Below are 71,756 nucleotides of genomic sequence, written 5' to 3' on the forward strand. Positions count from 1 at the left end.
GAATGAAAAACTCCATTTAAGAAGAGGGGGGGGGAAGATACCAGGCCAAAATTAAACACTCCCCCCTTCCCATCCTCCTCCAGAATGATCACATCAGCTAAGCAGACACATCCTGGAGGGTACTGAGAACCCAGGTGTAGCTACTGACACAAATTCTCATTTAGTTGAGTAGTTTTACACTTTTGAGTGGCAATGTCATCATACAGTCTCCCTAACCTTTTAAAGAATTATCTCTAGTTAACTCTCAGGGGAGCTACTCTCTGGTATGTCCTATTTCTGATGCAGAAGGGGAGTGAAAGGGTGGGGTGCGGGGGGGGGGGGGTCCAGCCTCCGCAGGGTCCTTAAAACCTGACAGGAGGGATAGAGTCGGCGAAATGAGTTGAGTCAACAAGTGGGTAAAGGCAGGAGCAGGTTGATGGACTGCCAGCTGCTTGGATTTATTTTTATAGTTTCAGAATCATGTATGTTTCAAGCAAGCTGAGATCATTTCCTTGGTTACAAGAGCGTACAATTTTCATCATCAATCATATAGTTCATATGGTTACAAGTTTTAATCATGTGATTACAAGTTGAAGTAATAATCATATAGTTAATTGATTTCTTATCCCTACTCGGACCACGATGACCTTAACCTGTCTGTTACCATATTTATTACTACATTGTATGATTGCTAATTCATTTAAAGTTATTAATTAAGCAATTCTTTTAATGGAAAGTTTTTTATATTTTTTTGTGTAGGTAATGTTTTTCCATACACTTCCTTAACAGTCTGTAGTGAGGGTCTTTATGCTTGTCCACCCATCCGTTAACTCTTACAATAACCGATTTTTCTTTCTGGCCTTGTTAGTAGAAGCCACAGTTCCTGTGACTTTTTTTATTCTTTCCCATGAAACTAAGGCTGCTGGAGTTCACATATCGGTCACCTGTACTATTTTCTCACCATCTTTTTCATATATTCCTGTGTATGGTAAGGGGGGCAAAACTATTCATTTCCCTGGCATTCTATCTGACCCATCTTGTATCTGTTTTCCCTGTATATATTCTGGCATCTCCTTGGAATTCCCAGTGCTGGGTTTTCCAGAGATTTCATAATGTTGAAGCCTTTTGTATGCCTCAGGGAGAGGCAGTCCTGTTAGATTTGGACAGAGTTTACAATCTGTTTTATTCAAGGAATTTTTCTGAAATCCTTCCTTTATAGTCATTCCACTATTAGGGTGAGTACATATTGCAATCAATAATAAACCTATAAATATGGGTATGCATGAAATCCCTATATATATATATATATATATTGAAGAAGGAAATGCTGTCCCATCAGGCAGTGTGACTGCCTTGAGTCTTCTTGCTGCGACTGTGTCAAACAGCTTAGAGACCCTGGCTCCCAACAATGGGGCAGGAGAAGAGGAGGCAAAGGGGGACAAGAGGAGGAGGGGAAGAAGCAGGTCGAGGGAGGAAGTGAGCAGAGGAATAGGGCAATGGGGAGGGGGAGTTAAGACTCAGTAGTAGGACTATGGCAATGGCCCCATCTTTCCCTTCAACATCTTCTTTTCCTTCTTGGTCTTCAACTTCTTTTTCTGCTTCCTGGTTATCAACTCCAGCTCCAGAGTGTCACCATTTTTAATGTCAAAGTATCTGAGTCTCTTTTTATCCCAAAGGAATTGACCTTTGAATCTCAGGACCTGATCCATCACGCGGGACCCTTCCTGCTTTCTAATCTTCTGTTTTACACTCAGGATATTATCATTTCTTTGCAGGAGATAGCTTCGGCAGAAGTTATCCGGAAATCTCACATGAATTCTGCATTTGGTAGAAGTGGCTACCAACACTTGGATTTTTATTGGGTGGAAGACCTTATATTCTGCCAGGGTGCTGTCTCCCATTAATACCTTGGTCTTTCTCTTGGCTTCCTGGAAGGAGAGTTGCTGATCAGTTATGGGGATATTTTTAACCCTTTCAATCTCCTTTTTTATATTTTGAATGGGATCATAGGGATTCACAGAGTATTCCAACTCCCATAAAGAAGAACATTTTAGAGTCACACATATATTTCTTGCTCCCTGATGAAAAGATGCATACATACATATACATACATACATACATACATACATACATACAGAGAGAGAGAGAGAGAGAGAGAGAGAGAGAGGAGAGTTAGTGAATAATTTGGTTGTTCGTGGATCTCTATGCTCTAGGTCACAAGAACCCCTTCCCCCCATCCTGGAAGTGCACTTGAGTATTCTTTGTCACCCATTTCTGTGCCCTTGGCTATAGAGACTCTGTAGTTAGAGAAAAATGACCCAGCCAATAGGAAGAGTCAGTCCTGGGAATGGAGATCAACTCATCTAGCCCATACCGCATCCATAGGGAGGCTTTGCTGGACCTAGGGGATCCTACAATTATGTTAGAGGCTATGAGGGGCTAGGAAATAGAAAAAGGTTTCTGCACCCCCCAAATGGAGAGTCATTACCTTTATCTTCCAGCTTGAGATCTGAGAGCAGGGTTGGTTAAGGCAGTTGGAAGCCTCCTTGGCTACCGGTTTCCATCTGGATCCTTTTCCTACATTGTTGGTAGGGTCTGCTGGGTCCAAAATGAAAGGCCTGTATACCGAAAGAGATCGTCACTTTTGTTTAGGATAACTCCTCACCTCTGTTGGAACCATTTGGGTCAGTTTAGAGAATTTTTCCCCTTCTTGCTCAGGATCATTGAATTTAAAATTGGAAAATAATTGTCATAGTCATAGGTCATAGATTTCAAGTGGAAAGACTTTAGAAGTCATCTAAGGTGACATAGGGGTTAGAATGCTAGGTCTGGAATCAGGAAGTTCAAATCCAGCCTCAGACACTTACTAGCTGTGTGACCCTGTACAAGTCACTTCATCTCTATTTGCTTCAATTTCCCCAATTGTAAAATTTGAATAATGATAGCACCTACCTTCCAGAGTTGCTGTGAGGATTAAATGAGATAGTAATTGTAAAGTGTGCAGCACTGTGCCTGGTACATGGTAATTGACATATAAATATTAGTATTATTACATTATTAATAATTAAATATTAACTATTATTATCACCTTCATTATCATCCTCATCACCATCACCATCATCATCACCATCACCACCATCATCATTATCACTATCTATTCAGCCGTGTACTTTGGACCAAGATCAGTGCTGGAGAGGTTGACCTCTAATGAAATGTCGCTTAAGTTTCCTGTTCTCACAATCTTCAGCTCATTAAACTCCAATAACATGGCTCAGCTTTACTTATAAATAAGGCAATGACTCACACCTATGATTTCCCCATAAAGGGGGAATAAAAAAGTATTCAATAATATATAATATCAACAAAATTGAAAATTTATATTCCAAAGAAATGCTAAAGATGCACAAGGAAAACCAAACTTAAAACAGCACCTGGTAATGTGGCTTATAATTATCATTTCAACCTTCCAGAAGATTGTTGAAAGAATGCAACATGGGCTGTTGGACTGTTGATTAGAGAGTTTATATTTCACCTCAACTTTGTACTGTTTAAATAACTCTTTTTTTTTTTAGATTTTTCAAGGCAATGGGGTAAAGTGGCTAGGTAATTATTAAGTGTCTGAAGTCGGATTTGAACCCAGGTACTCCTGACTCGAAGGCCGGTGCTCTATCCACTGCGCCACCTAGCTGCCCCTTAAATAACTCTTTGGCTAAACCTTAGTCACATCTCTAATACTATGATCTGTCCTGGTAGAAAGAGTTTTCTTATGGGAAGTTCTATTCAGAGGAGAAATTATAGATCTGGTCTAACCTAATATATATATATATATATATATATATATATATATATATGTTTGAGAGAATGGGGATATTCTTCTTATTTATGTATATGTTTGTTGTGTCATATGTATTCCAGGCTAAGAGCTATGAAGGGTTAACACAGAAATAGTTATGTGCTTTAACCAGCAAGATGTACTTCAGAGCTTAGATAAGGGAGTAGCTGCATGTCTGAGCTAAGGAGGTATATTCCCAGGCTCAGATAGATAGTGCATTCTGAGATAATTACCTTCTGTACTTTGTTTATCAAATCACTGTTTGGTTCTCAAAACAATCACTTAAGACATACACAAGGTATGCATGTGAAAAAAATGCTTGCTAAAACGCTTATGTAATTGGTTACGTAAATGTAGAGTATAAAAGTATGTATCCTGTGATCAATAAACGAACCAGCTTATGCATCATATTGATGTTGGCACTGAGTTCCCTCCCCCGGACTCAACATATGTTTCTCCTTAGGAGAATGAAAACTCCTTGAGGGAAGATTTATTTTATTTTGTCTTTGTTTTTTTTTTGTGTGTCTAAAACATGCCCAGCAACATAGTAAATATTCAATAAATGCTTGCTTTATTGAATTAATTCAACTAACCAATATGTAATACAACCAGTGAGTACCAAAGTCGGTATTTGAAGATGGAGTTTTTTATCTTTAGAGTTCTCTTCATCAAGTGATGCCTACACTGGCCATGTTGTTATTCTTCATTCATTTCAGTTATATTTTTGTGACTCCATTTGGGATTTTCTTGGCAGGGATACTGGAGTGATTTGCCAGTCCTTTCTCCACTTCATTTTACAGATGAGGAAACCGAGGCAAATAGGGCTAAGTGACTTGCCCAGGGTCATATAGCTAGTAAGGTCTGATGTCAGATTTGAACTCAGGAAGATGAGTCTTCTGGACTCCAGGCCTGCTCCTCTATTCACTGCACCCTTTAGTTGTCCTTGAACCTGAATATCGTTTGCAATGTCATTGCCCAGTCTTCATCTAGTCTCTTGAAGAATTCCATGGATAGATAACTCACTATATCTTGAATCAACACTTGGGGTATGGAGAAGGGGAGGATGTTTTCAGGCCTCTCCAGACCTTATAACCCTGGTTCCTAAGGGGAATAGGGTTTTTATTAAGGTGAGTGATTTGATATAGCTGTCTCATTTTTTTTTTTAGTTTTTTTTTTTTTTGCAAGGCAGTGGGGTTAAGTGGCTTGTCCAAGGCCACACAGCTAGATAATTATTAAATATCTGAGGTCGGATTTGAACTCAGGTCCTCCTGACTCCAGGGCCGGTGCTCTATCCATTGTTCCATCTAGCTGCCCCAATATAGCTGTCTCATACCTTGCCCATCCTAATCCATCTCTCTCTTTTAGCCTCTAAGAACCTTTTACTATCATACCTTTTCTTATGTAGCTTGTTAGAGATAGCCTGGTACATTGGATTAGACATTAGACTTACAGTCAGATACTACTGGGCAAGTTGCTTACTCTCAGTTTCCCTATCCAGAAAATGAAGGGGGCTGACTTGGTTGCCTCTATGGTGCCTTCTAGCTGTAAATCTATGATCTTGTGATTAGCTGACAGGAGAACAGATTTTTGAGATGGGTCCTATTCCAATTCACCATCTCACATTGGCATGTTGTTACATGTGCCATGAGTATTGTGGAGAGGAGAGATAGCAGACATTATCCATCCCAGGATAGTGATAATACTTAGTGCTTTGGAACAAGATTTTATGGAATTCTGAGAGAGAGAGAGAGAGAGAGAGAGAGAGAGAGAGAGAGAGAGAGAGAGAGAGAGAGAGAGAGAAGCAGAAGAAAAGCTGTTTAGTGGTTCTTGTGTGTTTTCTATCAATCAGACCAAGGGGAGAAACAGTTGTGGAAAAATCTAGTGAGAAGGATGTCTTTGCACAACTTCCCCTCATTATATATAACTGGGCAAGTCATGTCTTCATGCTTTCAATCCATGTCCTCTTAGATTATGAAGGACATCCATCATCATCATCCTGTTGTCTGCTAGCTTCTGGGCAGCTGCTGCTCTCCTACCCCTTTTTCTTTTCCTCTAAGACTTTGTGAATTCCTGATGTTGAGGCAGAGGACTGTCTAAATGATCCTCTTGCTAAGAAATGGTGAATGATACCGGTAAAATTACAAAGTAGTTGCTCCTTTTTTTCTCACCTATTAAAGAGAGACTAGCTTAAAATTCTGCTCATCACTAAGGTCAATGATTATAAGGTGCTTTGAATCTCTTTTAATAGATTTAAGGCATGGTGGTGGTCACTTCTAAGGGATACAAGGGAATTTTATTTCTCTCATATAATGGCAGGGACTCCTTACTGCCCAGAATTGCTCTCTCATCAGGATAGGACTGAACTCAGGGGAAAGGTGTGGGGAGCCCATGTACTGAGCAGTGGCAAAGGTAGATGGCTGATCTGGAAAGAATGGGCAACACAATGACAACAGGTGAAAGGGGTAATTGGAAGGGATATTGAATTCTGGCAGAGGAGGGAGAGATTGAAGTAGCCCATTAGACTCTTGTAGGCATCTTGGAAGAACTCAGACAGAATCTTCTAGTTATTATCACCTATTTGAGCATCAAAAGCAATTCTCTAAGTTCTACTCTTTTTTTTTTAAACTTTTTATTTATTTAAGGCAATGGGGTTAAATGACTTGTCCAGGATCACACAGCTAGTCAATTATTAAGTGTCTGAGGTCACATTTGAACTCAGGTCTTCCTGACTCCAAGGTCGGTGCTCTATCCACTGCACCACCAAGCTGCCCCTAAGTTCTTTTCTTTCCCTGATTTCCATTCCATATTCAGATACAAATACTGCAATATACTTGGATTCTCTTATCTGAGAATTGCCCCACACTCTTATTTTGCCACAAATGCAAAATAACCCAAAGTTAGTTACTCAGAACCTCAATTTCCTCATTTGTAAAATTACAGTGAATAGTCACGACACTTTACAGGGTTGTTGTGTGAATCAGATAACTAATCTTTTTATGCAATACCTTATGAGTGAGGCACTATGCCAGACACTTAATAAATACTTTTTCATTTGGTTCCTCACAACAACCCTGGGAAACCAGTGCTATCATTCTCTTCATTATTTTACAATTTAAGAAACTGAGGCAGACAAAAGTTTAATGATTTGCCCAAGGTCACACAGTCAGTAAGTGCCTGAGACTTGATTTGGACTCAGATCTCCTTGACTCCAGCCCTAAAACTCTAACTATTCTATCTCATAATATGTTGTGTTTTTTTCCCCCCATTTTTTTAAAGATTTTTCTTTTGCAAGGCAAATGGAGTTAAGTGACTTGCCCAAGGCCACACAGCTAGGTAATGATTATGTGTCTGAGGTCGGATTTGAACTCAGGTACTCCTGACTCCAGGGCCGGTGCTCTATCCACTGTGCACCTAGCCACCCCTTATGTTAAGTGTTTTTTAAATCTTAAAGTACAACTGACACAGTTGGCAGTTTTTGCCATTTAAAAGTTCAGCCTTAGTCTCCACATCACCCATAGAGAGCAGGGACAAGAAGAGGAGATTTACTAACCTGCTTTCCTTCATGTGCATTTTTACAAAATGTTTAATTGGACCTTTGAGTTTGTAATAGTTAGTCCAGTAGATAAAGATTTTGTTGTAATCTTTCAACAGCTTCATCACAGTCACCAATCCTTTGGCTAGACTGAAGTTTTCTGCTTTTTGGGTTCCTGTCTCCCAAGCATAGATAGTCAGCAGCTCCAGGGAGTATTCTGGGGGCAAATACCGTCTTGGGTATTTTTCCCTCACGTACTGTCAAAAGAGATAGAGACATTTTTGGATCAAGATTTTTTACAGCTGCAGATTGGGAATCCTGCTCAGGACAGTCCAAGGTCTCCTCCATCCTTCTTTTCTCCATATGATTTTAGGAGATTATTAGGTGCTAAAATTATTTCATTTTACAGATGAGGAAAGTGGGAGTAGGAGAAGTCAAATGACTTACACAGGATCACAGAGCTAGGAAATGTCTAATGAAAGATTAGAACTCAAGTCTGATCGACTCAGGTTTAGTATTTTATCCACTCTGTCACCTTGCTGCCTTCTTGAGGTCTTCACTTTGTATCTTCAATGTGGACACAGTATTTAGTGAGTGGCAGACCCTTAATCATGTTTATTGATTATTTTATATAGGACCTATAGCAGATATTCTTCCCTTTTTTGTGTGTCCTGGACTCCATTAGGAGCCTAATGAAGCCTAAGGAAGTTTTCAATACATTAAAAAGGAAGCTAGTTGTATTGAAATGCAATTATAAAATTATTTTTCCTATCCATGCTTACTGATCATCAGAAATCAATCCATAGATCCCCTTTTAAGAACCCCTGCCTTATATTTATTTTGTTTCTACTTAATAGCAAGCACACATTGTAATTTTGGGTATATATTTGGATATATCTCCCATAAGAAGAAGCGTCTTGAGATCATGGACTATTTCATTTTCAAAATCATAATCTTTCCAGCACCCAGGACAGCACCTATTTTAATGGATTGATTTAGCAGTGTTACTTAGTAGTTTTGATATCTGTGTGGACATTTCATAAGACTAAGATTTATGGCTAGAAGGGACCTTGGAGATTATCTAGTCCAACCCTGTTATTTTAGAAATGAGGAACCTAGCTATCTGGAGAAATGAAGTGATTTGCCCAAGGTCTCTTAGGTCATAAATAGCAGAACCAGGATTCAAACTTGGGGGAAAGTACCCGATGCTTTTGCCAGAGGAACACTATAAGGTTTCCAAATGCATCTTTACAGTCACATCCTTCTCTTGATCACAAGCACACTGCTCTTTCCCTTGGTCACATTCATCTTTCTAGACAGTCTCTCCCCAACTTCCTGGAATCAAGGTGAAGCCTCTGGATGCGCTACCCACCTTACCTTTCGATACCAGTGCTTCACTAGCCGAAGAAGGCTCTTCACCTTGGTTGGATGATGTTTCAAAAAATTTCTTTGCAGTTCACTAAAGGATGGGGTGAATTCTCCAGGGTAACTTCTGCTCTTTTTTAGTTTTGCATAGACCTCATGGTGAACAGTAAATTCAGAAGAGAGTGGATTTCTTTCCCCTGAAAGATGGGAGGGAAATTGGGTATGATAATCATCTTAAAGCAAAATCTGGTAAAGAATGATCTGTGCCTCCCTATTGTCTCTAGGGTAAATTACCAAAATTTGCTATTGATAATCCTTTACAACCTGACTCCAATCTATCTTTTCAGCCTTATTAGTCTTATTATTTATTCATTTATAAGAATAATATTGTTTTTAATGCATTTTAATTAGTGTTTTCTGTTTCTGAAATTCCCATAGTATCCCATGCATCTTCCCTTTTCCCTTCCCTTAGAGCCATCCCATATGACAAATAGTATGTGTATTTTCTAGAGGAAAGAAAATCAGCACAACGGATTGATACATTGAGAAAGTCCAAAAATCTGTGCAATCTGTAATGTGTATCACCTGTGGATCTCCCACTTTTTATCAAAGGGTGGGTTAGGGGTGTTTTCTCATATTTTTTTAATTCACTTTATCCACTAGAATACAAGTAATAGTCAAATTGACCTTCTTATTCCTGACACTCAATACTCCATTTCCCATCTCTGCTTTTGCTCCAGGTTGTCCCCTATCTCTTCTCATCTCTACCTCTTAGAAGTCTTCTTTCAAGGTAAACTCACTTGCTGGCTTCCATGGAAAGATTTTTCTGATCCTTCTATAAGTCAATAAGTCAAAAAAAAAATTTGTTCATCACCTACCTAGGTGGCTAGCACTTGTGTCTGAGCACAAAGTTGCCACTGCTTTCTCCTTCCATTTCCCCATAGATGCTTATCTGGTTAAAGATGTTGCATCCTCCAAAGAACATGTAAACTCACTGAGCACGGGGACATTTTTTTTTTCAGTTTGTCTTTGTGTTTGTCCTTATCCCCAAATTTATGGTATTTGCATAATGCTTGTTTTTTGATCAGATTGGATCTTGGAACTCACAGACAATTCACTGTGGTTCAACCCACCAGATATATTGTCAGGTTCCTTCTCCCTGAAAAAAATGAACCTTCCTCAGTGTCAGGGCAAAGGATAAAAAAAGACCAAGAAAGAGAAGTTACAGATGAACTTAAAAAATAGATCTCAGTGGATAACTCTCTCTCTTTTCCTTTTTTTTTTTTTACCAAATCATCCTCCATATGCTTCTCAGAAGGAACTGCATCTCAGACAATTACCCTATCACAGAAGTTCTTGTGTGTGTGTGATGTGTGTGTGTGTGTGTGTGGTGTGTGTGTGTATGTGTGTGTATGTGTGTGGTGTGTGTGTGTGTTTGTGTGTATGTGTAATGGATCTTTTTGGAAGTTTGGGAAGGTATATGAAGCCTTTCTCAGAATATAGTTTTTAAATACATACAAAAATATATATAGGATTGCTGTGTTGAGCTGCTAATTCAATAAACTCCAGTAATTTCCTATTATTTCCAAAATAAAATTTAAAGTCCTCTGGCTTTTAAAGCCCTTCTGAACTTGGGCCCTTTCTATCTTTCTGGTCTTGAATCTTACTTCTTCCCATAAATCCTTTGCTCCAGGGACCTGGCCTCCTGGCTGTTCCTTATATGAGACGCTCTAGCTTCCTTGTCTGATCATTTTCACTGGATGCTCCCTGCCTGGAATTTTCTTTCTTCTTGTCATCTCATCTTGGTTTCATTCTTGGTTATCATTATGCTGGGCTCCCAGTAGGTGCTTAAAAATGTCTGTTGACTTAATTTTTTCTTAAATTGAAATAAAGATGTAATTTTTTTTTTTTTTAGATTTTGCAAGGCAGTGGGGTTAAGTGGCTTGCCCAAGGCCACACAGCTAGGTCATTATGAAGTGTCTGAAGTCAGATTTCAACTCAGGTACTCCTGACTCCAAGGCCGGTGCTCTATCCACTGTGACGCCTAGCTGCCCCAAAGATGTAATTTTTTTGAGAACCCTCTAACACCCCCCATGAAAGTTGTCCAATCTCTTTGAGGACCTCAGGTTAAGAACCCCTCTTAGAAAGACTCCTCTCTCCTGAGGCAATAGTCTGTTCTTACCTAGAGCATTGAAGACTGGTAGCACACTCATATGGATTTGTTCAGCTCCCCTCTCTGACTGGACATCGAAATTCAAGGATCGAGGGGGTCCCTTGGTGGAGTTTTGTTCTGAGATATTGGTTATGCCATGGGCTTTGCTTTCTTGGCAATTCTCAAGTTTCTCCTTCATGAATTCAATGATATCACCTCTAAATTTATATTGGTCTTTGTAGCTGGAGAAACAACTCAGGAAAAGGAGCATGTCCATATCAGAAGTGTGTTTTAGGTCTGTACCCTTGGAGAAGGAGCCTCCCTGCCAAAGACAGATCAAGATTATCATCTGAGGTGTGATTGATATCAAGTTTCCTTTGTTACCAAAATGAAATTCTTTAACTTTCTAAGATTTGCCAAGCTGGAGCACTTATGATTCATAGCATCCTAGATTTAGAAGTTAGAGGATATTGTAAGTCATTGAATCTAACACCATCATTTGCAAATGAAGAAACTGGAGGTCAGAGAGGACACATAACTTGCCCAAAGTCATAGTAAATGGCAAAGTCAGAATTTGAGAACTTATTTTCTGGCTCCAACTCTGCCACTTTTGTATCATAAACTCAAAAATACCCACTGGTCTCCATTATGGAAAAGTATCTTTTGGGCTATCTCTGTCCTCATGGTTCCAGAGGGAAGAAAAGAGAAGAAGCAAATTTATTTATTTATTTATTAGGATTTTGCAAGGCAAACAGGGTTAAGTGGCTTGCCCAAGGCCACACAACTAGGTAATTATTAAGTGTCTGAGACTGGATTTGAACCCAGGTCCTCTTGACTCCAGGGCTGGTGCTTTATCCACTGTGCCACCGAACTGCCCCCTTGAAGAAGCAAATTTATTAAGAGACTATCATGCACCATACATTGTGTTGAGAACTTTACAAACATCATCTCATTTGATTCCCACAACAATCTTGGGAAGTAGGTACTGTTATCGTCTCTATTTTACAGTTGAGGAAACTGCATGAGATAGAGGTTGTGACTTGCCCAGAACCACATATCTAGACAATGTCTGAGGTTGTATTTGAACTCGGGTCTTCCAGACTCCAGGCCCACTGTCCTCTCCACTATGACAACCAGTCCAGAGAACTAGAGAAAGCCGGACCCCAAAGTCTGCCTACCGCTTGATCTGCAGTTAAGGTAAAGTCCTAGGCTTTCTGGTTTGGGAGGCTTTGGCTATTGGCTCTCAAGGAGGGAAGGTGAGAGTGAGAGGAGACTGGTAACTTATCCAAGAATTTGATATTTTAGTCTTTTCTCACTGAGAGCTCTCCAAGGGAGTTCTGATGAAGACAAAAGGTGAGTTATCTAAAAAAGACTTTTGTGTATGCAAAGGAAAGCCACTAATTTGAATTTTTAAAAGTCACACACAAAAGAAGGAAAGAGAAGCAACAGAAGAGAAGTACAGCTTAAGAGAACTGTGGGGGAAGAGAGTCCAGTGGCAGCTGAGAACAGAGCATGAGAGGCAGAGGAAGGATTTTTATCAAAGTGGAGGAGGAGGAGAGATTGTTCTGCAACTATTCAGATAGTCTGCTCAGACTTTTCAGAGACTGTTTATATTTTCCCAAAGAAGAAACTGGATTGCTAGGTAGAGGAAGAGATTGGAGCAAGAAGTCTGGCCTTCATTATCAAGCATTTCTATGCCACTTGATTCAGAGGAATTAGAAAGTGGACCAGGACAGTTCTTGAAGAGAGCTCGCCGTTTTCCCTAGCGTTAGCAGAAGTGGGTATAGGAGAGAGGTAATATGGACAGAGTTGGCAATAGTGGACATATCCTACAGGGGAAATCAATGGTAATAGCAACCTGTGAAATAAGAAGTAGGTGATACCTGGTCTTTGTTTCCCCTTTCTCTCTCCTCTCATCCAACATGAACCTTAAAGACCTTTCTTCTTCCTATTTGACTTCTTGGCCATCACTGATTCTCATGCTTTTTTTTTGGCAAGGCAATGGGTTTAAGTGACTTGCCCAAGGTCACACAGTTATTACGTGTCTGAGCTTGGATTTGAACTCAGGTCCTCTTGACTCCAGGACTCTATCCACTGTACCACCCAGCTGCCTCTATTCTCATACTTTTTTTAAAAAAATTAAAAAAAAAATTTAAGGCAATGGGATTTAAATGACTTGCCCAAGGTCAAACAGCTAGGTAATTATTAAGTGTCTGAGGTCAGATTTGAACTCAGGTCTACTGTACCACCTAGCTGCCCCTGATTCTCATGCTTTTTGAAAAGTCTAAATGACTTAGGATCATAAATTTGGAAGTGAAAGGGATTTCAGAGACCATCTAATCTAGTCATCTCATTTTTTAAGAGGAATTTTATAGAGGAAGAAACAGAGACCTATGAAACTAAATGACTTGTCTAAAGTCACAAAATAGTAAACATCAGAGGTGAGATTTGAACCTAGCACCTGTGACCTTAGAAGCAGTGTTCTCTCTGTCTTGGTATCACTCTCCCTCTCTCCTATCCCAAGGTGGGGTCAGATTCCTGTTTTGCAGAATGGAACTTGTTCTTACCTTCACCACCTTTATCACCTCGACCTCTTTACCTTGAATGCTATAGTCCTTGAAGCATTCCTTTTGAAAGAATTCCTTCATCCTCAGAAAGACATGTTTGAGTTCCTTTCTCCAGGCTCGATCTGGCTGGAGCTCCTGAGCCACAAAGGCATCCAGCTCCTCAGGAGGGGTATTATACAAATCATTGGCCATCTCTGCCTGGCTGGATGAGAAATGCCAGAAAAACACAGATTTCTCCCTGCTGCAAGAACTCACTTAAAAAAGAATAATGCTGCCCTCCCTTCCTCAGATTAAAGATCAGAACGAACACTTTCAGTTTCTATTTCTGCTTTCAGTGTGATTGGGAAACTGAAACTCTGCTAGCTCTCCTCAAGAGGAATCCTGACTCAAAACTTCTGTATTTCCCCTCCCCTCCCACAATCTACAAGGAAGGACTTAAGTATTTTTCCTCAATTGGACCCAGAAGAATGAGAACCATCACTTTTCTTTCTTTCTTTCTTTCTTTCTTTCTTTCTTTCTTTCTTTCTTTCTTTCTTTCTTTCTTTCTTTCTTTCTTTCTTTCTTTCTTTCTTTCTTTCTTTCTTTCTTCCTTCCTTCCTTCCTTCCTTCCTTTCTTCCTTCCTTCCTTCCTTCCTTCCTTCCTTCCTTCCTTCCTTCCTTCCTTCCTTCCATTTTTGCAAGGTAAATGGAGTTAAGTGACTTCCCCAAGGTCCCACACCTAATTAATTATTAAGTGTCTGAGGCCAAATTTGAACTCAGGTCTTCCTGATTCCAGGGCTGGTGCTTTATCCATTTCTCCATCTAACTGGCCCTCACTTAGCTCACCCAGAAGAATGAGAACCATAGCTTTGGAACTTTACCACAGTGATATCTTTCTCTTTTTCTTTTCTTTTCTTTCTTTTCTTTGCAAGGTAATGGGGGTTGTGACTTGTCCAAGTTCACACAGCTAGGTAATTATTAAATGTCTGAGGCTAGATTTGAACTCAGGTCCTCCTGACTCCAGGATTGGTGCTCTATCCACTGTGCCACCTGGCTGCCCCATTATGGTGATATCTCTTGACCTTTGAATGAATGAATAAATGAAACATTCATTCAGTGCTTCTACTTAGAATGCAAAAAAGGAAACAAAATCATGATAGTCCTTGTTCTCCAAGAACTCACACTACCAGAATGTATATAAAAGTTTAAGTGCAGGATGAATGGAAAGATCCAGAGATCTTAAGGGTGCAGAAAGAGGGTAGATAGCAAGACCCAGGAGTCTTCTGTGTGTCTTGGCAGGTCAGTTGGTAGTGCCCAGGGGTCTGGAGGACTTAGTGAGTGCAGAGTACTTTAGGTGCAGGGGAGAGTGCAGAGGACCTTAGGACAAAATGGCAGCATGGAAGGTACATCTGGATGGTCCTCCAACTGACCAGGAGGAATGGAGTTGGTGACTTCCAGCTTGCCCAGGCAGAATTCTGCAGGGGAGGAAGCCTTGAAGGGCTCAGCACCATGCAGAAGAAGGGAGGAGGACTAAGAGTGATAATGAAATAGAATTTGCGGTTCTCAATGAGATGGTTAGTATCCATCTAAAAGGGATGAAGGAGAGTCATTGGCAGGAAGGTTGGGGAAAGGGGACCTATTGCTAGCAGATCCATGGAACCTTGATGACTTAGGATCAGATAGGTGAGTTGGGGGAAGTAGAGAAGTGCACCCCCACTCATGACTGTCCCTCCCCGGACATTACCAATGAGGTCCCCTCTCCTCCAAACTATTCCTCCCTTGTCGATCAAGATATTCTTTATACTCACCCCTGGTTATTAGTACTCTTCCAAGACATATTTCAGTAGTAGGGCTGAATCAATGATCCTTTGGATTTGACTCAGGGGACTTGGGATGGAATCCCATCTCATCCACTTATATGACCTTCAGGGTCCTGGTTATCTCATCCATTAACTAGAATTGCATTATAGGGCTAAATCAATGATCCCATGATCTCTAAATGTAATGTTAAGTATTAATAAGATTTTCAAAAATAAATTCCTAGTAAAACGATTGATTCTTTTAAAGAGCATTCAGACTTCATATCAGGAAGTAGAAAATGAAGACTCTTGGGTATCTCTCCCTATCAATTACAAACTCAGAAGGACAATGATCAGGATGCTGGGAGACTGTCCTGCCAGGAAGAGACAATAAGAGATGTTATATTATAGAAGTATTGTACAAGGATGATAGTCTTTGAGGAACATTTGGGCAACTCGCTATTGTGCAACATTCATGGTCAGGCCAATAATTTCCCCATTCTCTGTTTTTGCATAAAAGAGCAATGCTTTCCCAGTTCAAGTATGGTGTTTGCCTTGATAGCTGCCACCTAGAGGTTACTAGTAAAATCTCAGAGAATAAAAACTTTAAAATGTGTATTCTGTTTTCTGTCATTTCATTTGAACCCTATATATTTTAAGGATTTTACAGCTTTAGGATTCACAGTAATGAGACAACCTTAGAGTCAGTTCTATTGGAAAAGCCCCTCACAAAGAGGATTAGGCACAGATTGGGTAAAATACCTATAGTCCATCATGGAGACACTCCATCTGAGGTCATATAACTCTAAGCACTAAATTCAGTAGCCAGGACAAAGGAAAACACAACAAGAATAAATTTCTTCCTTATTCCTGCATGCTTTATCTCTCTCTGAGAATTCAGCCTAAGGTCGTATGAACATCTAGTTTTGCTGTCAATCTGTTGCATCACCCTGGTGACTCATATGGACTTTGGAGTTGTCTGAAACCTCCCAAACTAAATTTCATAGAAACTTCTGTTTAACCATGCATTGCCTACCTTGTGCTTTGTGAGCTCATAGTATTGTTAATCCAAATGTAAAGCTTTGAATTTTTTTTTTTTAGGTTTTTGCAAGGCGAATGGGGTTAAGTGACTTACCCAAGGCCACACAGCTAGGGAATTATTAAGTGTCTGAGGCCAGATTTGAACTCAGGTCCTCCTGATTCCAGGGCCGGTGCTCTATCCACTGCATCACCTAGCCACCCCTTTGAATTTATTTTTGTTCAATTTCATCTCAAATTCAGATTAATGCTCTAACTTGTCAGATTCAAAAAATCCTGCTTTTGTCATCTGATGGGATAGTCTTTCCTCCTTATTTTGTGTTGTCCACAAATATGATCAGCATGTCATATAAATCTTTATTCAACATTAAAAACAGACAAAGAAAGCTAAACAGAGGAAGCCAAGTCCCTGGAGCTCTCCATTGGAGACTTCCTTTCAAATGGATATTGAATCAACTGAACAATCCTCAAACATTTATTAGGCACCTTCTATCCACCGGATACTGTATAGCTGAAGATATAAGTTCAAAGAAAGAAACAATTTCTACTTTGAAAAGAGCTTACATTTCCATGAAGGGAAACTGTTTGAGACAGACTCAGTTCTCCTTCAGCTATAATCTCTATGAGTTTTAGGGATATTTATCCCAGCTTCCACTCCCACTGCTGTCCTTGGAGCAAAGCTACCCATAGTTCTCAGGTTCTGACCACTGAGTGGTCAGAAGTCATCTTTTCTTGAAACTATCAGCTCAAGTCACATTTCCAGTCTTTTGCCTCCCATATTAATTATCAGTTATTACTTCAACATCTTCTTTTTAAAATTTTTTTTTATTTATTTAAGGCAAATGGGGTTAAGTGGTTTGCCCAAGGCCACACAGCTAGGTCATTATTAAGTGTCTGAGGTCGGATTTGAACTCAGGTCCTCCTGACTCCAGGGCCTGTGCTCTATTCACTGCGCCACCTAGCCACCCCCCCAATTCAATCTCTTCTAACAAATGTCCATTAATATCTCTTCAATATCATTGATACCATTGATAGTGGTCCCAATATAATTTAACCAGTTATAGCAATTAGATTTTATGAAAGACATATTTTACTGAGAAGGTAGAGCAAAGAACAGTTGTATAAAGCACGTCTTCCCCACTCCACCTCAGTGCTGAGAGGCACACTCTTCCAAGAACCACTTCAGACTCTGAGGAGAATGGGTTAGTTATTGTGATAAAGGGTCCCACCAAATTCACTTTGGAATGTGGCATAGATGGGTAAGTTGGACACCCTTGGCTGCTTTGAACACACTGCTTGGTCATTTATGGGGTAAGAGTTATCTTTTTTTTTTTTTGCAAGGCAATGGGGTTAAGTGACTTGCCCAAGGCCACACAGCTGGGTCATTATTAAATGTCTGAGGCTGGATTTGAACTCAGGTCCTCCTGACTCTATCCACTGCACCACCTAGCCACCCTGGGGTAAGAGTTCTCAATAAAATAGCACTTAATTTGGATCTCAGAACAAGACTAATTTCCTCAGCCAGTACTAATATAAATCCTTCCTGTGCCCCTTTATCTAATGCTGGTTAAGGATTTTAAAAGGTGATGAAGAATATTTTGGACATAGTCTAACATCTATGATCAGTGAATTCAATAGGTATGTTTAGGCTTTAGTTCAAGGCTCTGATTGATTGTTCTCATCTGACAAAATTATTAGGGTGCAGCCTTTTCTCAGTTATTTTAAGTGGGTACCTGGTAGGTGATTCAGTGAATAAAGGTCCTGGTCTGGAGTCAGAAAGACCTGAATGAAAATCCAGCCTCAGACATTTCCTAGTTGTGTGAAACCTGGGAAAGTCACCTAATTCCAGTTTCCTCATCTGGAAAATGAGCTAAAGAAGGAAATGGCCAACCACTCCAGTATCTTTGCCAAGAAATCCCAGATGGGGCCACAAAGATTCAGATGCCCTAAAAACAACTCACTACCAAAATGCGCTTGCTTGGCTTAATATATTCTGTCACATTTGTGCTTAATTATTTATTCATTGTCTCTACATTGGAGGAAGAGACTTTTTTCTTTTTTCTTTTTTGAAATTTTATTTAAGGCAATGGGGTTAAGTGACTTGCCTAAGGTCACACAGATAGGTAATTATTAAGTGTCTGAGGCTGGATTTGAACTCAGATCCTTCTGACTCCAAGGCCTTTGCTCTATCCCCTGTGCCACCCAGTTGCCTCCAGAAGAAGAGACTTTTAACCATTTTTTGTGTTCTTGGCATTTGGGACAATTCCTGCTATATTAAAAACTCCTTATAGATACTTGTTAACTGACCATTGTTATTTAGAAACTAAAATCACATGGAAGGCAACTTTTATCAGTTTTCTGGCTCATTACCTCTGGCCTTGAGGACCTGTGAGTCATGGTCCTGAGTCATGATGATAAAAACTGGACAACACCACCTCACATTTATATAGCTTTTGAAGATAATAAAAGTTCATTTGAACTCCCCAGAAGATCAGTTCTGTTTCTCACATTTCTTTTCATGACCACAGATAATCCTGGGTTTGAAAGGCAATTCTGCCACTTATTACCTGTGTGTTCTCAGTCAAATCACCACACCTCTCTTGGTCTCAGGTTCCTCATGTAGAAAATGGGTAACTTCAATTAGTGTTGCTGGTGTCCCTTCTAATTCTAAAAATGTTTACTTCCTTAGTATTGCTTCTAAGGCTCAAGGACTAAGGTTTCTGGTTGTCATTCCAGGGACTGAATAAAGATTCAGTTTAACAAATTGTTTTTGGTCTTCAGTTACATCTAATTCTCCGGGGCCCCATTTGGGGTTTTCTTGGCAAAGATACTGGAATAGTTTGCTATTTTTTTCTTCTCCAGCTCATTTTACAGATGAGGAAACTGAGGAAAATAGGATTAAGTGACTTTCTCAAGGTCACACATCTAGTAAGTATATGAGACTGGATTTGAACTCAGGCTTCCTGACTCTAGGCTAAGTATTCTATCCACTGTGCCACCTAGCTGCCCCTAACATTTATAAGGAACCTATTTTGTAGAGGGAACTGGGAAAAGAAAAAACAAAACCAGTGACCATTGTCTGTTTTTTTGGCCTTTGTCTTCAAGGAGCTCCAGTACACCTGAAAGTATCCACCATAGGAGTAGGGGAAATAAATACAAAGGAAAGTCAAGTAGTTAATGCTACCTGCTTGTCAAAATATATTTTATTGCTCATATGAACACATGCAGGAATTGTGTGAAATTATTCCTTTTCTTTCTTCAAGGAGCGTACCACATCCAACATTTCTCTAAAGAGGGGCCTTGCCAATCCCTCGGACAGTCAGGTGAAGCCTATGAACCTCTTCTCAGAATAAAGTTGTTCAATATATAAAATAAACTACAAAGGGAATCACTTATGTTAAAAGGCAACTATCCAAATATTTGAAAGATGAGTCATGGGCCTCAGGTTACAAGCCTTGGCTCTGGAAGAGCCTCTGCTCTGTATCTTGAAGCTCCTGAATGCCCAAGGTAAGGGTGTCCTGGAGGACAACTCCCTTCAAAGCTGGAGCTGTCCAGGAAGCTTCCCTTCACAGCATCATCTGAGAGCTGGGAGTTGCCAACTAACTCCAATTCATCCATGAAAGGAATTGCTTGTCTAGCTCCCACCTGAAGACTTCCAAAGAAGTGGGGAAAATTTAGCTCTGGAGGCAGTTTATTTCCCTTTAAGAATAACTTTAAGGGGTGGCTAGGTAGTGCAGTGGATAGAGCACTGGCCCTGGAGTCAGGACCTGGAGTCTGACCTCAGACACTTAATAATTACCTAGCTGGGTGGCCTTGGGCAAGCCACTTAACCCCATTTGTCTTGCAAAAACTAAAACAAATAAGCAAACAAACAAAAAACCAAAAAAAAAAAAAAGAATAACTTTAAGAGAAGACAAATTTTCCAAAATAAAATTTGATTCTTTGCTACTTCTACCTATTGCTCCTATTTTTTTTCTTCTGGAATCAGTACAAATTGAATTTCTCTTTCACATGAAAGTTCCTCAAATAGCCATTTCTAAGTCCTTCAAATGATTTGGCTCTAAGGTTATAAGATGAGAGAATTCAAAAATCTTGTCCTAGTCTACATAGGAGGTTGGGGTTCAGGAATAGTGTCTTTGAACTATCTCTCAGTCTTTGAGCATATGCGATATGGTAACACCATATGTAAAATGGTAATATTATCTTCTTTTTATATAATATTTAAATAACCTTATTTTTCTTTTAAAATATTTTATTTTTTCCCAATTGCTTTAAAAACAAATTTTAACATTTAAAAAAAATACCATATGCTTCTGCTTCAAATTATCATTACTGTGGGTGGGCTGGGGTAGGGAGAAATTCATCCTTCTGTCTCTCCTATCCTTCATCTTATGCCCCAGAAAGAACAAGCCAAGAAGGAACTCTCAGGCACTCTCATTTGATCCCACAGCAATCCTGGGAGGTAAGAACAACTTCCATTTTACAGTTGGAGAAACTGAGGCAAAGTGATTTCTCTGAGGTCACAAAGCTCAGAAGTATCTAAAACTGGCTTTGAACTCAATTCTTCCTGACCACAAATTCAAATCTCTTTCTTTCTACTGAATCGCCTAAATCATTCTACAAGGGAAAAATTTAGCCTGGAGATCGAAAGTCCCATATAACATTGCCAGATTATTTTACAAGTTACCAGGAAGAGAGGCTGATCCTTAATCATCCAATCATTCCTTCTACTCTATCATTATCTCTAAGCATTGACCTATGTCCTGTATTCTCAACAGATCCATTGGGAAGAATTAATTCCCTGTATCTAGGCCTAGTGCTTAGAGTGCCAGCCCTGGAATCAGAGAGATTCATTCTCCTGAATTCAAATCTAACCTCCCAACACTTACCAGCTATGTGACTTGGATCAGTCACTTAACCTTACTTGCCTCAGTTTCCTCATCTGTAAAAATGATCTGGAGAGAAATGGCAAACCTCTCCAGTCTCTTTGCCAAGAAAATCCCAAAGACTTGTACAACTGAAGCAACTGAACTACAAAGATCAGAGGCATGGACCTCTAAAGAAACTATCAGGAAAATGCATTTATCTAGAATGTATGGTGGGGGGCAGCTAGGTGATGCAATGAATAGAGCACTGGCATCCAACAGGAAAACATTATTTATATGGGGTGGCTAGGTGGCACAGTGGATAGAGCACCGGCCCTGGAGTCAGGAGGACCTGAGTTCAAATCCAGCCTCAGACACTTAATGATTACTTAGCGGTGTGACTTGGGTAAGTCACTTCACCCCACTGCCTTGCAAAAACCAAAAAATAAAAAATAATTAAAAAAAATGTATTGGGAAAAATCAAGAGTCAGCAGTATACAGCAAAGCAAAAAAGTCTTTAAAGTGATTACTATATGCCAACTATTCATTTACTATAAAGTATTTACTATATGCCAACAGTGAAAGTTCTGGGATGCCATAGAAGCAAAAGGAATATAGTCCCTGGTCTCCAGGAGCTTACATTCTAATGGGGGAAGACAAAAGGATCTTAAAACACATCAGGGTTAGGGGCGGCTAGATAGCACAGCGGATAGAGCACTGGCCTTGAAGTCAGGAGTACCTGGGTTCAAATCTGACCTCAGACACTTAATAATTACGTAGCTGTGTGGCCTTGGGGAAGCCACTTAACACTATTGTCTTGAAAAATCTAAAAAAAAAACACATCAGGGGGAGTAGACTATGTTAATGGGGATACACTTGAACCCTTTCCCATAAGACAGGCAGGAGTAAAGCAAAGATATCTATCATCACTACTTCCATTGAATATCATGGTAGAAAGGCTAGCTATGGCAATAAGACAGGAAAAAGAACTTGAGGGGATGAGCACAGATCAAGAAAAAACCGAAATACCACTTTTTTGCAGATGATGTAATTAACGGTTGTGCTTAAAATTAGAGAGCAAATGAAACAATTAATTGGAAAACGAACAATTTCAGCGAAGAAGCAGGATATAGGATAAATGTACCTAAACCAATAATGTTTTTGTATTATGCCATTAAAACTCAGCAGGAAGAGATAGAGAAATTCTATTGGTAATATGTACAGAATGTGTCAATTATGTGTCATAAATGATTCAAAATTAGAAAACTTATAAATTATTTTTTAAAAAATCTTGAGTGATTAAAATGACTTTTTTTTTTAGGTTTTTGCAAGGTAAATGGGGTTAAGTGGCTTGCCCAAGGCCACACAGATAGGTAATTATTATGTGTCTGAGGCTGGATTTGAACTCAGGCCCTCCTGTCTCCAGGGCCGTTGCTTTATCCACTGCACCACCTAGCCTCCCCAAAATGACTTTTATTAATTAATTAACTTTTCCACAGAAAAGGACCATTTCCCCTAGTGGGAAAGGCCCTGAATAGTGACAATATTCAGTCTTATATGCAGTTTGAAAGACTTTCTCCTCCCCTCCGAGACAGCAAGTGGTCTGAATCTTCAGCGTTGCAATCTAATCAATACTACTCTCTAATATGTTTTCTGCCCTGGTCATTATGCTGATGAGCACAGGGGGAGTATATGTATGGACTTCATTAAACAGAGGTCAAGGGCCTTATTTAGGGCTAGATGGAGCAGGCCCAGGCTAATCTCATTTCTGATCAGGTTGGGAGACCTCTCCCAGTTATGTGATTGGTTGGCGCCAATTTCTTTCTTTCCCCTTTTGTCTTACTTTCACATACCTGTAGATAGGCACAATAGCCACAGGCAGATCCCAGTCTTTATAATGTATATGTTTTTTAAAACAATCTCTTACATTCTGTGGAAGTCAAACACCCTTCATTCCTCACTCTATGGGAGTCTATCTATCAAGGTAAAGGAAAGAACTATAGGACCACGACTACAAAATCATGTTTACAGAAATAAAGATGGTCCTAATTTTATTTTTTGTGTGGGGCGATTGATGTTAAATGAGTTGCACAGCTAAAATGTGATGTGTCTGAGACTAGATTTGAACTCAGGGCTAGGCCAGCTGCCCCTGGTCCTAATTTTTTAAAAAGAATATATGTTAAGGTAGTTGTTACATATAAATCAGTTACAGTTTTTTTTGACTGTTGTTCCTTTAAACATGAAGTTTCCCAGTTTATCTTTCTTGATTTTATCCATTTATCAGAAATAATGATTACAGTCCCTAGTTTTTTGGAATCACATAAAACAGGAGAGATTTTATTTTATCCCCTCCATTTCATTCTTAAAATCTTTCTTGTAAGCAGAAAATTGTGTTTTATTTTAATCCATTCCTCATCTCTTTTTCTTTTTATTGGAAAATCTAATCCAATTTTCCCAATGTTATACATAATTATCAGCAGTGCTTATTCTTCCATTAACTACAATGTAGCTACCCACCTACCTACCCATCTACACTTCCCATCAACTTTTATCCTTTTATGGTCTATACTTAGTCTTTGATTATTTTGCTTAACATTAATCTGAACCCTAGACTTTCCTCTCTAACTTCCCCTCTCAAATTATCCTGCTTAAGTTCAGATTTGGTGAGATTATTTTTGTTACTATTTCTCTCTTTTGTTCCTTCAACCCTTCTCATGCCCAGCCTATGATACCCAGTGCTCTTTCCCTCCCCCTGTTCCACCTCATCCATTCTTTCCTTTCAGTGGTATTAATTTATGGAGATCCATTTCCAAGAAGTGTTATTTCTGCATCTTGGACAGGACTTGGGAGTCAAGAGCACTTGGGTTCAGAATTGACCACCTATGTGACCCTTGGCAAATTACTTCCCCCTTTGGGCCTCAATTCTCTCATCCATCAAATTAGGGACATGTCTTGATGACCCTGAAGAGTCTTTCCATCAATTAATAATCACTTCTCAACCTTCTCACCCTGAGATATCTCTCCACCTGTGGCTCTGTTCTTTGGTGAATTTCTCTATGGGCCTGGGTCAGCCATGCTCACTCCTTCAAAGATCTGGCTTTTCCGCTTTGAGGAACCTTTCCTCCTCCACTCCTACTTTTTTGTGTTGTCTTCACCCATTAGAATGTAAGCTTCTTGAGGGCAAGAATTGTCTTTCTTTTTCTAGTATTTGTGTTCTTGGTACTTAGAGTAGTGCCTAGAATATAACAAATGTTTAATTAATGCTCTATCTATCATCTAGTTATTTAGATCTGTCTGTCTGATCCTATCTTGTTTGTTTATCATCTGTTCATCTATCTGTCCACTTGTCTGCCTCTGTCCATCTTCTCTACCTTATTTGCCTTTCTATGTTCATCTAACTATTTATGTTTGTCTCTTGGGGCAAGAGAGGAGAAAGTGAGACTGGTAACTGCACAACCTCTCCTTAAATTCAATTCATTTGCATGTCATGGCATCACCTCCTGGATATCACGGTCTTCTTCAAGAATAAAGGACAAGGGGTGGCTAGGTGGCATAGTGGATAAAGCACCAGCCGTGGAGTCAGGAGTACGTGGGTTCAAATCTGGTCTCAGACACTTAATAATTACCTAGCTGTGTGGCCTTGGGCAAGCCACTTAACCCTGTTTGCCTTGCAAAAAAAAAAAATCCCCCCCAAAAAGAATAAAGGACAAACAAAAACAGTATCAATCCATGTCTACCTATTTAGCTATGGGGTTGGGTGAAAGATAAAATGACTAAGGAAACTTCTGAGCATATTGATTTAACAATACATGCCAAATTGCATAACAAATTGGGACCAGATCTCCTCAGCTTTGGTGTTGGACCCCAGATATAGAGGGAAATAGATTTTTATACTTTAAAAACAATTAATTAAATAAGATCAATGAACAATTAACCAGGATATAGAATTAGACGAAAGATTAAGGATTTTCCAAGTTGGGACAGGGAGAAGGAATAGGTATAATTCCCTTAAATCAGAAAAAAGAGGTGTTCTACTCCCTCCAAGTATTTATATTCAATCAAAGGAATATGGACACAGGAACTGATTAATCAGAACAGTTTTCAGATAAGGCAAATGGGTTTCCTGAGATATATAATTGTGAGAAAATTCCTTGTATCAATCTTTGGATCTGACTTGGTTTTTGATCAGCATAACTGAGGTCTTTAGTTAAGGGGCTCTAACCAACAGGTGAGATGGTCCAGTTTTCCAGCCACACAGGACTAGGTTCAAATAATTCAATAATATTGTCTCTTAATTTCCACAGCTTTTCTCTTTTTCTTATTAGAATATCATTAACTCTGATTAATAATAGTAACGACGATGATAATAGTTATTATTAATAAGAGTTAATGATAGTTCTTATTTGAATAATAGAGAGAGATGACTTACTTCCTCCTCTGCAAAATTCTCTGGGATTTATTAGAATTGCCTAGGTCGTCTTCTTGTCCTAAAGTATAGCCCACAGAAATCTGTGATGTAGAAAAAGTTCTTGAGACATTGTTTCTGGGGAATTAATCATTTCCTTAATTATTACTAGTTAATGCAAAGGGGTCAGTGGAGCTCTTGGATGCTAAACTACCACTCAGGCAGGTCTCTCAATGCCTATGTGCCCTTTGAAGAGTGGCTGTTCCCACTACCCAACAATCAGCTTTGATTGGTTAACAATTAATGAGAGGTGTACCTTTCTAATGAGGGACTGGGAGAGTGACTTTGATCATTCTTGCTCCAAGACCACATCTAGCTCTCCTTCCCCACAGACTGCCAGAGTGGAACACCAAGTCAACTTTGATTAAATTCTTTGTAAGATATTCTAGTGTGGTGAAGTCTCTCATCCAAGATCATAAAGCTTGTACCCCGGGGATTTGGGCAATCTCATCCATCAGCAAAGTCCTCAGAGACTGAACCTACAAGGTTCTGGCTCCTTTATGAGGAAGTAAGAAGGTATAAGATCCTGATCCTGATTCTATAATTGATTATTAATATGAGAGAAATAATCAGTTTTTGGAGGTCAGCGTTTATACAAGATGATGGTGTCACTGTCCTGGATCCCATAATCTTTGAGGCTCTTATAATCACAAAGTCTTTGATCTTGGAATTTTAGGAGTTGGCGCTCCACTGGAAGCCCTTTTGCCTCTTCAATCTTCTCCTTCAGATTCAGGATACAGTTGTGAGGGTCAGCAGCATAAACTAGGCTGTGGTTATTGGGGTCCTTCACAAAAATCTGGATCTCAGGGCTGAAGGTTTCCAACATATAGACAACAATTCGGTAGAAGATCCCATATTGGGCTAATGTATCACTCCCTCTGAGGAGCTGTCTTTCCCTGCTTGGATCCTGGAAGGATAGGCGGATCTGACCTGTGAGGTATTTTTCCTGTCTGATTTTCTCTTTTATCTTCCAACATGGGTCATAGGGATTTACCCACAATATCCAGTCTGCCCAGTCAGGATGTCTCACGATCACCTGAACATTTCTTGCTCCCTGGAAAGGAGAGAGATAAAAGGATGCCAATCAATGACTCTTTGTGGGGAGACGTGCCAATTGCCCCAGAAAACAGCACCACCCCAGGAATAGGAATAGGGGTATTTGGTGGTTTGCCAATTCAGACACATTATTCATAGAGACAGCAGTAGGTTAACAGCAACAACCACAACCACAGTTAGCATTTATAGATCACCTCCTATATGTGCTAAATATTCTGCTAAGCCTTTTATAAATGTGTCATTTGATCCCCATAATAATCCTGAAAAGTAGGTATTATCATTAAATCCATTTTACAATTGAGGAGATTGAGGCAGGCAGTGGTTAATTCACTTTGTTTAGGATCACAGAGCTAACAAGTATCTGAGCTTGGATTTGAACTCAGGTCTTCTTGAGTTCAAATCCAATTCTCTATCCACTGTGCCACCAAGTTACCATCTAACCATTCCTTATATTTTCAGGATGTTAGTCCTTAGACAACGTATTATTTCTATTCACAGCAGGGAATTGAGGAGATCTCTGGGATAAGAATGAGAAGACCCAGAGGAGTGGGGTTTGAATTTTGGCTTAAGGGTTCTGTTTCCTCATCTCTAGATGTATCGAGCTATGAGAAGTTGAAACCTAATGTGTATAGAAAACACTCAACTATTGCTATGCATTTTATACACCCAGAGTCACATCAGACCTCAGAGACAGGTGCTTCAGGCATTCTTATTATCAATGACATTTCACAGATAGATAAACTGAGATTCAGAGATTAGGGACTGTGGAATGGCTAGGACATGGTAGGGTAGGGAGCCTCTTCCTCTTGACCTTGTTTCTCAAAAAACTTCTTAGCTCTCTCTTAGTTCCCATTCACCCTAACAAGTTGGGACCACCAGGGTTTGGGCCCAGCCTATTGATATTTTTGGGGAACATGTATGTATCGCTGGGTGTAATCCCTTTCTTTCCTTCCTGCCCTCACTGGCTCCCAGGTTATCACTGTCCCCTCCCCCAATCCCCATCCCAAGATCCTGATGCCATCACCTATGACTACTTGCCCATTTCTCATAGCCACCCAGGAGTGACTCCTCCCAAAGCTGGTAGCTGATCTAACCCCACCTCTGAACCCAGTCACCTCTACCAACCAAATCAGAGGTGAGTCCACCAAGTTCTCTCTACTGGATTTGCCCTAGATGCTGGAATTCCTACTAATGGAATTGCCCTCTATTTCCAACAAATAAAAATTCTAGGCTCTTAACGGACTCTCCATCCTGAGGAGGAGGAGGCAACCAGGGACTGTTACCAGGATTATCATTGGAGAGTCAGTACAACGCAATGGCAGGAACTCTGGCTTTAGATTCAGAGGACAAAAATTCAAATTCTTTCCCTGATCTCTCTGCCAGATTCTTTGTCCTACTGAAACCACAGTAGGCTGTCCATTGCGGGTAACCATGCCCCTTATCATTATGGAGGTGATGAAATAGTTGATCCTGCTCAGATTCTTCCTTACGAGAGTCCCAGGACACCAGGAGCTATTAGGGGGGATAGGGTACAGGATGGAGGCAGAGGGAGTGATGAGGTCCCAGCCATGAGGAGTGAGATCTATACCTTGACATCCCAGCTTTCGATTTCTTCCTCATTTTCATCATAGCAGCAGTCCTGTTTCAGGCAATGGGCAGCCTCCTGGGCTACCACGTCCCATCTCGTTCCCTCTCCCACATTGTTGGTAGGATCAGCTGGATCCAAGATAATGGGTCTGGAACAGATAGGTAGGTTCAGAATGGTGCTCTGCCCCATTTCCAGGCCTCTCACTTCTTTCACATTAAGTTTAAATCTGTTGCTTTGCAAGTTCGCCCCACTAATTGCAGTTCTGCCCCCCCCCACCCTTTGGATCCAGTAGGACTCTCGTTCCATAGACAATGAAAGAATACTTTGCTTTGAGTTCAAATCCAGTCTCAGATACTCATTTTCTGGGCCTCCTTTGGAGCATGGCCTGAGGAGAGGAGAGAAGTGGAGCCCACGGCACCCACGACATGAGCATTATCTGTAGGAATTGGGGAGTGTGGAAGAGCTATCTACCTTATTCTATTGTTCCTAGAGGGCAGAAGAAGGAACAATGGAGGAGTGGGAGAAAGAGAAGAGGAAAAGAAAGAGAAGGAAGGAGAGAGGGAAAGAGGGAGGGAGACAAAGAGAGAGGAGAGAAAATGAGAGAGAATATGAGAGGAAAGAGAATAGAAAAATGAGATAAAGGAGAGAGAAGAGAAAAGGAGAATGAGAAAAGGAGAGAAAGAATGAGAAATTAAGAGAGAATGAGAAAAATGAAAGGGGGAAAAAGGGGAAAGACACACACACACACACACACACACACACACACACACACAGAGAGAGAGAGAGAGAGAGAGAGAGAGAGATAGAGAGACAGAGAGAGATTAATTCTAGTTTTTCCAAACTGGAAGGAGTTTCCTAAGGGAATACCAAGACATTTGCCCTTAATGTCACTCTAAGCTAAGCATGGATGACCTTTTCTTGGTGATTCTTTTGGGGTAAGGACTGCTTTATTGACTGCTGAGGTCCCTCCCAACTTGAACTCTTGACTTTTCTTTGAAAGAGAAGCTTGAGTCATTTCTAGGCAATGGATGAAGTTTGCCAGCTCGGGGGGACTTCAGAGTTCATCTAGCCTCAGTCCTTTCTAGAACTTTCATTCATCTCATTCCCTCCCTAACCTGTGGACATTCATTTGTTTCCCCTTGCAGTAAGGCTAGAATCAGAGGGTAGGAGAAGGCAAGGGAAAAGGATGAAGCATTTACGTGCCTACTGTGTCCTCAGTACTCTCCTAATATTGTATGTGAGCCTCACAACAACCCTGGGAAGTAGGCACCATGATTACTATTATGGGAGGAGGTCTCCATTTTGCAGAAAACTAAATACCAAACCTTATGTCTCCAGGGCCCAGAGGCAGTTGGATTTGTTGTTGCAGAGTGGGGGTGAGGTACTCGGTATAAGTTATTCAATCCTACCTATGTCAGATTCATTTTCTCCTTTCACTTTACAACAACCTTTACCTATTCATCCCCTGTGTGGACCCCTAAATCTCACTCCATCCCCATGTGAAAAGAAGTATCCCCTCCCCTTTCCTTCTCAAGTCCTTCCCCCACCCCTGCCCCCAAGAGAGTAAAGGCAGGATGAAGGGAGCTGAGCACCTATCTTTCTTCAGTTTCTGTTTCACAAAGTCTCGAACAATGGGATTTTCAAAATTGTAATTTGTGGTCCAGTAGATGCATATGTCTTTATAATCTCGGAGCAGTTCCATCACCGTCACAAAGCCTTCTTCAATGCTGAAGTTCTCAGCTTGCTGAGTCCCCATCTCCCAAGCATAGATGGTCAGCAGCTCCAGAGCATATTTGGGAGGCAGAAAGGTTCGATGACACTTATCTTTCACTTTCTAAGAGAAAAGTCAAGACCATCCATGATGATGTCAATCAATCAGTCAGCCAACATACACTTCCTAATGAATGAAAAAGCATCAAGCACTGACATTTTCTTGCTGCCAGGCCCTAGGCTAGGTCCCAAGGACACTAAGGCAAAACTAAAAACTGCCACTGAGGAGACTGCATTGCATGGGAAGAATCAGAATTTACAACAATTTTAGATTTCTACTGAATATAAAGTGAATTTTAGGGAGAGTAGCACTAGCATCTGGGTGATGGTATGGATTGAACTTTAAAGATTTCAACAGGCAAAGTGAAGTTCAGACATGGAGAAACAAAGGTATAAATTGGAGATGGAATGACATTTGTTTGGATTGTAGAATATAAGAAAATGAGTAATGTATGAGATGGTTGGAAAGGTAAATTGGAGCTGAATTATGACAGACTTGTCATTGGATATTATTGAGTACAAGGATGTTAGGGTTCGACCCATGGTTTAGTAATGTTACTTTGAATACTGGAGATAGGGGGACCGATAAAGGTCTATTGGAATAGTCTAGGAGAGAGGTGAGAAAGACCTGAATGAGTGGGGAGCCTATGTAAGTAGAGAGAATATTATAAGGATAAGAGATTTTATAGAGCTAGAAATAACAAAGTTGTGAATAGCAAAATTGTCATTTCATGTGCCTTCATCTTTTTCATTGTACTCTGTTATGGAAATGCTTGTTTTATAGAGGAGATAGAAATAACAAGACTTAGCAAGTGATTGGACGTGTGGGGTTAGAGAAAATAAGGAAGTGAATCTGGGTCAACAGGAGGAAATAATGCTCTTGACAAAAACCAGAAAGAACTCCGAGCATCAAGATTTTTAATGCTACTCTAAAGTGACTCTAGTCATTTCCCATCTTCAGGAGCAAATCCAAACTCCTCTATTTGTCATTCAAAGTCTTTCATAACCTGTGCCTTCCTATTTTTCCAGTCTTCTTCACCTTACTTCACACTTTCTCTTTTCCCTTTCTCATCTTCTTCCTTCTGTCCTTGCTCCTATCCCCAGGGTTCTCTAAGATCCTCCTGGTTGTCATTTAAACAAGACACTCCATCTCTTGACTCTTTTTTTTTATTGGTTTTTTTTTTTTTGCAAGGCAATGGGGTTAAGTGGCTTGCCCAAGGCCACACAGCTAGGTAATTATTAAGTGTCTGAGGTCGGATTTGAACTCAGGTCCTCCTGACTCAGGGCCTGTGCTCTATCCACTGTGCTACCTAGCTGCTCCCCCCCCCCATTTCTTGACTTTTGGTGTTTTCTTCAGCTGTTCTCCATCTTAGAGGATGTCCCTCTTCCTCATCTCTGTCTCCTGGCTTCCTTCAAGTCCCAGCTAAAATTCCATCTTCCTGGAAAGCCTTTCCTTGGTCCCCTTTCATTTTTGAGCCTTCTCTCTGTTGATTATTTCCAATTTATCCTCTACATGGCTTATTTGTACACAGTTCCTTGCAAATCGTGTCCTCCACTGACCTTCTTGAGAGCAGAACTGTCTAGCCTTTGTGGCTACAAAGCTTAGTATAGTGCAGAGCTAAGTGTAGAGGTTTATTGAATGACTGCTTGATCTCTCTCTGCTTCAGTTTAACTGCTTCTGTTTGGCTCAGTTTTTACAATTGTTAAGTGGGGGTAATTATAATACCTACCTCCCAGGTCTTTTGGGCAGACCCAAGGTCTTAATATACTGGTAAAGTGCTAGCTGGTTAGTATCATTCCTCTGATTTACCTGTACAGACTTCTGGGTTAGGATGGGATCTCAAGTCCTCAGTATGCCATTTTCATGGGTCATTCTGTTAGCTCTGGGGACTTCAAGTCCAGGTAGAAGCAAGAGACAGAGATCCACTGGGAATCATTCCCATTTTACAGATGAGGAAACAGAGACCGAGAGAGGTAAAGTTACTTGTCTGAGGTCACATCTGAGGCTGAATTTGAACTCAGGTCTTCCTATCTCTATGTCCTTTCCTCTATCTTATGTATCACCTACCTTCTAAAATGTTTATGTAAATAAATAATACTTATATAATATACATCTATTTATATTTATCTACCATCTATTTGTCTCTCTATGTCTATCTGCCTTTCTGTCTATCTATCTATCTATCTATCTATCTTTCTATCTATCTATCTATCTATCTGTCTGTCTGTCTGTCTGTCTGTCTGTCTGTCTGTCTATCTATCTATCTATCTATCTATCTGCCTACCTATCATCTATCTATCCATCCATCTATCTATTCATCCATACCTCTCTCTATCTCTCCATCTATCTGCCTATGCATTCATCTACTATCTATCCAAGTAAATCCATTCTATTTGTTTGTCTTCACATCTGTTCAGAACACTCTGCTTTCCTGGTCCTTATTTAATTTATGGCCTTCTGGGTCAATCACTCTTTCTCTATGGATCTCTTCCTCATCTCTAAAGTGAGGGGAATAGCGATGCTGGACTAAATTACTCTAAGGTTCTTTCTCTCTCTAATAAACAATTGATTGTTGCTTATTTATCTCTGGAAGATTACAAAATGTGTAACAAGCATTATCTTTTTTTCGAGCCTCACAAAAATTCCGTGAGGTAGATCTTTACTAGACCTATTTTAAAAATGAAGCTGAAGACTAGAGAAGTTAGATGACCTGGTCAGGGTCATACTGCCCATAAACTGAGCCCATGAAGGCAATGGAGTTAAGTGAGCTGCCCAAAGTCACACAACTAGTAAGCATAAAGTGTCTGAGGTTGGATTTGAACTTAGATCCTCCTGACTCTAGGGTTGGTGCTCCTTGCACTGCACTACCTACTTGTATCTGTCTTTGAGCTCAGATCTACCTCAAGTTAAGGAAGGAATGCCATAGGTTTTCCTTGCTGACTTTCCAACAACACAGTCTTGAGAAATGGTGATGTACTTTGCTCTTACCTTGCAGTTTTCCAAGGCATATGGATTTGAGGCAGAAAGTCAATTGACTTAGAGAGTAAAGTCTGGGCCCCATGAGTCAGGAAGATGGATTAAAGTCCATTTTTTTTCACTTTTACTCTGAATTTCCCTGCTAACTCTAAGGTATAGGTTCTACTCTTCATTAAGAGAGGTAGGTAGAGCTCCTCCCTGGGAGACCCCTGCCTTATCATGAGTCGTATTCTAAGAACTTGGAGTTATCTCTTAGATCATCAGAGAGGGTAGCAGTGGTCAAACAGAGGGTCCTGCTGAGACCATAGAGGGTCCTGTGGATACAGTTCAAGAGCAGTCATTCAGACTTCTTCTGGGAGATAGGGGTTGCAGGCAGGGAAACCTCTTACAAGCAGTGGTACTGTAACAACCCCAATTCAGTTCTGCTTATCAACATGTAGTTTAGATTAAGAACTGGAATGGACCTTAGAAATTATCTAGTCCAATCCCCATATTTTGTGAGAAGTGTTTGTTGAAAGTCACAAAGGCAATTAGTAGCAGGGATAGGATTAAAACCCAGATCCTCCAATTCTAATCTTTCCAAAGGAACACTGAAGGTGTGTTCTTTCCTCTTTGTAGACTGTACCTTGTTCATCTGACTTTCCTGAACCCTGCCAGTAAGGACCCCTTTAACCATCCTTCTTCCATCATAGCGCTCACCTTTTGGTACCAATACTTTACCAGCCGAAGGAGGCACTTCAGCTTGGTTGGCCTGTGTTTGAAAAATCTCCTCTGTAATTCAGTGAAGGATGAAGAGAATTCTCCAGCTTTTCTCTGGCTCTTTATTAGATTTTCATAGACCTCTGAAGCTGGCCTCTCATCTGGACCAAGATTTCCTGTAGTAGGAGGACACAGAGCAAATCCTGGATTAAGGGTAGGAAGATCAGTCGGGACAAGGGTTAGAGAATTTCTTCTCTTGGGAAATGGGACTGATGTTACCTGGGAGTGGGGGTGGGGGGGTGGGAAGGGGAGGGTGTTGGACTCACTGATGCCCATCCCCCAGTTACTCAGAATCATAATCTCAGAGGAAGTCAGAGGTGGTCTAGTCCCACCACCAATAGTATGCTGGTAAATGTTTAACAACCAGTTCTGAAAAAAACATTATGCCTGGTGCAATTAGGTGGTGCCCTACCTAGGGGATAGAGCTCTGGTTCTGGAGTCAGGAGGACCTGAGTTCAAATGTGACTTCAGAGTCTTAATAATTACCTAGCTGTGTGACTTTGGGCAAGTCACTTAACTCCATTGCCTTGCAAAAAACAAAAACCCCTTATGATTATTATTCTATTATCATGCTAATCTATTCATATTAATAACATGAAATATTATCATTCACATTTTCTCCATCACTTTCTTAAGTTTAAACAAGTTACAGAACAGTAAATCAAACCTTTACTTGTAGCTTGTGACATCTAGGGCACACTCTGAAAATACTCACCCTGAAAATTTAACTAGTGACTCTCTGGACTACATCCCTGAGGTCGTACTGAACAAGATGCCTCCCTCCAAGATGCCCACCCAACATGGTGATTCAACTTTTGTAAAATAGAACTCTATATTTCCATTCTCCAAATTCATCTCTCTCCTTAATTTCATTATATTTGTCTTCATAAAATAACATATGTAAACCTTGAAGGGACACATAAGTGCCATTCATTGCTATTGTCGTCATCATCGTTATTATTTCATCCAGGACACTATCATTTTCCCAGTCATTTTTTTTCAGTTGTTTTTCAACTATTGTGTTCAACTCTTTATGACTCTATGAGGGATTTGATTCTATTTATTCTATTTTATTTTATTTTTGGTTTTTGTGAGGCAATGGAGTTGAATAATTTTTCCAAGATCACACAGTGAGCTACATTTGAACTCAGGTCCTCCTATCTCCTGTGCCACCTAGTTCTTCCCCCCCCCCCCACCCCGGAGTGGTTTGCCATTTCCTTCTCTAGCTCATCTTTTGGATGAGGTATTTGCTCAGGGTCACACAGTCAGTAAGTGTCTGGGGCTGGATTTGACCCTCATCAATGGTACCACCTGTTTGATATTGAAGGACAGTTAGGTGACACAGTGGCCCTGGAGTCAGGAGGACCGGAGTTCGAATCTAACCTGATATACTTGACACTTACTAGCTGTAAGTGGGTAAGTCACTTAACTCTGAGTGCCTCCCACCCAGGGCTATCCTCAGGCATCCTGATCCATATTTGGCTACTGGACCCAGATGACTCTGGAGGAGAGAGTGAGGCTGGGGACTTAGTACAACCCCCCCTTTTTTTTCTGCAAGGCAAATGAGGTTAAGTGGCTTGCCCAAGGCCACACAGCTAAGTAATTATTAAATGTCTGAGACTGGATTTGAACCCAGGTACTCCTGACTCCAGGGCCGGTGCTTCATCCACTGCACCACCTAGCTGCCCCTCCCCCCTTTCAATCTAATTCATATGCCTGTCACGGCATCACCTCCCTGATGACATGGTTTTCTTCGAAAATGAAGGACAAACATTATCCATCTATCTCTCTATTGATAGGTATCTTTCCATATGTCACTTTGACCCTTAAAGTGCTAGAGAAACACTATTTTAAGTCCCATTTGTAGTAGTCCAGGAACCTCCAAACTGGATTCTTTCTAGTCTCTCCACCTCTCCCATCTATGATCCACGCAGCTTTCAAACTGTTATTCTTAAGTGCAGGTCTGGCAATGTCACTTCTTTCATCTCCCTGTACCCAGTCTCTTGATTTTTCTAAGACAAAAATGCCTGACCATGACCCTCCTTTGCTCAGTGTGCTCCTGTGGCTCCCTATTACCTTCAGGATCAAATAGAAAAGTCCTGTCTTTGTCATATGCAGCTCCTCATTACTTGACTTTTCTCTTCCTTTCCAGGGTTCTTACATTTTTCTCTCCTCCATTTCTTCTATAATTTAGTTGTATTGGCCAAATTGCTGTTTTTCAAATCTAATAATCCAGACTCTGTTTACCCTGGCTGTCCTCCATACCTGGACTGTTGTCCTTCATGACTTATACCTCTTAGTATTATTCCTGGTTTTCTTTAAAACTCAACTGAAATGCCACCTTCTTCTATGAGAGGTCTATGCCAGCTGCTAACGCTTTCCTTATTTGTGTTACCTTAATTTACTGTAGCTAGATCTTGTATGTTTGTATGTTGTCTCTCTCATTAGATTGTGAGTTCCTGAAAGGCAAGGATTTTCCTTCTGTCTCAAAAGCTCCAACCCTTCCTCCAACCTGGCACAGTTTCCTTGTGCCTCAAGGGAGGCACCTCTCTTCTCTTACCCATGGCATCGAAGGCTGGCAGCACATTCACTTTAATAATCTCACTCGTCCTCTTCGCCTGGACGTAGAAGGCTAGGGATCGAGGAGCCGCGCTCCTACACTCTGAGGATCTCGTAGTGATGGTCTGAATGCCAAAGGCTAGGCTCGCCTGACATCTGAGGAGTCTCTCCTTCATGTGGGTGATGATGCAACCTCGGAGCTTGGCCTGCTCTTGGAAACTAGAGAAGCAGCTCAAGAAAATGACCAGGTCCACATCAGATCCATGGTTTATGGTAGTCCCTTTCCCAAAGGAGCCTCCCTGCCAAAGACAGACCAGATTAATAATCGGTAACATTGACCTTGAACTGCTCTTAGTCCTTGAGTGAAACCCTTGAGGGCTTGGAGGTGGAGCATTTGGGGACAGATTCCTTGGATTTCCTTATTTAGGTTGCATTTAGATTTTTCCTTTAATTCTGCTTAAAATTTTTGTTTCCCCTTCAATAAAATGTAAGCTTCTTTAGGGTAGGGATTGTTTTATTTTTTCTTTGATTCCTTAACCCTTAGTTGAATGAAGGAACTATACAAGATGCTTTTTTGATCTCAGTCTGAAGACTAAGAGATGGTGGGGGCTAGGTAAAGGTAATCCCCCATGCTGACTTTCAACTAGGAGAAATACAAAGCTCTTACCCTAGGATCCAATTTGGGAGCTTTCGCCTTCAGACCACCCCTAAACTTCTTAATATTTCGAACAGTCAAGCTGTGTGCTCTTGGGCAAGTCACTGGATCTTTCTCAGCCTCAGTTTATGAACTATAGAATAAGGGGATTAGACTGAAGGGTTCAGAGGTACTTTCTAATTCTACATGTGGGGTCCTGTAATTCCAAAATGGAAAGGGCCATCTTGAGAGCTAGTGAATTTTCTCTTACTGCTGGGGCCTTCAAGTTACTTCCCTATTTCAGACTACTCCAGTTTGCTACTGGGTGACCCTGGGAACTGCCAACTCTGACCAAAGTAGTTCAGGGCTTCCCCCCTGCCCCCAGACTTCTCTGGCTGCACTTCCCCTTACTTCAGTGTCCAATGAGGAAGACCTTGATAGTGAATTAGGTCATCTTTTGTCTCTATTGTTATCCACCTCTTAGTCATTGAAAGATAAACTGAGGCCTGGGAAAGACCTTTGCCTCTTGGGCTATTGCTATGTTATCCTGATTTTTGTCCTGCCATTGGACAGCTCTGTCTCACTGAAATTCAAGCCATTCCCAAGTCAAGAGACCACTCTCAGACACAAAGGACCACAACCAATCTATGCTAGGCAATGTACCTTACAAATTTTATCTCAAGTAATCCACACAAAAACCTTGGGAAGTGGATGCTATTGTTGAGATAACATTTTAAAGGTAAGAAAACCAAGGCAGGCATACCATAATAGTATCTAAGGTTGGATTTGAACTCTGGTCTTCCTGGTGGTAGGTTCAGCACTTTATCTACTGGGACACTTAGCTTCCTCCTATCTTTATATATTTTGCCTATAACTGCTTCCAGAAGAAACTTGTACCACCCCTTCCTCTTTCCCCCATGTAATGAAAGGCTTTGCTTCAAGGATTGTGCCCTCCAGTTACTAAGAGTCTCCCAATCATATGACTGAGGAGTCAAGGAAGGATAGTCCTGGGGATGTTGGAGAAAGCTGGTGGCTTGGCTCCATTCCAGTAGAGAAAATGGAAGAGGGGAAAGAATAAACATTGAATAAGTTTCCACTATATGCCAAGCGTTTTATAAGTATTGTTTCATTTAGAGACTGAGACCCCCAGATCATCCTCTCTTTTTATGTCAGGACACAAGATCTAGAGCTAGAACAGACCCCAGACACCAAACAGTCCAATCATCTCCCTTTCCAAAGGGGTGAAGTGAGAATGGGGAGGTGAAATCACTTGCCCGTAGTGATCCAGGTAGCCCATGGCAGAGGCAGCATGGGAATCCAGATCCTCTGAATTGCAATACTTCCTGCTGTTCCAGGCTGCCCACCCCTCTTCCCCTCCCCCTCCTCAAGGGCAACCCCTGGGCTATTCCTGGGCATCCCTGATTCCCTGGGTCTTCAAGCAGTTCAGCTGGCTAGCCAGCCTCTGACCTCCTCCCAGAAAGGATGGAGACCAGGTGGAGGGCCACTCCCCAGAACTTCCTTGCTTTTCTCACCTTGACCACCTTCTTCACCCTAACTTCTCGATCCAGGAAGGGTTGGGTGTGGAAGCACTGGTCCCTCAGGAACTTCACGATCCTCCTAAAGACATCCTCAATCTCCTCCTTCCATTCTGCATCTGGTTGGAGGTTCTGAGTCACAAATGCATCCAACCTCCCGGCAGGTGTCTGGTACAGATCAGGGTGGGATGCCATCTGGACCAGTGGTTATATGGTTTGTTGTTCTTTCACTCTCAAAAAGAATCAATGATCTAAGTAAGGTGATGCCAGTCTTATCCTCTCTTCTAGACTCTCCGAAATTCAATCAGCAATCAGTTAGGGAGTATTGCCCATTCAGTGACCAAGGGTTAGTTAAGAATGAAGGCAAACTACCATCCCTAAAATATCCATCTGGATGAGAAGCTGCAGAAATACCCCAGGAATGGGGTGGATCCTGCCCAATGGACAGCCCACCTCCTTAAGGAGGTCCATCCTTACCTGGGCTCAGAAGACTCTGGCCAGGATAATGGGGAGGGTTCAGGGAAGGGAGCAAGGCAGTACTGTCAGCTTCTTGTTCTGAGGCAAAGTGAGGCCACAGAACATCCCCTGTCTTCCTGTGCCACCTTAAGAAATCTGGGTGGAAAAAAGAGAAGGAAATGAAACCTGTCTTAGACTTGTTTTCTCACTGGGCTAAGTTTCATTTCTTTCCTTTTCTTGGAAACCGAAACTACCCTCGCCCTTCCTACTGCAGAACACTAGGGGTCGTTATTTGAACAGTTACTTTCTCTTTAGGGTCTTAGGAGTGAATGGTCCAGAACCCTGAAATTCTTGGGTAGGAGTCTGTGATTTGTTTTCTTTTTCTCAAAATACGTGGTCCCAGGTGGAGGCAGAGGGAATGAGGGGAAACAAAGGGTTGGGGAGAGAAAGACAAAGACAGAGAAATGAGAGAGTGAGGGGAAAGAAAAAAGAATAGGGTTCTTGTTTCACTGGTCACTGTCCCCTTAGGGTCTTGTAAGTGTTTGGTTCCTCTTTTAAATTCATGGGAAGAATTTTTTTTCTCTCAAAATATATGTGAAGGTGGAGACAGAGAGATGGGAGGCTGGTGGTCCCTCCTGCTCAAAGAGGAGCAAAATGAGATCGGGTCAATATGCTGTGTGCCTGCTTGTGGCTGATGAGACCAATCTGAACTCAGAAAGCTCTAGCACAGGTCAGACACAAATAGTCCATAGACGTATTTGGAGTGGAGAAGTTTCGAAATCTGTGCCTCTCTCCTTTCTCTGGAGTTCCTTCAAATGTGCATTGCCCACAGGGTTGCAGACAGTGTCTTCTTGGGTGGGAAATGACCCAGTGGTCCCGAAGCTCTTCAGAGAGAGCACAAGGAAGAGAGAAAGAGGGTGAGGTCACTATGTCACAGCTCACCGTCTCCTTAAGGTCTTGTGAGTGAATAGTCCTAAATGTCCTCCTTTAAATTATTGAGAAGGGGTTTATTTTGTTTTTCCCTCAAAAAATATGGTCCCAGGGGAAGGCAGAAAGAATGAGGAGAAAGTGAAAAGGGGTGGAGAAGGACAGAGGTAGAGATAAAGGATAGACAGAGAGAAAGAGATAGAGACAGAGAGACAGAAAGAGGAGAGGGACAGAAAGAGAAGAGAGAGACAGACAGAGAGACAGAGACAGACACAGAGGGATAGAGAGACAGAAAGAGGAGAGAGAACGAGAGAGGCAAAGAGAGACAGAAAGACACACACACACAGAACAGAGAGAAAGTGACAGAACAGAGAGAAAAAAGAGAGTCAGAGAGAGAAAAGAGAAATAGAAAGAGAGAGAGGACAGTGTGTGTGTGTGTGTGTGTGTGTGTGTGTGTGTGTGTGTGTGTGTGTGTGTGAGAGAGAGAGAGAGAGAGAGAGAGAGAGAGAGAGAGAGAGAGAGAATTATTTAATGTTTGACTGGGAAGAAAACAATTTCCCACTCAAGAGTGCCTTTAGCATCAAAGGACTGGAAGATACCTTGGAAGTCTCTTCCAAATACCTTCATTTTGTAAATGAGGAAACTGAGGTATAGATCAGTTATGGGACTTTTTCAGATTCACACAGATTAAGTATCTGAGGCAGGATTCCAACTCAGGTTTTTTATGGCTAAAACTAAGGCACCTCAACCTCAGATACTCAAACTCAGACTGTAAACAAAGGGATGAAAGAAATTGTACCTGGTGGCAGCTGGGTGGTATAGTAGAGAGAATATTGATTCTGGAATCAGGAGGACTTGATTCAAATCCAGTCTCAGATCCTTGATATTTAGCTGTGTGACCTGGGCCCAGTCACTTAATTGACCCTATTACCCCACAAAAACAAGAAAGAAAGAAAGAAAGAAATTGTACCTGTCTGGGTTAATGACAAGTGCTTAAGAGATATGATTAGGATGGCAAGGCACAATTTATGGCAGAACAAGAGAACACACTTAAGAAAGGGCATCAGTCTGGCTCTGCTAAAATCAGGTAGAAATTCAACTTCGTTCCTACACGCCTATTTTCCACCAGTACTACGGCCCCACTGAGAGATTTTTCCATATGTACACGGTGCTGCTTGTTCCTTTAGCCTCACCTCTCCAGGATCTCAGGTCAGTTAGGACTGAGGAGCTGCTTTTACCATTCTCCGCTTTTGTGGATGCCCCCATTGCTGCCAGGCTCATGGCTGTGGGAAGCTTGCCTTTACTCTTTTTTGCCCATTAGAGCTTAACAAAGTGCTTAGCACAAAGTAAACACTTAAAAATTGCTTATTGACTTCCCTTCCTCCATTATTAAACATTTATTTTTCCTCTCCCTCCTCTTTCTCCCACTGAATAAAAGTGAAAAAATGAAATAACTTCCCAAGAACAATCATGTATAATTAAGCACTTTTTCTCAATGCCCATGTCCATAAACATATGGCTTCTTCTTTGTCTTGAATTCATTCCCTCTCTTTCTGGACGTGGGCACCAGGCTCTACCTCTGGTCCTCTGGAATTGTGGCTTAGGATTGCATTGATCAAAATTTGAAAAAATTTTCAAAGTTGTTTTTCTTCATTTATTCAGATTTCATACAGATCTTTCCAGTTTCTCTGAAATTGACCATCCTGTAGTGTCTTCCAGCACAATTATATTCCATCATAATTTGTTTAGCTATTTCCCAATAAGTGACTAATTTCTAGGTTTCCAGCTTTGTGCTGCTATGAAAAGGACTCCAATAAATATTTTTGTATATGTGAGTCCTTTTTCTGTTATCTTTTTGGACAAAGTAGTGATATCACTGAGTCAAAGGGGTAAATTCTCTTTGGCAAACATAAGTTTGAACAAGAATCTAATAAGTTAGCTGGACCTACATATGCTGAGATGTGACTCATTGGAGAAAATGTCCATATTAATGAGACCATAGATTCATTTGAGCATTTGAGTAAATACAAACTCATATTCAAGTCCAAAAAAAAGCAACTTTCCAAGAATAAGATAGGGGGAGGCATAGTAAGAAATCTAACTGAAAAAGATCTGAGAAGTTTAGTGGACCACAAGCTTAATCTGTATCAAGAATCTAATCTTAGGTTGCATTGGGTAGCATAAATTTCAGGAATAAAGTGAGATCTTACAGTTCTCAATTCTAGTCAGACTACAACTGTGTTCAGTTCTGGGCACCTAAGTACATTCTGAGGAGGAGGACAACCAGCATGATGGAGGATCCTGAGACTATGTCATAGGAGGATAGACTGAAGGAATTAGGTTGTTTAGCCTGCAGAAGAGAAAGCTTGGAAGATGATAAATGTCTTCAAGTAACTTAAAGACCATCATGTGGAAGAGGGATCAGATTGATTCTATTTGGTTCCATAGGCCAGAACTAGGTGAAATGGTTGGAGGATGTGAAAGTTAGTTTGGTCTTGATGGCAAACACACACACAGACACACACACACACACACACACACACACACACACACACACACACACACACAAATTTCATAAAAATTCAAAATGTCCCATAAGTGGAATGACCTGTTTCAGGAGGCAGTGGTTTCCCCAAGGAAGTTATTCATTATAGAGCTTCAAGAAAAGACTTGTTTGTTGGGTTGTAATGGGGATTCTTTGGGTGGATGGGGAGTCATGGGATGGACAAGGTGACTACCAGGCCACTCCAATTCTGAAATTCTGTTATTCTGCCACAGAAAGCTATTAGATCCTGCCCCAAGTGTTCCCTCATCTTTCCTTCCCATCTCCTCTCCTTTCTCTTTGTTTTCTCTTTCCCTCCCCTTTCCCTTTTGGTTTCTCTTTCTTTTCCTATCTTTCTATTTCCCTCTGATATCCCTCCCTTTTCTTCCCCTTTCCTTATGCATTCCTTTTCCTCACTTTCTCTTTCTCTCTGCCTACCCTTCCCTTTCTCCCTTTCTCTTTCCCTTCTCCTCTTCTCCATTCCCCTCTTTTCCCACTCCACTCCCAATTTCTCCCAGTTTCCTTTCTCTCCCTTCCTTCCCCTTCCCCTTTCCCTTTCCCTTCCCCTTCCCCTTTCCCTCCCCTTTCCCTTCCCCTTCCCCTTCCCCTTCCCCTTTCCCTTTCCCTTTCCCTTTCCCTTTCCCTTTCCCTTTCCCTTCCCCTTCCCCTTTCCCTTTCCCTTTTCCTCCCCTTTCCCTTCCCCTTCCCCTTCCCCTTTCCCTTTCCCTTTCCCTCCCTTTCCCTTTCCCTCCCCCTTCCCCTCCCCTTTCCCTTTCCCTTCCCTTTCCCTTTCCCTCCCCTTTCCCTTTCCCTCCCCTTTCCCTTTCCCTCCCCTTCCCCTTTCCTTTCCCTTCCCCTTTCCCTCCCCTTTCCCTTTCCCTCCCCTTCCCCTTTCCCTTTCCCTCCCCTTTCCCTTTCCCTCCCCTTTCCCTTTCCCTTCCCCTTCCCCTTTCCCTCCCCTTTCCCTCCCCTTCCCCTTTCCTTTCCCTTCCCCTTTCCCTCCCCTTTCCCTTTCCCTTTCCCTTTCCCTTTCCCTTTCCCTTTCCCTTTCCCTTTCCCTTTCCCTTCCCCTTTCCCTCCCCTTTCTCTTTGCTGTTTCTTTTCCTTTTCCCTCCTCTCTACCTTTCCTCTATTCCCTCCTTCTGTCCTGTCTTACTGTGCATCGGCAAGAGCAAAGCTCACATCCTGGGCATGTGCCCCTCTCGTCCCTCTTTCCCTTTCCTTTCACCTTCCCTCTCGTCCCCCTTGCATTTACTTTCTCTTTTCTCCCTCCCTCTTCTCACCTCCCTCCTTCCTTTCTCTTCCTCTTTCTATTTCTGTTCTTCCTTGCCTTTTCCTTCTTCTGTCCCTTTCCCTCCTTTCTCCTATCTGTGTTCACTTTCCTTTCCCCTCCCCTTCCCCTCCCCTCCCCCTCCCCTCTGCTCCCATTCCCATTAGCCTGAACCCTGTAGCATTAGTTGACTGACAGAGACTTTGGGAGATAGCTTTTCTTGGGATAGGCTGGAGGATTAGGGCAGGCTAGGAATTTGGGGAGTTCTCAGTTCACTTAGAGGACTGGAGTGGCAAGGGAAGAAGAGTGGCAATGCAGCACAATGCCCAGAAGATGGGAGCAGAGGACTAACACAATATTGACTCTTATTGCAAAGAATTGGATGTGGAGGGTCAAATATGCAGCAAAGAACAGGGGAAACTCTGGACTTTTTTGCATTAGGAGAAATTCATAGGACTGCGAGTGGAAGAGATGCTCAGAGAGCAGAATGTCAGAGCTAGCAGGGGCTTTAGAGATCACTAGGTTTCTCTCTCTAGGTTGGGCAATAGAGGTCCATGAAGGGAAAGTAACCTGTTCAAGGTCACAAAATAATAAGCGACAAGCCATCTTGAAGTCAACAAAGCTGTCTCTACTTCTTCCTTCATCCTCCTCAGATTTCTCCTTCCTCCCATCTTGAGATTGCATACACATCTTGTTTTTTCTCTTTCCTTTTTCAGAAACTTCCTTTGCTAGTACAAATACAATCCTTTTTGTCTCTAATTCCAATTGCTTTGCATTTTATTCAAGGAATGATATTTGTGTTGAGAGATGCAGTGTGGGAAATTTTCCTACCTGGGAATTCCACCGTTGTATTATCAACATGAGAATTACAGCCCTATAAAATTCACTTGGAGAATTTGGAGAATACAACAGATGCTACAGGTGAGGTACTAGCTGACTCTTTCCCCTGGAGTCTCTGTTGGATGCTAGAAATACAATAAGATACTTCTGAGAACTTCATTTTCCCTCTTCACATTTCATAGAAAGAGATGGGTTGGCTCTTCTAAATCACAACTACGTCCAGGATTCTCTTGGTTAAGCCATTATCTTTTCACACTTACTCCCTCATATTTGGCTGCTATCTCCCCAGCTGAAAAAAAACTGAACCCCAGAGTCATTGATTTATGAGATAACAGAACCTCAGAATCTCAAATATTAGAAAGAGAAGGTACCTCAAAAGGCATTTTTGATCCATAGCTCCTTGAGAACATCGTCAATAAGTGGTTATCTGAGGCCTGAAGGACAAGAGGGGTTCATTCTTCTTTTGGACAGCTCTAATCAATAGGGAACTTTTCTTGAAATTAAATTTAAAGATCATTTAATCTCTAAGTGTTTTATTTCATTTTTAGTTTTTGCAAGGCAACAGGGTTAAGTGCCCAAGGCCACACAATTAGGTCATTATTAAGTGTCTGAGGCTGGTTTTGAACTCAGGTCCTCCTGACTCCAGGGCCAGTACTCTATCCACTGCGCCACCTTGCCGCCCCAGGCTCTCCACTATTCCTGAGATGCTTGCCATACTCACCTCTGCCTCCTGGTTTCCTTCAAGATTTATCTAAAAATTTCACCTTGTATAAGAAGTTTTCTTTAGAAGTTTTCCTATAAATGGACAGATCAATGGATGTATAGATAGATGAAGAAATAGATGGATGGATGGATGGATGCTCAGTAGATAGGTGGGTAGATAATAGATTGATAGATGAATAGATTAACAGGTGGATGACTAGACAGATAGATGGAGAGGTAGATCCTTCATAATGCTAGTGCCTTTTTCTCCTGCTGATTATTGCCAATTTTCTGACATGGAATTTATTTGTTCATAATTATTTACATGTTGTCTTCCCCATTAGACTGTGAACTTTGCAAAAAACAAGGACTGCCTTCTGATCTTCTACATACAGTCAGTATATAGCACAGTGATTGGCACATAATACGCATTCAACCCATGTTTTATTAGCTATTTGACTGATCATCTCATTATCTTAGCTGTGTTCTCTGGAGCAAGTAGAGTAGGTAGAGCCATCCTATCTCTGCCATTCTGTCCTGAGTCTTTTCTTTTTCAGTTTAAACATCCCTGGTTCAGTCAACTGACTATCCATCACATGACCTGGCCTCAGTAGATCCTTTAGCTGTCCTCTAGTGTGTGTTCTACAATTTGTTCATGTCCTTCCTAAAAGGTGACGCCTCAAATTGAATACAATTGTTCATTTGTGTTCCAACAAGGGTGAAATAAGATGATGACTTCCATCTCACCGGAATCTTTTGGGTATCACCTGCCTCATCCTGGATACTCCTTTAATTCAGCCTAAGACGATATTAGTTGGGTTTCCTCTCCAGCTTCTGGGGTCTGGTGATCAATATGGTAATTTTCTTCCTTCCATCTCTTTCTGAGATTTCTCTGGAATAGAACAAAATCCACAATCTTAGAGATAATCAAGGTCAGCCTCATAATAGAGAAAGAAAATGTGATCCTGAGAACAGGGGCAGGGGGAGGGGACACAACTTGCTCAAGGTCTCAAGATTAGGCAGGACTTGGAGGAGAGATTGGTATAGTAGACGACACACATAAAATACTGGACTCGGATTCAGAAAGTCATATGTTTGAAACATGAATCTATCTGACTAGTTATATCTGGTGATAGCATTTCATCTCCTTGTGCCTCAGTTTCCTCATTTGTAAAGTGATGAGGTAGGACATAATGACCTCTAAGGTCCTTTCCAGAGTCAAATCTATGAATCTGTGAACTTCTGACTCTAAATTTAATGTCGGTCCCATTGTGCACTAAGGTTCCATGTGTTTAAAGCAATATTTCGATGGTTAGCTGCCTGACTGGATGGATAGACTGATAAGATAGTTAAATAGATGAATAGATGGATGGGTGGATGGTGGATGGATGGATAGATGAATATCGATCTGTAGATGATTAGATGGGTGGATAAAGGATGGTTGGATGGATAGATGATGGATGGATGGATGGATGGAAAGATAGATGAATATAGATGGAGGGATGATTAGATGGGTGGATAGAGGAATGGATAGATATTTTTGTTTAGGTTTTTTTTGCAAGGCAAATGGGGTTAAGTGGCTTGCCTAAGGCCAAACAGCTAGGTAATTATTAAGCGTTGGAGATGGGATTTGAACCCAGGTACTCCTGACTCCAAGGCTGGTGCTTTATCCACTACACCAACTAGCTGCCCCTGGATAGATTTTTTTTATGAAGATTTTTTTATTTCTTTATGAAGAAATAGTGCAGGTCAGGGACTAAGTAATCGTAAGAGAGAGAGCTAGAGGGTCAAAGATTCTAAAGAATGAGAAAGTGAGGAGGTAAAACCTAGAGAATGAGGAGTAGCACCTTCTCCTGACTTCCCTTCCCTTTCTCTGTTTTTAATAAATTTCCCATCTCTGTATCAGAAGTTCCATCTTTGACCCTTCTGTACTCATTTTCTTTGCACATCCTTCTCCCCCAACTCCTTTGTGCCCTATGAGCCAGACATCAGAGCTGGGTGCCAGCTTGGGCTCGCCAGCACGACCATCCTCTCTTCCCTCTTTACTGCAGTCTGTCTTCTCTGTGATTTACCAGTGGATACTCACCATGGAAACAGGGCCCATGCTAACTAAGCAGAAGAGTTGCCTCTAACCAACTCTTTTGTCCTATAAAGGTACACCTGGGATCCTGTGTCTAGAAAATGATGGCCTAGATTTGTTTTCTGCATCCACTGGTTAAAGCTTGGGTGATCTTGGATCCAAGTGTGATCTTGGAGATCCTCTCTGGGCCTCAGGGTCTTCATTTGAAAGAAGAGAGGATGGAATAATTATGAGCTGTCAAGTCTCATCTAGCTCTGAATTCTTAGATCCCTGTTTTGGCCTTAGTTCTTTGTTCTGTAAAATAGACAGGTTGGACTAGAGGGAGGACCTTGTGCAAGTAACTTTCCCCACTGAACCCTAAATTAGAGGCTGGGAGTATGGATGCATAGATTCAGTGATCTTTGAGGTCTCTCCTAGCTCCAGACCCTAAGTCCTTTAGAGTTACTAAGGAGTTTCTTTACAGAATTTCAGTTTTCTTTTTCCCAATGGGGGAAGAGAAACGCAAAACTGAAAATGAAAAAATAAAATAACATCTAAAATATTCCCTACCCAATAGGTGATGACCTAAGAGAAATACTTTAAAATATTGTTTGTTAAATTTGTATTTGGGGTTGACTGTTGTTTATCCTTCATTCCTGAAGAGAACTAATGACATTAATATTGTGAGGGGAGGAAGTGCTGACTTTTCAGAAACATAGTGCTAAATCCATCTAAGCCATAGGCCTCAGTTTCTATTTCTCAAGAATCAGGTGAGTGTGAGAACCCGGATTTCTGGCTAGAAAAATGATGTCACCCTAACCTTATTAGATGTAAACAAAGACAGACCCTCCTGGGAAAGCTTAGGTACACCTCCCTTCTCTTCAGGACCATCAAGTTTGACCAACTGTTGTGAGGGTCAGCAGAAAAGAGGAGGGGGAATGGGTTGTGGTTCTTGTGGTTTTTTTTAACCCTGCTTCAGCTTCTGTAATTTGGGTTTTCCTGTTCTCTCTCTCATAGAGAGTTAGGAACTGCCCCACTTCTTGCAAGAACCGAATTAAATCTTAACTCTTTGCTGCCACTTTGAGAGGACTCCAAGTAGGCATTTTGGGTGAGGGTCTCAATACCCCACAATAGGATGGTAGAATCACTCAGACAGACAATAAGCATTATTAAGTACCCACTAAAGACCCAGTGCTAAGAGTTGGGGATAACAAAGAAAGGAGAAAGATAGTATTTGCCTTTGTGTAACTACCATTTAATGGGACAGACTAAACAAGATAGAAAAAGACAAGATAAAATGGAGGAAAAGCTACAGAGAGAAGGAACTAGAATTAAGTGGGATTGGGAAAGACTGACTTACTGTAAAAGGTGAGATTGTTGTTGGGACTTGAAGGAAACCTGTGGTGGGATGGGAGGAGCCAGAAGATGATAACCTCCATAATTATTATCTCTGAGCAAATGACTTTGAGATCCAGAGATCCAGACTCAATCTCTCCCTTGAGTTTGTCCCAAATCATCTTCACAACATATTTTTGCATTTGATCCCTTCTTTCTTTTTTCCTTTTTTTTGTACTTAAAGATTTTATTTATTTTGAGTTTTATAATTTTCCCCTAATTTTACTTCCCCCCCCCCACAGAAGGCAATTTGTCAGTCTTTACATGTTTCCATAGTATACATTGTTGATTCCTTCTTTCTACTCATCCCATGAGTTAATTAATTAATTAGTTAATTAATCTTTTTTGGTTATGCATTTTTGTCAGTGTGGGCATTCTGTTTGACAAAGTAGGTAGAGCACTAGCACTGGGGTCTGGAAAACCCAACTTCAAATGTAGCCTCAGACATTGCCTGACTGTGGAAACTTGGGCAAGTCATTTAAAAAAACCCAAACAAATCTCTGCCTCAGTTTCCTCATTTTTAAACCAAGCAGGTTGGATTGGATGATCTTTGGGGTCCCATTTCCTATCTCCATGTCTTTGCACTGCCCATCCACCATGTACTCCCTTCTCATGTCTGCCTCACAGAATCCCCTTCTTTGTTTAAATCTAAGCTTGTGCACCACCTTCTACAAGAAACCCTCTCTGATCACCTTAACTTCTAGTACCCTTCTTCCCTCTCTATGTCTATTAATTTATGTATTTTCTTTCCCAATAGAATGGGGGTTCCATGACAATTTGAACTGTTTAATTTTTGTTATTTTATTTTTTCCAATCATGTGAAAAGATAATTTTTCAACATTCATCTTTTTGTAAACTTTTGAGTTCCATATTTTTCTATCTCCCTTTCTTCTCTTTCCCCTTCCCTGACAGTGAATAATCTGATAAAAGTTCTGCATGGACAATCAGCTTTTTCATATGTGAAAGAACAATCAGAGCTAAAAGTAAAAAAACCTTAACAAAGAAAGAAAGAAAAACATAAAAGAAATTTTATAAAAGTGGACACAGTAAATTTTGGTCTGCATTCAGAGTCCATAGTTTTTTCTTTGGACATGGATGGCATTTTCCATTCCAAGTCTTTTTTTTTTTTTAGGTTTTTGCAAGGCAAATGGGTTTAAGTGGCTTGCCCAAGGCCACACAGCTAGGTCATTATGAAGTGTATGAGGCTGGATTTGAACTCAGGTCCTCTTGACTCCAGGGCCGGTGCTTTATCCACTGTGCCACTTAGCTGCCCCCCCCCATTCCAAGACTTAGAATTGTTTTTGATCCCTGAATGCTGACAGGAGCTAAGTCTTTCATAGTTGATCATGTTTCATTTTTCTTTGTTATCTCCCTAGGACAGTGTTGAACACACAGTAGGTGCTTTAAAAATGCTTGGTAACTGTTTGGTTTGATTGAGCCAGAGGTTCTGGCTTCAAATCCCACTTCTGATATTTAAAATCTGGGTACTTGGTCCTTGGACATTTAATCTCCTCAAGCCTCACTTTACTCTTCTGTAAAATGAGGAGATGGGATCAGAGGACCTCTGAGGTTGTTGTGGGTTCTAGATCTATGATCCTCTCATTTCTAGCCTGTCCTTGATTAAGTCATTTTGCCTACAAGGGGATCTGAACAAAGGACCCTGCTAAGGAATTGTCAGGTCCCTGGATTAGCTGTCACCTCTGTACTGTTCTTTAGAGAGACATTCCTTCCAGTGTCAGAATCATAGATATGAGGCTATGAACAGAGTGGGGAAAGGGAAAAAAAAATCAATGCCAATCTCTCATGTCAGGAAGGAAAAAGGAGAGCCTGTTAAAAGCCTAATTTTGTGTCTGATAGACATCGCCTGGAAATATTTTTTCTGAGGACAAAGGGTTGTTTTCATCAGGAAATGGTTTTTTTTCCCCAGCAGAGAGAACCTTATCAAGGAAAGCAAGGGAGCTCATGGTTGTATCTGTATTCCTGCCTTCACAAAGGAATTAACTGATCAGTTTGTTCTCTTTTTCAACTGTCACATACTGCTCTCTGACTGAACTCTACCTCCTCACCCCAAAGGGAACAGTAATGGAAACCATGGATGAAAATGATTTTGGATAGTGTAACCAGGGTGGGGCAATCAGGACTTTGTCCCACCTAGGGTGTGGAAATTTATGGTGGTGACTGAATGTTTATTCCTTGGGAAATCCTCAGAAGAATAGTGGAAAAAGCCCTGACTCTGGAGTTAGGGGATCTGGACTCAAATCTCTCCCTCTGATGTTTACTGAACAGTGGTCCCAAGGTAGAAGGAGGACAGCAGCGTGAATGGAGGAGAATGCAAAGTTGTTTATTGAAGGAACAGCTGGCTGGGTCCAAACAGACTCCAGCAGCTGGTGGTTGGGAGACCATGAGTGCCATAGGAAAGCAGGATTTTGTGGTTTCCATGGGGTTTGGGTTATTTGGGGTTTCTATAGAGCTTAAGATTCATTTTCTCAGGAAATGATACTCAACTGGACTCAATGGGGCAAAAGTGCAATAGGTCTGGATCCAGCACTTACATCTTGTGTATCCTTGGGCAAATCACTTAAACTCTCTGGGACTTGGTTTCCTCATTTGTAAAATACGACAGTTGGACTAAATGACGGGTGATAGAGATATAATCCTTCAGTGGTGTGGAAACCATTTACCTTAGCTCCTGATGAGTAAGAATGCTGAATTAAAATAGAAACCTATTTTAATTCATTTGACAGCTAGAAGAGACCTCAGCAGTCATCTATTTTGGAAAGACTCACCTCTGTGATATACCCGGGAAGTGGTCTCTGCTTCAAAGTCTGCACGATCTACAGCTGACTGAAGTAGAAAGAAGTTCATTCTACTTGGGGGCAGATCTCATTGTTAGAAGCCCCCCCCCCCCCATTATTGTTGTTGCGTTATATCTAACTCTTTGTGAACCCATTTGGGGTTTTCTTGGCTGAGATGCTGGAGTGGTTTGCCATTTCTTTTCCCAGCTCATTTACAAATGAGGAGACTGAGGCAATTGGAGTAATGCCCAGGATCATACAAAAAGTAAATATCTAAGGCTGATGTAAACTCAGGGCTTCCTAACTCCAGTCTCAGTGGTCTATCCACTGCACCACCTAACCATTCTCCCCTTTTTTTCTTCACATAAATCCAAATTGCTTTCTTTGCCTCTTCTTTTTGCTCATTTTGCAATTAACCATTGCTTGTTTCTTCTCATTGTGGTTTTTTTTTAGGTTTTTGCAAGGCAAATGGGTTAAGCGGCTTGCCCAAGGCCACACAGCTAGGTCATTATTAAGTGTCTGAGACTGGATTTGAACCCAGGTCCTCCTGACTCCAGGGCCAGTGCTTTATCCATTGCGCCACCTAACCACCCCCATTTCTTCTCATTGTGGCCAATCAGAACAGGAAGACTAGATTGTCCTTTTCCCCTTGATGACAATTATAACTTCAAATATTTGAAGTCAGCTGAATTTTCTCTTCTCTAGGCTAAACATCCCCAGTCCCTTCAGTCAGACACAGCCTTCCTTCTTCACATCCATAGCAAAAGCTATAAATATGTTAGCTATAATAACAATAATAATGATGCAGCCCCCTCCTTCACATACGCAGTAAGAGCTGTGCAGATATTAGCTCAAATGACAGCAATGATGACAAAATAATCAGTATTTGTATAGTAAAGTATGCGGAGTGCTTAAGATAATGCTATCGCATTTGGTTTTGAGTGCAATTATTATTTCCACTTTACAGATGAGGAAACAGAGGCACATGGAAATCAAGTGAATTGCCCAGTAAGACAGGATTTGAATTCAGGTCTCCCTGATTCCAAACCTATAACTTTGTCTTTTCCACCTTCCCAGCAGCCCCAACCCACAAACAAGAAGATAGCCAGCCCTGAAGTGGCTCCTACAGAGAGACATTTCACCCTTGCAGGAGTGACAGCCAGTCTGGAGAGTTCCCAGGAACTGGGAAGAAGCTGGGGCTTTGAAGGTCTCTAGGAATATTGATATCACTTTTTTTTTTTTTTTTTTTTTTTTAGTTTTTGCAAGGCAAATGGGGTTAAGCCGCTTGCCCAAGGCCACACAGCTAGGTCATTATGAAGTGTCTGAGGCCGGATACTCAGGTCCTCCTGACTCCAGGGCTGGTGCTCTATCCACTGTGCCACCTAGCTGCCCCGTGCTGAGACAGTTTTGCTGGGGTGTAGCAATTGTTTATGTTACAGCTTCTTAGAGCCACTGGAGAGAGCTAGGTAAGAAGAGGCCACCAAAGGTATGAGGAGCCCTGAACGTAATACTATAATAATTATAATCTATAGCAAATGTGTCTATTGGAATGTAATATTGCATATTATACAGTGTATAGTTAAAATGTAAATAAATTCTAAGTTCCTGCTCTGAGCCTAGGACAGGGGGATGAGGAGGACAAAAGAGCGTCGTGAAAAGTTAGAGAAAATTGGAACCAAAATAGAAAGGATGTCACGAGTCAATGGATTATTAATTAGTAGCTGACAGGTACAGATAAAATTAGAAGATAGAGGGAAGACATCTCCCCCTCAAAAATCCTTTTCTATCCAACAGTCAAGCTTGGGGTGGCTGGGCTGGGTTGAAGGCCATGGGTTATTCATTTTTATAAGAGGGCTTCTCACTTTACCTGAAACTCCCTAACACTCCAAGTTCCCTGGGACATTTTAGAAGATATTTTTTTTTGTTGTTGAGTTGTTTCAATCATATTTGTATTTTGGGTTTTTTTTGGTAAAGGTACTGAAGTGGTTTGCCATTTTCTTTTTTCAGTTCATTTTACAAATGAGAAAATTGAGGTCAACAGGATGAAGTGACTTGCCCAAGGTCACCAAGCTAATAGCCAGATATGGACTCAGGAAGATGAGTCTTTTTTTTTTTTTGCAAGGCATTGGTGTTAAGTGACTTGTTCAAGGTCACATAGCTAGGTAATGTAAGTGTCTGAGGCCGAATTTGAACTCAGGTACTCCTGACTCCAGGGCCAGTGCTTTTTCATTCCAGACTTTATACACTATGGGGCCACTTAGCTGCTCCTGCTTGGGATTATTCCTCTCCTCAACTCTCTCTCCTCCATTCTCAAGGTTCCTTCAAGTCCCAACTTTTATCTGGGATCATTGCCAGTCATCTTGACTTTTGTCTTGCCGCTGGACTCCAACGACCGTGGAAGAGAAAACGTGACTGATGACTTTGCTCAGCTCTGCCTCACGGAAGAACCATCACCACCACTACAGCCACCATCAAAATCTCATCTTCTCCAAGAAGACTTTCTTGACATCCCTTAAAACTAGCCCCTTCCTTTTAGAGTTTCTTTACAAATAACTTGCATATTTTTTCCCCAATCGAGTGTAGGCTTCTTGTGGACAGGGACTTTTTTTTTTGTATTCTTTATATGTCCAGACTTATCATCATTCCTAGGATATAGTAGGTGTTTAATAAATGTTTATTGACTTAATGATTGACTAACATATATTAAAGAAGCATAGCTGATACAGAGATGACTGACCTGGGTTCAAGTCTCGCCTTTGACACTGACTGTGTGACCTTGGACAAGTCATTCAGTTTCTTAGACAACTCTCTGACACCGTAAATTACCCAGAAGGTGGTACTGATTTGCACTGATCAGAGTTTTCTTGCCAGAAATTCCCTATGAAATCACAAGTCCAACTATAGAAATATTTTATCTGTCTATATGTTGTACACCCACCTCTGCCTCCTAGGGTAGAAACCCCTGAAGGGAAAGAGCAAGTGATTTTTGTCTCTCTCTAGTGCCCACCCTAGTATCTGAAATATGCATAGTATGTGTTTAATAATTGCACGAATAAATGGGCATAAATGTGGGATATGGGAGCAAATCATTAAAGCTGGAGTGATCTGGAACCCCACCCCCAGGAACTAGCCTAGGACTATGATGTTATTTGTTCTGGGTTTTCCTATTATGAAATTCCTCTTGATTAATTCTGAGCAAGACTCTTCTGCATCTCCAGTTGTCCTGGAGTTGCCTCAGGGAACTACTGGGGAAGTGACACAGTCACTAGCTATCAGAGGTAAGACTTGAACCCAGGCCTTCCTTGACTCTTTCTATGTAGTCTGCCTTTTGCTCAGGGAATAGCACTAAAAAAATGAAGATAAGGGGCGTCTAGGTGGCGTAGTGGATAAAGCACCGGCCCTGGAGTCAGGAGTACCTGGGTTCAAATCCAGCCTCAGACATTTAATAATTCCCTAGCCGTGTGGCCTTGGACAAGCCACTTAACCCCATTGCCTTGCAAAAACCTAAAAAAAAATGAAGATAAAGTATCCCTGAAATGGGATTCAATTTACTTAAGTGTGGCAGGGCTACCCAGCTGGGGGATGTCTTGAGATGTGGAATGTCAGAACTGGGAGAGGCTGTAGAACAGAGCCAGTGGTCTGAAGGAGAATGTTTAACAACCAGCTCTCTAGGAAAAAGAAACAGTCCATCTGATGCACTTCTCAGTTTAATCAGCATTATTAACCTTTTCTCCATCATCTTCTTATTTCTAGGCAAATAATAATGGTTTATAGCATTTGCCAGTTCCAAGGTATGCATGCTCATGCAGAACATTTTACAACCAGCTCTTGGAAGCCACTCAGCTACTAACAATAAAACCCCTGTGAAAGTTGAGCAGTCAGACCCTGGCATCCAACCCTCTCATTTTATAGACGAGGAGGTAGAGGGCCAGGAAGGGGAATCCCCAGCACAGATTTATCTAAGGCCACACAGGTGGAGAGTGTTGGCACCAAGTTCCAAGGGCTCCTAAGGACCAGTGCTCTCTCCACTATATCTAGTTGCAAGATTTTTTATTCTTTTTTCTTAAGGAACAGCTGATGTCCAGGGTGGGGGTTCACCTGGGCCTGACCTCATCATAGCATTTTTATAACAACAAGCATGTGTCTCCTTTGGATTTCATTCCCATTCTGCGGTGGGGATTGTGGGAGACACAAAGAATCATAGTTTAATGTAAAGATGGGGCTCGACTGAATAAATCAATCAGTTCACCCAACCTCATTGAAAGTGAGTGATAAAATGCTATGAAGTGAGTGATAAATTTAGCCATGTGAAAATAATCAATCAATAGCAAGCACAGACTTTAGTCTCAATCATTCAACCAATCTTAGGTTTTAGATTAAGTATCCCAAATCCTTGAATGAACGTGAATGATATTTTTTTTTGTTTGCTTATATTTTTTAAGTAGTATTTTAGTTTTTCCCAATTACACATTAAAGTAATATTTTTAACATTTTTAAAGTTTTAAGTTCCAAATTCTATCTTTCCCTTTCTTCTCCCCTCCCTGAGGTGCTAAGCAATAGTAATCATGGGAAATTAGGTAAAACATTTCCATATGAGTCATTCAAACTCTATCATGAAATTGCATGATTTTGAGAGGAAATCACTCCTCTAATTAATTGAGGAAATTTGGTAATGTCCTATGGCTCCTATATAAAACCAAGAAGTCTGTTTGGACACAACAGATTTGATCATATGGGGATTAAAGTGAGTTCCCATTGGGGTTGGGAAAAGGTTGTGTAGGATGAGAAAGTCCTTCATCTATGACCTTAACTTAGAACTTCTTTAAGTACTTGAGGCTTCAGGAGGATCTTTTTTTTTTAAGATTTTTTTTGCAAGGCAATAGGGTTAAGTGACATGCCCAAGGTCACACAGCTAGGAATTATTCAGTGTCTGAGGCCGGATTTGAACTCAGGTCCTCCTGACTCCAGGGCCGGTGTTCTATCCATTGAACCACCTAGTCGCCCCTTCAGGAGGATCTTGCCAGGTATGAAAGGCAAAAGGATTTTAGATTTCCCATTTTCCCACTGGTGTCTTGACATTATTCCCAGGAAGAGATTCATAGCTTCCTAGGGATCCCAGCAAAGAAGCTGCCCAATAGCTAAAGAGGACTTCTTGAAGCACCCCACCAAGTGGAGAGAAAAGCCACTAGGAGTCGTGAGTGACTATACCACGCCTCCTCTAAGCTTGAGCTCACTTCCCCTTAGGCTCTTTGAGAGAGACAGTCCTTAGGAATAAATATTTTTATAACAACTATCTTCACTGTACCATATTCTCAAATACTTTCTTTTAAGCTGAATGGCTAACTAACTGACAGGCCACTAGGTGGCGCCATAGTGCATAGAGCCTAGTTCAAATATGGCCTTAGACACTGGCTGCTTGACCCTGGGCAAGTCCCTTCACCCTGTTTGCCTCAGTTTCCTCATCTGAAAAATGAACTTGAGAAGAAAATGACAAACCACTCTAGAATTTTTGCCAAGAAAACTCCAAACGGGCTCACAAAAGTAGAACACAACTGAATTACAAGAGAGAATTGATAATCCACAGATAATCTTGAGTGGGAAGCACATTGGTTATAGGGGTCTCATGAACTATATGATACTAGAAAAGACAACCCCATCCACAACCCCTTAGGCTACCTCTAGGCTACCCCAGAAGGAATCTTGTACCTTGAAGACTTGATATGCAATCGAGAGTGGGAGAGTAACTCCAGAGTATCTGATGTATTGACACCCCTCTCCATAGAGGATGGACAGGCTATATGAGAAGAGATAACACTCTAAAGTTGGGGCACTAGATTTGCTATTTGACCCTAGGCTAAAATTTCAACTCCATCACCTACTGACTGGGGGACCCCAGACAAATTATTTAATGTCACTAGTCTTAAATTCCTTCATCTATAAAATGGCATGGTTGGACTCCATTATATCCATGGTTCCTTCCAACTCTAATTCTTTTTTTTTTGTTTTTGTTTTTGCAAGGCAAATGGGGTTAAGTGGCTTGCCCAAGGCCACACAGCTAGGTAATTATTAAGTGTCTGAGACCGGATTTGAACCCAGGTACTCCTGACTCCAGGGCTGGTGCTTTATCCACTGCGCCACCTAGCCGCTCCCCAACTCTAATTCTTATGATGCCATAGAAAGGCATGAATATTACCAAGAACAAAGGAACCAATTCCAAATGATCACAGGTAAACTGTTAATTAGCAAACATAAATTTGAATTAATGTGAATTTGGATGGTTCCTACCAGTTTACAATAAGAATATTACTTTTATCTGATACTCCTGGTTCAGAATTTCAGTTTCTTTACAGAATTTTGTGACATCAATTTAGAGCTAGAAGGAAGTTAAGTTCAACCCTTTCATCTCACATATGAGGAAAGTGAGGCACAGAGAGGTGACTTTCCTGAGGTCACCCTGATATTGAACCAGTCTTCTCAACTCCAAGGCCATCTTATTTACCATGCCAAGCAATCAGCACTCATAAGCTCTGATCCTTTTTAACTAAATCATTTTGCGACTGTCCTGTGCATCAATTACATTAAATTTAACAAACATTTTTAAAGCATCTACTTGCTATGCACCAGATTCATGGATGAGTGCTTCAGATGTAAAGGGGAAAAAACCCCAATACAATCCCTGTCTTCAAGGAGCTTTTCTTTAGAAATAAATGGACCTATCCTCGAAGTGCCCTAGGAAATCCACTTTAGAACTGAGGGAAGTGAGGCCCATGGAGGTTTAGTACGCTTCTCAAGGTCATGTGGATGATTAATAAAAATTTGGAAAAGAATTCAAGAGTTTCCTGACTCGTGTCCAGGTACCATTTTATTTTTCAGTGTTCTAGACAATGTAGTATGGTAAAAGGAGAACTGGACTTGGAGTTAAAATAACAGAACTCATTATTTCTCTCCCTAAGACCTCCTTCTCTTAGTTCTGACTGGATAATTTAATGAAATTTTTATCTAGTAAAGGCATGGATTATCAAGTGCGATGTGGACAACGCTCAAACACTTTAACCCTATAGTCATCCAGTCAGTATGAGAAGACTTCCATGGAAGAGGCACCCTTTGACTCCCAAGGATACTCATTCCATTGATGGAACAGTTCTATGATCAGGACATTTTTCCAAACTCTGGTTTAGCCACATCTATATAGCCCAAACAGAACAACTTACAATCTTGTTTCCTCTAGGCAGCCTTTTCTAATCCATCCCCAAGGATCCAAATTCACTCTAAGCTTTCCCTCCAGGCTGAACATCCCAAGTGCTTCCAAATGGTTCTTTATGTGGCATGAAACTCAGGCTCTTCATCATCATGTTTACTCTTCTGTGGAGGAGGGTTGGTTTTAAAGTTGGGTGATCTATCTATTGTGTCTCTGCTCTGCATCAAGTCTAGTATCATAGGTCACCATAGATTTAGAGCTAGACTGGACCTTGAGGTCATCGAGTCCAGCCCCTTCTTTTTACATATGAAGAAACTGAGAAATGTAGTGACTTATCCAATGTTACGCAACTCGATTCTCTGACTCCAAGTTGAGCACTCTCCTTCCCATAGCAGGCTGCTTAGAGTTGCCATGCTTATTTTAGTTAGCAAATTCTCAGAGACAAGGAGGATTTAGTCAGACTAAGGAAACAGCATAGAGAGAAAGGGGAAATCAACCTTTGAAAGTAAGACTTCCTATGGAAGAATGAGTGAGGGCCAGAGCTTACACCCAACCCTGGCCAGAGAAGACCTCTGGACCTTGATCCCCAAAGCGATCATCACTAAGGACTAAATGAATTAAACAATATGTGTTTTTGCTGGTAATGCCAATGTATTAATGACCTCTTTCCACATCTGCATTGTTTTTCTCTTCCAATGAGTTTCCTTGGGTGATAATTAGATTTAGACCCTTAGCCCAATCAATAGACCCTCATCTCAGGATGGACCAGCCAGTCATGACTAGTAATTTACAGCTCCACTTCTCCTGAAATCAATACAGATTTGCTCTTCATTGAGAGCATTGTAAAACATAGGTGACAGCTGGCCTACTAAGCAGTTGACATGGGAGTGGAATCTTTGGAAGGTTTGGAGAAGGGCCAGGGCAATCCCATCTGGGAGCTGAAGTGGAATTTATTGGAGGGTTCTCCGATTTTGAATGGAAGGTTCAGAGAGATTGTGGTGGAATGGAAAGAGTCAGGAAAGACCTAGCTTTGAATCCTGTGTGGTCCAAGAAGGGTCTCCAAAGGGAATAAGGTTCACATGGGTCTTCATCAAGAGTCAGGTTCTCTCTCTAACTCTGCCCTTCTCCCAGGAATAACACTAGGGAAATCTTAAAAACAAAGCCTAGGTATGGTTAATGGTCTCCCTCAAATTCTGGTAAAAGTATTCCCCCACCTGTAATAGCACTTGCTAAACAATATTTGTATCTAATGTGGAACAAGGTTTTAATTTCTCCATCACAGAAACTATGTAAGATGAATAGAACTGGAAGGCATGCTTGAGCAGACTCAGGAAACATAATCCACTCCAATAGTTCATTACCCTTATGATATTCCCCTGGAAGCTACAGACCCTTTGTGCGTCTGTGCAGCTGATATTTGCTATTCACCTCAGACTTTTACCATTGGAGTACTTACAGCAAATACCATGGAGAGCTGGCAAGATTCAGAACTCTTTTCTAGGCAGGGTTTTCAGTATTTTTTTCAGGCCAGACAATCCTGTCTGTGATTCTCTTATCTTGGAAGGAAATCTCTGACTGTGTGGTTCATTCCTGACTTTGGAACTCAACTCACAAGGTAACCTCAAAGGTTAGAAACATCCATTTCCCAAAATTACCATTTGCTGACATGCTCAGAATAGGAAAAAGGGAGTCAACTAAGTTAGCCAGCATTCATGAAGAGCCTACTGGGTGCCAGACCGTGAACCCTGGGAAGGCAGAACAAGATAGCCAGGGACTGAGGTATAGAGCCTTAGGCTTTTCTAGGCAAGTTTCTGTTTTCAGATTCCAGGTGCTTCTTCTGCTAGTCACATGGGGGGAGGAAAACTCTTCCCTTCTCTCACCTTTCCCACCTCACTATACTTAGCCTAGGAGTTCAAGGGAGAGGAAGGACTAAAAAAGAAAACCAAGAGTCCTAAGGAGGAGGGGCTCCTCCTATGCATTGCAAGGGTCCATTTTCCTGACCATTAATTGCTAATGATCTTCAATGCAACCCTATGATCTAGGAATTGCTCAAGAGTTCTCTGTTTCATCTTAGCAATGGTCCTCAATCACCCTTATTACACCTACCTCTGACAGTTACTAGCTGGTGACCAAAGGTGAGGCAATTCAGTTCTCTGAGCCTCAGTTTCCTTCTTTTTAATATTGGATGAGAGGCAGTTTAGTGTAGTGGATAGAATCTAAAAGGCTTGGGTTCAAGTCCTACCTTTGGCACATACTAACTGTATTACTTTTGGTAAGCCACAATCTTTCATGGGAACGCCATAAGACTAAGTCCTGATTGCATCAGGAGTTTCCACAATGAGAATTCAGAATGATGATAAATCACATCTCTGCCCCTAAATTTGAAGATAATAATAATACTGAAGCTAGCTATATAACAAGATCATTGTGAAGAAACTGTTTTGAAAAGCTTAACAAGCTAGAGAAATGAGTTATTGTTTTGGTCTGTGGCTTGTTTGGGACCATGATGTTGGGAAGAGGAAGAATGAGATGCTTTTGGCTGCTCAATGAGGTGGATAGGGGCATCTAAGAGATGGGAAAGCTGATTCAAAGTCTAGAAAATCACTTATTTTGTGAGGGCAAAGGCATACATTTCTGGAGTTATTTCTGTAATGTTTGGGACAGAAATGATTTCAATTGGGGGGGCAGTATAAGTCAGGAAAGTTCTCAATTTGAACCTTAAGTCTGACACCTTTAAAGCTATTTAATTAAATATTTTTGGTTGTGTTATCTTAATTTCTGAATAGATTCCCTCCTTAGTTTCCTATTTGGAGAGCTATCCTCTGTGAGAAAGAATGAAAAAGCAAAAAAGAAATAAAGATCAGTTTGGCCAAATTAGTCAACACTTCAAACCTGTCTTAGAGTTTTATATTATATACTGTTTTCCAACTGTAGCCCTCACCTGTGCAAAGAAGAGAGAGATGTGAGCCTGGATAAGTGACTGAATTTCTCTGAGCTTCATTTCCTCATCTGTACAATGGGGACAATGTGACTCTCACTACTTGCCCTCCCTATGAGGTAATTTGCAAGTCTCAAGATTTTATAGGAACATGGACTTTTATTCTTATAACAAATTATGTTATTATTCATTTATTATTAATCATTTATAGTTACTACATATTCTTCTATTCATAACTTCCCCAGGAAATTGCTTTGCTAATGTCCTTATTTATTTTTTACAAATCAGGAAACTGAGGTTCAAGACCCATAGTCTCAAGAACAGTACTTAGAAATACTTAGACCTAATCCCAGGGTTTTTCTTTAATCTGATTATAAATCTAGAGTTATTTCCTCTACAATATGCTGTTCCTTAGGAAAGCCATAGACCAGGGCTGACTCAAAGATATACTCTGGTCATCTTTAGATTGAAGATGCTGGGTACAGGCCTATCCACAAGTCTTTAGATGTTCTTACATCAATTGAATCATTTCTTCACTGTGATGGGTTAAAGTTTGGGGAAACCAGACCTGTGAAAACCCCCAAATTCTTAAGGGTCTTTTTTTGTGACTTTTGGAGACTGAGTTAGATTAGATATTGATGGCCTATTAGCTTTGGGCTAAGGAGAAGCAATGTCAGTCTCTAAGCCCATTTACTTTGCTATGATCCATGATCACAGGTTGACTCTTTAGCCTCTATTAGTCATCTTGTAAATGCATGGTCCCCGATTACCTCTGGGATCAGATTTAAATTTCTTTGGCATTTAGGGCTCTTCATGGCCTAGCCTACCTCTCCAGATTTATTATAAATAGGCACTATATATTACTCCTAAGAGTTTTCAAGAATCAATTGTTAAATTTTCAGTTCCAACAATCACACCTTGGGAATCAGCAAAGCTACCAATCCAGTTTGGTTGATTATTCTGTTGATGGTCCAGTTCTTACCTTGTTGCCCAGAGGGTCCCAGCTTCATGAATTCTAGAGCACTGACTCTAGAGTAGTGGGTTCAAATGTTTCTTCTGTCACTTCCTACCTAGGGCACTATGGACAAGTTACTGAAAAGTTTCCTCACCTATAGACTGAGGGACAAGATAGCTTCAAAAGTCCCTTTCTGCTCTAGCCTTGGGATTCTCTGGTTCTTCGAGTTATAGACTTTGGGGATGGAAAGGGATTTTGGTGTCTACCTGGTCCAACCCTTTCCTTTTATAAAGGATAAAACTGAGGCTTAGAGAGGGAGGTCACATAACTAAAGTCAAAAGATGTCACAACTACCATTCGAATTCAACCTTTCTGATGTCAATTTTAATCCTCTTGGCATGGCACCACATTGCCTCCTCATCTCCAGCAGGGAGGAAACAATGAGCCAGACTCAGAGTCAGAGCTGGGGCTCAGCATAGAATGTTCTCTTTGACCCCACAGCTCCTTTGCTCCCCATCGCTGGTCTTTAGTTAGTTCTACTGGTCTTAGCAGGACCATCACCTAGTGATAGAGTGACTATGTCTTCTTCCCCTGTCTTTAGCAGGCATCAGAGAGTGAGCCTAGCAAGGGAAGAATTCTCAGCTAACCTAACATGAATCCAGAGCTTTGTGAGGGCCATATAGCTTGGCGTTTTGCTGGCACCACAATGGACCCCTTCACCAACAGAGGAAAGGAGTCTCCCAGTATGGTGGGAAGAGCACTGGACTGAGTTTGGGAATTGGGTTCAACTGACTACTTGTGTGAAAATAGGGAAGGCATCTTATCTTGCCTCTTGGGATCTCAGTTTCCCCATCTGTCAAATGAGAGAATTGAATTATCCAGTCTCTAAGGTGCCTTCCTTTTCTTTGCCTGAGACCCAATTTCTACCACTTGCTAGATGTGAGATCCTGAACCATTGATTGACTACCTTTCTCTAGTCGTGTTCAGATTTTATCTGAAGTATTGAATTCAGTTCTAGGGGCCATGGTATAAGAATGAGTCGGACAGTGTCCAGGCTAAATAGAAGGGTGAAGGACCTTGAATATATGATTAAAGGAATTGAGGATGTTTAGCCTGAGGAAGAGGAGACGGGGGGAAGGAAGATGATCCCTCATTTCCTTCAAGTCTTTCCTGATCTCTGTAGCTCCAAACATTAACCTCTCCCTGATTCTCCCAAATTCCCTTGTATTTACTTATTTTGAAATATGTCAAGATAGAGTTGAAGTTCTTAGAAGGTAGAATGACTGACCACCTTGCTGGGGAGGATTTACAGGGATACCTTTCATTTAGGTTTTGGCCTTGAGTTCCTTCCTGCTCTCCAATTCTGAGATTCTTGGATTCACTTCAGTCTCAAGTCAGCACCAAGCAACAAACAGTTGCTGGGACAGATTTTAAGCACTTAATAAATGCCTGTCAATTAACCGAAGTATTGGAAGACATGGAGTCCAAACTCATCATTTTACCAATATGGACACTAAGGATCCAAGAAGTTAAGAGACTCATCTAAGGTCACACAAGTTCTAAGAGACAGAAGCAAGATTTGAACCCAGATCCTTGGCCCACAAATCCAAGTTTTTTCTACTATATAATACTATCTTCAATCATTGGAAGACAGATTTGACTCGCTATATTTAGTATAGGGGAAGAACTAGGAACAAGGGACAGAATTGATTTTGTATTCCTTTTTTATATGGTTTATATCCTTATTTTTGTCTTTATTGTTCCTCATCAGAAGAGAACAAATTTCCTTGAGGGAAGAGTTGTCTTATAGTAGGAGTTGAATAAATTCAACTGAATTGATATTTCAGAGATTCAAATTTAGGCTTCACGTAAGAATAATCTTAATGGTGAGAGTTGTCACATAGAGGAATGGGTTGGCTTGGGTGATAATGGCTACCTCTCTTTGGAGGTCTCCCAAATTCTAGTCTAGCATAGGTTGTAGAGGAGATCCTTGTTCAGATATGGATTAACCAGAATCTTCTGAGGCTATCTGATCCAACCCCCTCATTTTAGGGAGTCAGGGACTCAACACTCTCAGAATGCTGTCTTGCCAAAGCTGATCCAATTCTGAGCCATTTAATGTATCTCTCCACGCATCTTCTAATCATGAGTGTCCCACTTTATTATTATTATTATTTTTAAATTTTTTGCAAGGCAATGGGGTTAAATGACTTGCCCAAGGCCACACAGCTAGGTCATTATTAAGTTTCTGAGGTCGGATTTGAACTCAGGGACTCCTGACTCCAGGGCCGGTGCTCTATCCACTGCGCCCCATGAGTGTTCCACTTTTTAACTCTTCTAGGCTGCATTGTCCAATAAAAACGTAAATGGCTGCATATAGAATTTATTATTTATCTAGGACTGCAACGTAGCCCAAATTACCAATGAGTATAATAATAAAATATTATAATGCCATTAGGATTCGAAGGTCACACATGACCTGCAGGCCATAGGTTGGATGCACCTATTCTACATCATCCACTTTGTTTCTGAAGACAAGTCTGGTTTCATAGGATTGGTTTGATCTCTTGTTTCCATCCGCAGACCAGATTTGACTGAGCAGACTAACCTAAGGAGATGCTTTGGTCCTTTCAAAATAGATGACTATTTGGCTGTGGCTGACTACATTATGGATTTGTACTGGTTTGATCTGCAAGTTGTGAAGTAAAAACATTGATTTTTTTTATCCAGATAGTTAGCTTCTACAACCTACAATTCTACATAGATCTCCAATCTATGGTAACATATTTACCCCTCTGTTCTTTGCTCCCTTCCCCCTTCCCCAGCTCAGAAGAGAAGCCGTCCCTGAGCAGAAACTAAGAAACTGGAGAACGATACATCTCTGGTGAGCTAGGCTGTATTTCCAACTTCCTTTGAAGTAGCTAGGAGCCAATATATAGTTGATATTCATTATGCTCCATTTGTAGAAATGGAGATCTCTGTTGTCTGTTTACTGAGAGTCCGATAAACTCTGCCCAAGTGTGTTTCAAAATCTCAGAAAGCTTCTCATGCTCGTACAGATTTTCTAATGGCCTTACTGTTTTGGGTAAATCAGAGGAAATATAATATTGATGGTGCCACAGTGGATAGAGTGTCTATTCTAGAGTCAGGAAGTGTCCTCTTTCTGAGTTTAAATCTGACCTCAGATTTACTTTACAACATGTGTGACCCTAAGCAAGTTATTTCACTTTATTTGCCTCAGTTTCCTCATCTGTAAAATGAGTTGGAGAAGGAAATGGCCAGTTTTCTCATCTGGAAATAAATGACTTCACTCTCTTTGCCAAGAAAACCCCCAAAGAGGTCACACAGAATTTGACAGGACTGAAATGAATGAATGAACCAAAAAATTCCTTGTTCTCAAGGCCCATCATGAATATATCAACATTTTCTCCAAGGTGCTGCCAGGTGCTAGGGATACATTAAGTGAGGAAAAAAAATAGGATCTAATCCCTGCACTCAAAGGAGCTTTCAATTTCTATAATCTGGACTGAGAGACCTTAGGTAAGTCATTTTTACCTCTTTTATGTATAAATACCTTTGATTGTGATACCTTTGATGTATAAAATAAAGGGATTGGACTAGTTTATAGATAGATGAGGGGACTGGACTAGATTAAAGAGAGATGAACAGAGAGATGGATGGGTGATTGGATGGCTAGACAGATGATCAGGTAGGTAGGTAGGAAGACAGAGGAATAGATGGATGACCAGAGATAAGGAAAGATGGTTAGATACAGTAATGAATGGATAGATAGTCATAAGCATGGATGGAGAGGGAGAGAATTTACTAAGTGCTTATCATGTGCTAGGTACTATATCTTTTGTGAGTGTGAGACAATCAGGGTCCCACAGCTAGCAAGGATCAAATATCTAAGGTTAGATTTGAACTCAGTTTCTCCTGATCCCCCTGTGCCACCTAGGTGCCCCTAGATACTATATTAAGTGTGGGAATACATACATATCTCTCTCTCTCTCTCTCTTTCTCTCTCTCTCTCTCTCTCTCTCTCTCCCCTCCCCATACAACAAAAAGAAAGACAATACCTGCCTCAAGGATCTTACAGTCTAAAGGGGGCTGAAGATCAAGGGAGAAAGGTAAGAGGGAGGGAAGGCCAGGGGCTTCTGACTGAGTCTGGACTGGAATTGAAGTCTGCATAGCTGGGGAGGATTCTTCCTCAAATGGAATAATTCACCAATGGAAAGAAGGCTATAGGGGAAGAAGCATTACCAGGCAAGAGAAGCTGCAGGGGAGTGGTGGGCCAGGCTTGGTTTGAGGTGAGCATCAGATAACCACAGGGGTCCTTTCCAACTCTAAATCTGTGATGAAAAGTGATGTGGCAAAGGAGAGCTAGCCAGGGAGTTTGGAGGAAGGAGAGATGATTTTCACTTGGGTTGGGGAGGTTCCTAGAAGCTTCATGGAAGAAGAGAAGAGGGAAAGTGACTCAGCTATGATCATATAGCTAGCCAGGGAAAGAATCAGAATCTGAACCCAGATCCTCTGAAAGCAAGGCCAGTGCTCTTTCCATTGTGTGACAGCATTTCATGCTTTAATATTATAACCTCTTCTTTATAAGACAAAACTTGTCAGAGGGTAAGCCCTGACTCAGAGATCTCAGGCTCAAATCCCAGCTCTGTGGCTTACTTACTGCCCATGTGATCATGGAATTCCATTTCTCTCTGTTTCCAAGACTTGTTCTCCCTCATTTCTTTCTGGGCTCCATGCCTCTCTTTCCAAACTTCTTTTTCCACCATATCCAGAAATCTTCTCACCCCGAATGATCCCTTCCTCTCTGTGGTTTATTCCTCTGAGGGATCACATCTTCCCTGAATGTCCATTTTAAGGCCAGCTGTGTCCACTCCTTTATTTTGCTGCACTTCTGATTCACCAGAGTTCTCAAAGGTCATTTGTATAATATTATTTCTTATGTTATAATATAATTTATAATAAAGAATAATAAGGAAATGAAACACTTTAGCAAAATAAACAACTCTTCAGACAAATCCTTCCAGATATGCAGTATTCCTCACCCTACTGGAGTGTATTATGCTCAGGGAGGACTGGCACCTATGGTGTGAGAGATATCAGGCCTTTTTCCAGGCTGCTCACCCACCTTTGGGATCTACCTGTCACCCAACTTTCACCTGTTAGCTACAAGAAGCCACAACATGCTCAGCAGCCACATCCTGGTAAAACCCTTTTGGCAGATGGGCTAACCCAGGTTGAGGGTGGCCAACAGGTCTCAAACCTGACCCTGGTTAGGAGGGGTGTCTATCCCAAGTATGTGAAAACTTCTGGTGGAATGGGTGATTGAGAACAATTTGTTTCAATGGCCATGAAGGCAGTTGAAGTAGGCTTTGAATTTGGTCAGACATCAAAGACACCAAGATCATCCACCGCATCCTGGAATATCGCCAGTCATTTTGACTTTTGTCTTGCCACTGGATTACAATGACTCTGGGAGAAAGAAAGAGGCTGATGACTTTGGGCAGCTGTTTCCCTTAAATCCAATTCAGATGTAAGTCAAACCATCACCCCCAGTTAATCTGGGCAGTTTGCGTTTTTGTAAATATTCATCCATTTCACACAGGTTAGCAAATTTATTGGCATACTGTTCAGCAAAATAGCTCTGAATTATCTCTGTATTTTCCTCCTCGTTAGTGGTTAGTTCACCCTTTTCATTTTTGATACTGGCAATTTGGTTACCTTCTTTCTTTTTTTTTGTTTTAAATCAGATTAACCATTTTTCATAAAACCACCTCTTAGCTTGATTTATTAGGCCAATGAAGACATCACCCTCTGATGCCAATAGTCCTCTCAGAAAACGAAGAAGGCAAAACAACAATCCCCCCAGAATCCCTCATTGCAGCAAAGGAGATGCACATTTTATTTTTTCCAATTTTTAAATATAAATATTTCATTTGTTTAAAAATTATTGACAATAGTAGTTTCTACCTATCATTTTTATAATGTTTTGATTTTTTCCAATTTTAAAACTTTTTTGTTAAAGTTTTGAATTCGAAATTCTATCCCTCCCTGAGAAGGTAAGCTATCAGAGGTAGGACACATGTATGCAAATATGTAAAACATTTCCATAGTAGTCCTTTTGTACAAGAACACTTGAGTGAAAGAAAAAAATAAAAGAAAGAATGTGAAAAACAGCAAACTTCAGTTGGGATTCAATCAATATTAGCTCTTTTTCTGGAAGTGGATAGTTTGCTTCATCATTAGTCCTTTGGGATTGTCTTGGATCCTTGTCTTGGTGAGAATAACTAAGTCGTTTATACAATTCTTCATTGCACAACACTGCTGGTATTGTGTGTAACTTTCTCTTGGTGCTGTTTACTGTGCATCAATTCATGTAAATCCAGGCTTTTTTCAAATCATCCTGCTTGTCATTTCTTATAGCAGAATAATATTCCCTTACGATTATATACCTTAGCTTGTTTGGCCATTCCCCAATTGATGAACATCCTTTTGATTTCCAATTCCTAGCCACCACAGAAAGAGCTGCTGTAAATATTTTTGTACAAAAATGTCCTTCCCCCCTTTTTTGGATGTCTTTGGGATATAGGCCTAGCAATGGTATTGCTGAATCGAAAGGGGTGTGCACAATTTTATAACTCTTTGGGCATGGTTCCAAATTGCTCTCCAGAATGGTTGGGTCAATTTAAAAGTCTACCAATAGTGCATTAGTATTCCAGTTTCCTGCTTCCCCTCGATCTTTCAACATTTTCCTTTTATTGATCACTCTGACAGGTGTGAGATGGTAAGAGATACATTTTCATAACTCCTCCCAATCCTCAGATTTTTAGATCATAAGTTTCATGTGAGCAAGGGCCATATATTTTCATTGTCATGATTTCGGAAAAATCAAAAACCCTCTCCCAGACTTCAGTTTTCTCTGATGATCTCAGAATTTCCTTCCAGCTTTTGAGCCTAAACTTATTTTCTTGTGGCTGGAGGCTATGTTTCTATGGAGCTTTGAAGTCCTATGGAGCAGTGGTGAGGTGGCATGGTGGGCAGACCACTCAGATCCTCATACTTATTACTGAATTCTGCCTATATGAATTTTCTCATATAAAAATTCTCTTTTTCCATCTATTTTTCTCTGTCTCTGCATCTCCTGCCCCCAGACTCTGCTATGGTGAGAGTCAGAGAGGATGCTCTCCTCAATTGCCTCCTCTAATGACATTCTCAAGAAGCACACCCAAATTAGCAAGACCTGACTTGACTCCATTTATCTCAACTGTCAAATTAAATGATAATGTAAACATTTAAAACTAAGAAAGGTAAACACACTTTAAAGAAACAGATCAGAGGAAAGGCTTCAGGCTTCCACAAGGGGAGAAGGGAAATCCAGATAGAATTGTTTCATGGAGTCTGAAATCCCTGTGTCTCAGGGGCCCCAACATCTCTCCTGCCTGCCCGTATGACTATTCCTGTGTTCCTTGAGACTTATTTCATTCCTTTCTCTTTTCTCCTGTTCCTCTAGTTCTATCTACCTCCTCCTCTGAGGCCCCAGTCAAAGGTCCGTCCTCGACAGAGAAGACTGGTAAACTGATGACCCTGACCAATGGGCTGGTTCCATCCAGTGCAATCACAGAACTTTGCAAACTTTTGTCAAGGGATGAAAGGATATAGATTTTTACTTCAGAAGAAGTTTATTGTCTTTGTTATGTTCCCATTACGCTTTGTAATTACATCAACTACCAAGGAGGAAGGCTGGGGATAATTAAATCTTATTCTCCTTCCAAAACCAAGAGAACATTGTCTATAGAAGCAGCAATATTGTTTTAAGAATGACTTTGAGTGACTAAGTCATTTAGATTATTGTAAATACACAAATTAAAAATAAAGAACATATGAAGAGATGCCATCTGTATCCAGAGAAAGAACTGATAAATAGAAATATGTATCGAATAATTATATATATATGTGTAAATATATTTACATAGACATACATACATATATACATATATAGCCATATCTATAGATGTCTACTAGTAGCAATCTCTAGGGCAGAGAGGAGGAGAGGGAAGAAATAATTTATATGATAACTTTGTATATTTGGAGGGAATAGCAAGTTGTATGTGGTGGATTTGTAGTTTATATATCACATCTTTTTTAATGTATCATGTTATGGAAATGCTCATTTTGATCAATCAATTGAAAATAAATAAATTAAAAAATAATCCCAACACTATTTCGAAAAATCCTACCTTCCTTATAGATGTGTGTGTGTGTGTATCCTTTCTCCTGTTTTATTCCATGTTCCATGTGGGTAGAGGTCATATGTTGGTCATCTTTGTGTTTCCCTCAGTGGCAACTTGGCAGAGTGGTAGGCATATAATAAGTGCTTAGTAAGTGGTTATTAAATACAGAGATCTGAGGCCCACCTGAAGGATAGGTCTTTGAAACTGTGTAAGGCAAGGGCTGATTACCTGCCACAGGCATTAGGAATTTGTGGCTTTGATCTTCAGTTGTGTTTAATTCTTTATGACTTCATTTGGGGTTTTTCTTGGCAAAGGCACTGGAATGAATTGCCATTTCCTTCTCCAGCTCATTTTACAGATGAGGAAACCGAGGCAATCAGGGTGATATGACTTGTCCAGGATTACACAGCTAGGAAGTATTTGAAGTCATATTTGAACTCAAGGGTAAGTCACTGAACCCTGTTTGCCTCAGTTTTCTCATTTGTAAAATGAACTGGAGAAGGAAATGGTACACTACTCTAGTGCATATGCTAAGAAAACCCCAAATGAATCACAATGAGCTGGCCACGACTAAAAAAATGACCAAACAAGCTGAGTCTGCTCCATTCCAGGCCAGGCATTTTGTGCACTGTGGTGCCATCTAGTAGCCATTGGGTTGGTGATGATGATGATGATGATGATAATGATGATGATGATGTTTGTCCTTCATTCTTGAAGAAGACCATGACAACAGGGAGGTGATGCCAAGACAAGCACATGAATTGGATTTAAGTGAGGGGATGCAGTGCTAAGTCACCAGTCTCACTTTCTTCTTTGGAGCCTTCTGGGTCCAGTGGCCAGATAGGGATCAGGATGACTGGAGATGGCCCTGGGTGCAAGGTACTCAAGATTAAGTGACTTGCCCAAGGTCACACAGCTAGTAGCTAGATTTGAGCTCTTGTCCTCCTGACTCCAAGGCCATTGCTCTATCTATTGCACA

General features: G+C 40.9%; 2 protein-coding genes across 3 annotated transcripts; both read right to left on the minus strand.

The window, feature by feature from the left end:
• Positions 1-401: 401 nt before the first annotated feature.
• LOC141501766 (2'-5'-oligoadenylate synthase-like protein 2) lies at positions 402-13,990 on the minus strand. Of its 2 annotated transcripts, none has more exons than XM_074206040.1 (6): positions 13,428-13,990; positions 10,891-11,182; positions 8,721-8,905; positions 7,362-7,600; positions 2,468-2,597; positions 402-2,057 (listed from the first exon to the last, which is right to left on the minus strand). In XM_074206040.1, exons 1-6 carry the CDS (start codon positions 13,617-13,619, stop codon positions 1,509-1,511), a joined length of 1,587 nt encoding a protein of 528 aa, XP_074062141.1. In that variant the 5' UTR covers positions 13,620-13,990; the 3' UTR covers positions 402-1,508. The 2 variants fall into 2 exon arrangements, with proteins under 2 accessions (XP_074062141.1, XP_074062142.1); XM_074206041.1 differs by having other exon boundaries at positions 402-1,907; positions 13,428-13,988.
• A 96-nt stretch (positions 13,991-14,086) lies between these two features.
• LOC141501767 (2'-5'-oligoadenylate synthase-like protein 2) lies at positions 14,087-39,126 on the minus strand. The gene is made up of 6 exons (XM_074206042.1): positions 38,449-39,126; positions 36,284-36,581; positions 33,664-33,839; positions 29,810-30,051; positions 28,218-28,365; positions 14,087-26,627 (listed from the first exon to the last, which is right to left on the minus strand). Exons 1-6 carry the CDS (start codon positions 38,644-38,646, stop codon positions 26,157-26,159), a joined length of 1,533 nt encoding a protein of 510 aa, XP_074062143.1. The 5' UTR covers positions 38,647-39,126; the 3' UTR covers positions 14,087-26,156.
• Positions 39,127-71,756: the final 32,630 nt, after the last annotated feature.

The sequence above is a fragment of the Macrotis lagotis genome, chromosome X (genome assembly GCF_037893015.1).
Source record: "Macrotis lagotis isolate mMagLag1 chromosome X, bilby.v1.9.chrom.fasta, whole genome shotgun sequence".
NCBI lineage: Eukaryota > Metazoa > Chordata > Mammalia > Peramelemorphia > Peramelidae > Macrotis > Macrotis lagotis.

What these genes read in the sequence shown, in the direction of transcription:
- LOC141501766 (XM_074206040.1), bottom strand. Translation starts at nt 13,619, where the DNA reads ATGGCCAATGATTTGTATAATACCCCTCCTGAGGAGCTGGATGCCTTT. An exon ending in AGGTGATAAAGGTGGTGAAG is followed by an intron (nt 11,183 to 13,427) that starts GTAAGAACAAGT and finishes TGTCTTTGGCAG; the next exon opens with GGAGGCTCCTTCTCCAAGGG. An exon ending in ATGCACATGAAGGAAAGCAG is followed by an intron (nt 2,598 to 7,361) that starts GTTAGTAAATCT and finishes TTCGGTATACAG; the next exon opens with GCCTTTCATTTTGGACCCAG.
- LOC141501767 (XM_074206042.1), bottom strand. Translation starts at nt 38,646, where the DNA reads ATGGCATCCCACCCTGATCTGTACCAGACACCTGCCGGGAGGTTGGAT. An exon ending in GCCAGCCTTCGATGCCATGG is followed by an intron (nt 33,840 to 36,283) that starts GTAAGAGAAGAG and finishes CTCCTACTACAG; the next exon opens with GAAATCTTGGTCCAGATGAG. An exon ending in TCGAAAGCTGGGATGTCAAG is followed by an intron (nt 26,628 to 28,217) that starts GTATAGATCTCA and finishes TCTCCTTTCCAG; the next exon opens with GGAGCAAGAAATGTTCAGGT.